This window comes from Zonotrichia leucophrys, unplaced genomic scaffold (genome assembly GCF_028769735.1).
Source record: "Zonotrichia leucophrys gambelii isolate GWCS_2022_RI unplaced genomic scaffold, RI_Zleu_2.0 Scaffold_116_142020, whole genome shotgun sequence".
Taxonomy (NCBI): domain Eukaryota; kingdom Metazoa; phylum Chordata; class Aves; order Passeriformes; family Passerellidae; genus Zonotrichia; species Zonotrichia leucophrys.
The window spans coordinates 1-70,057 of record NW_026992321.1 but is presented as its reverse complement, the minus strand read 5'-3'; the positions used below and the strand labels follow the sequence as shown (position 1 = coordinate 70,057).

Genomic DNA, 70,057 nt, shown 5'->3' with positions numbered 1-70,057 from the left:
TAAATTAACATTAGGACACATTCATATATTTCAATCAGAACCAAGAGTTATACAGATGTTCAGACAACATATTACAGTACAAATATATATCTATATTTGTGAGTGTTGGTTCAGTTTTGCAGCTTTTCTCAGTTTACAAAGTACTTATCTTCAAAATCTTTTATACTCATATTTAACAAACACTAATAGCTGCAATTGATATATTTTACCAATAGTTTAGTATTCAAGTCCTTTTCCCCGAATCCACGGGGTCATCCCGAATCCATGAGGTCATAGAGTTTAGTCCCAAATCCACGGGGTCATATAATTAAATCCTTTTTCCCGAATCCACGGGGTCATATAGTCCTTTTTCCTGGATCACATCAGGGTCACCATTTGTCTTTTCCCCGAATCATGTCGGGGTCACCATTTGTCTTCTCCTTGAATCACATCTGGGTCACCATGTGTTGTCTTTTGCCCAAATCACATCGGGGGTCACCATTTGTCTTTTCCCCCAAATCACATCGGGGGTCACCATTTTTGGTTTTTCCCCAAATCACATCGGGGATCACCATTTGTGGTTTTCCCCCGAATCACATCGGGGTCACCATTTGTCTTTTCCCTGAATCACGTCGGGGTCACCATTGGTTGCCTTTTTTCCCCGAATCACATCAGGGTCACCATTTGTCTTTCCCCCAAATCACATCGGGGGTCACCATTTTTGGTTTTTCCCCAAATCACATCAGGGATCACCATTTGTGGTTTTCCCCCAAATCACGTCGGGGTCACCATTTGTTCTCTTTTCCCCAAATCATGTTGAGGTCACCAATCTTTAGTAATTGGTTCAGCTGCAACTCTTTAGGGGATAAGATTACATTCTACACCACCTTTATTTACCCACAGTGTACCCCCTTACATTTTGGGGTGTTCCTGGGGGAATTTGGGGTGTTCCTGGTGGGGACCAACCCCAGATTTACCCCTCTCTTGTCCCCTGCCCAGCGCCTGGTGGCCATGAACATGCCCCTCAATTCAGATGGCACCGTCACCTTCAACGCGACGCTCTTCGCCCTGGTCCGCACCTCCCTCAAGATCAAGACGGAAGGTGAGGGCGCCAGGAGGGGACAGGGGGACAGCAGGGGGTGACAAGGTGACAATCACGGCTGTGTGTCCCTTCTGTCCCTGTAGGGAACCTGGATGTGGCCAACAAGGAGCTCCGGGCTGTGGTGAAGAAGATCTGGAAGAGGACAAAGCCGAAGCTGCTGGACGAGGTCATCCCCCCGCCCGAGGGTGTGTGAGGGTCTGGGGGGGGGTCTGGGGAGATCTGGGGGGATCTGGAGGGGTCTGGGAGGGTTGGGGGGGTCTGGGGGAGTTTTGGGGGGGTCTAGAGGGGTCTGGGGGGTTTGGGGTGGTTCTGGGGGAGCTGGGGTTCTGGGAAATACTGAGGGGTTCTGGGGGAGTCTGGAGGGCTCTGGGGGGTCTGGAGGGGTTTGGGGGGGTCTGAAGGGGTCTGGGGGGTTCTGGGCGAGTCTGAGGGATACTGGGGGGTCTGGGGGGGGTTATGGGAAGGCCTGCACTGTTCTGGGAGGTTCTGGGGGATTCTGGGGGATCTGAGGCGGGGTTATGGGGAGGCCTGGGGAGTTTTGGGGGGATCTGGAAGATTCTAGGGGGTTCTGGGGCGATCTGGAGGAGTCTGGAGGGGTCTGGGAGGTTCTGGGGGGATCCAGAGGGGTCTGGGGGGCTCTGGGTGGGTCTGAGGGATACTGGGGGAATATGGGGGGGTTCTGGGGGGTTTTAGAGGGGTCTGGGGGAATCTGGAGGGGTCTGGGGGGTTTGTGGGGGAACCTGAGGGGTTCTGGGGGCTCTGGGGGGTTCTGGGGGCTCTTGGGGGTTCAGGAGGAATCTGGAGGGGTCTGGGGGGATCTGGAGGGGTCCGGGTTGTTCTGGGGGTGTCTGGGGGGTCTGGGTGTGTCTGGTGGTCCTGGGGTGTCCCAGAGCCCCCTGGCTGTCCCCTGACCCCCCCCTGTGTGTGTCCCCCAGAGGAGGAGGTCACAGTGGGCAAGTTCTACGCCACCTTCCTGATCCAGGACTATTTCCGCAAGTTCCGGCGGCGGAAGGAGCGCGGGATGCTGGGCGCCAGCGCCGGCCCCAGCAACGAGTGCGCGCTGCAGGTGTGACACCGCCCCCAGGTGGGGCTGGGGGGGTCACCAGGTGCCACCAGGTGCCAGCAGGTGACCCCGCGGTGTCCCCGCAGGCCGGGCTGCAGACGCTGCAGGCACTGGGCCCTGAGATGCGCCGGGCACTGAGCGACCTGGAGGGGGACGAGGGCGGGGACGCGCCCGCGGAGGAGCCGCTCACCTACGCAGTGAGCCACGCCCACACCTGTCACATGGCCACGCCCATGGCCACGCCTTTCCATTAGTCACGCCTACAAACAGCATCTTTCCATTGGCCATGCCCACTGACCACACCTTTCCATTGGCCACGCCCACAAACACTTTTTCATTGGCCACGCACACTCACCACACCTTTCTCTTGGCCACGCCCACCCAGCACACCTTTCCCTTGGCCACGCCCACTGAAAGCAGCTTTCTCCTTGCCACACCCACTGGCTACACCTTCCCCTTGGCCACACCCACCAGGTACACCTTTCCCTTGGCGACGCCCATCCACCACAGCTGTCACATGGCCACACCCACCCAGCACACCTTTCCCTTGGCCACGCCCACTGACCACACCTTTCTCCTGGCCACACCCACCGGCCAAGCCCACCGAGCTCACCTGTCCCACCCTGGCCATACCCCCACAGGCCACACCCACCCCAAATCCACTCCAAATGACCACACCTGTCCCATGGCCACGCCCCCAAGCCACACCTGACCCAGGCCACGCCCACCGACCCCGCCTCTCTCCACAGGCCCCCGAGACGCTCTACGGCTCCGGGCCCGGCTCCCCCCTGCTCTCAGAGCCGCCCCCCGCCCCCAGCCCCGCGCCCACCGAACGCGAGGAGCCCGCGTCCCCCTCCCATGGCGGCAGGTACGGGGGGCTGGGGCACACCCTGACGTGGGGAGGGGTCTCCGGGATGGGCCGGGGGTGCTCACGGCCCTGTGCGCAGGCGGCGCTCCGACGGGGGGGACCGGGAGGAGGAGGCGCCCCCGGCCGAGGATGCGGAGGAGCCGGGAGGGGACACGGGGGACGTGAGCCACGACGAGGAGCTGGAGAGCGCGGCACCGGCCCGGCGCCGCTGGGTGGGAGACAGGTACTGCGACCCCCCCCCGGGGGCAGAAACCCCCTCTGGAGGGGTCTCTGTAACTGGGGAGGGGGCACTGGAGAGTTTGGCACCGCTGGGTGGGAGACAGGTACTGCGACCCCCCCCCCGGGGGCAGAAACCCCCTCTGGAGGGGTCTCTGTAACTGGGGAGGGGGTCCTGTCAGCCCTGAGGCTGTCTCTGTGCTGGGATCCCCGGCTTATAACTGGGGAGGGGGCACTGGAGATGGGTGTCTCTGTAATTGGGGAGGGGGTCCCGTCAGCCCTGTCCCCGTGCCAGCTGCTGGGACCCCTGAAAGGAGAGGGGGGGTCCCTGCAGCTGGGGAGGGGGTCCTGTCAGCCCTGAGGGTGTCCCCGTGCTGGGACCCCCAAAAGGAGAGGGGGGGTCTCTGTAAATGGGGAGGGGGTCCTGTCATCCCTGAGGGTCTCCCCGTGCCGGGACCCCCGGCTTGTAACTGGGGAGGGGGCACTGGAGAGCTCGGCACCACTGGGTTGAGGACAGGTACCACGACCCCACCCGGGGACAGAAACCTCCTCTGGAGGGATCCCTGTAAATGGGGAGGGGGATCCTGTCAGCCCTGTCCTTGTGCCGGGACCCCCGAAAGGAGAGGGGGGGGTCTCTGTGATTGGGGAGGGGGTCCCGTCAGCCCTGAGGGTGTCCCCATGCCGGGACCCCCGAAAGGAGAGGGGGGGTCTCTGTAATTGGGGAGGGGGTCCTGTCAGCCCTGAGGGTGTCCCTGTGCCGGGACCCCCGAAAGGAGAGGGGGAGTCCCTGAAGCTGGGGAGGGGGTCCTGTCAGCCCTGAGCGTGTCCCCGGGTCGGGACCCCCGGCCTGTAACTGGGCAGGGGGCACTGGAGGCACCTGTCACCCCCTGACCCCATGGGATGCCCCCAGCCCCGACTGACCTCTCCTTGTTCCCCCCATCCAGGGCTCCGGGACCCCCGCGCTGGGCGGCTGAGCTGCCCCGGGGGGGGTCGCTGCCGCTGCCCCCCCGGCACTTCGCGCTCGGCAGCGGCGCTCGAGAGGGGCAACAACTGAAACGGCGGCGGCTGCTGCCCCCCACCCCCGCGGGTACGGCAAAGGAGGGGCCGGGGGCTCCGGTGGGACCCTCCGGGATCCGGGACGGTTCCCCGGTAGCCCCCGAGGGTCCCTGGGGCTGACGGAGGGAGGAAATGGCCTCGATGGGGAGGGCGGTGTCCTGCAGGGGCCCAGGGAGGGTCGCTGATGGGTGGGGGTGACCCCTCCCCGTGCCCGCGGGTGGATCTGAGGGTTCCTAAGGCCGGTGGTGACTCTGCCCGGTGCCCTCCGGTAGCCCTGAGGGTCCCTGGCTGGGCTGGGTGACCCTGCCCAGTGCCCAGAGGGTCCCTGGCTGAGGGAAATGACCCTGCCCGGTGTCCCCTGGTATTCCAGAGGGTTCCTGGCCAGGGTGAGCTGACCCTCCCCGGTATCTCAGAGGTTCCCTGGCTGAGAGAAATGACCCTGCCCGGTGTCCCCCGGTTTCCCAGAGGGTCCCTGACCAGGGTGGGTGACCCTGCCCAATTTCCCGGAGGGTCTCTGGCTGAGGGGGTGTCTCTGCCTAGTATCCCAGAGGGTTCCTGGCCAGGGAAAAGACCCTGCCCGGTGCCCCCTGGTATTCCAGAGGGTTCCTGGCCAGGGTGAGCTGACCCTCCCCGCTATCCCCGAGGGTCCCTAGCCGGGGCCTGACCCTGCCCGGTGCCCCCCGGTAGCCCAGAGGGTCCCTGGCTGAGGGAAGTGACCCTGCCCGGTGCCAGAGGTCCTGCTGAGGGAAGTGACCCTGCCCGGTGCCCAGAGGGTCCCTGGTCTGGGTGGGTGACCCTGCCCAGTTTCCTGGAGGGTCCCTGGCCAGGCTGGGTGCCCTGCACGGTACCCTGGAGGGTCCCTGGCTGGGGGAAATGACCCTGCCCGGTGTCCCCCGGTTTCCCGGAGGGTCCCTGGCCAGAAGCTGACCTCCCCCGCTCCCCCCAGGCCGGAAACCCTCCTTCACCATCCAGTGCCTGCGCCGCCAGGGCAGCTGCGAGGACGAGCCCATCCCGGGCACCTACAACCCCTCGGGCCCGCCCGGCCCCGCGCGCCCGCAGGTACCGCTGGATGCGGGACAGACAGACACACGGGAGAGGGGAGGGGACACCGTGACATTGTCACTGACCCCCTCCTGCCGCCCCCAGGGCTACGGCAGCTCCGAGACCTGGCGGCTGGGGGGCTCCTCGCAGGCCTGGGCGGCGCCGGCCCGCGGGCACGTTCTGTACGCGCCGCTGATCCTGGTGGAGGGGGCGCCGCCGGGGCCGGGGGCGGGCGGCAGCCTGCCCCCCCTGAACCGCTGGTACCCCCCCGCGCCGCTCCGGCTGCGACCCTGCGGCCCACACGAGGCCCTGGCACGGGGATCGGCCGATAGCCTGGTGGAGGCTGTGAGTGCGGGACACGGGGGACAGGGGGGGACATGGGGGGACATGGAGTGACAGCCACAGCCTGGGGGAGGCTGTGAGTGGGGGACACCGGGACAGGGGGGACATGGGGGAGTGAGGGCATGGAGTGACAGCCACAGCCTGGGGCAGGCTGTGAGTGGGGGACATGGGGGACATGGAGTGACAGCCACAGCCTGGGGGAGGCTGTGAGTGGGGGGACACCGGGGACAGAGGGGGACATGGGGTGACAGCCACAGCCTGGGGGAGGCTGTGAGTGGGGGACACGGGGACAGAGGGGGACATGGGGATGAGTGACAGCCACAGCCTGGGGGAGGCAGTGAGTGAGGACATGGGGGACATGAGGGGACACGGGAGGACATGGGGCACATAGAGTGACAGCCACAGCCTGGGGGATGGCAATGAGTGGGGGACATGGGGGGCACCATGGAGTGACATGGCTCGGCCGATAGCCTGGTGGAGGCTGTGACTGGGGGACATGGGGACATGGGGGACATGGGGGACATCGGGGGACATGGGGGGATATGGAGTGACAGCCACAGCCTGGTGGAGGCTGTGAGTGGGGGGGACATGGGCGGGACATGAGGTGACAGCCACAGCCTGGTGGAGGCTGTGAGTGGGGGGACACCGGGGACAGGGGGGGACATGGGAGTGACAGCCAGCAGCCTGGGGGAGGCTGTGAGTGGGGGGACATGGGGAGACATGGGGGTGACATGGGGTGACAGCCACAGCCTGGGGGAGGCTGTGAGTGGGGGGACATGGGGGACAGGGGGGGACATGGGGTGACAGGGGTCAGCTGGCAGCCTGGAGGAAGCTGTGAGTGCGGGACACAGGGGACATGGGGGGACATGGGGTGACAGCCACAGCCTGGGGGAGGCAATGAGTGGGGGACACGGGGGACAGGGGGGGACATGGGGGGACAGCCACAGCCTGGTGGAGGCTGTGAGTGCGGGACACGGGGGACATGGGGGGACATGGGGTGACAGCCACAGCCTGGTGGAGGCTGTGAGTGGGGGGACATGGGGGGGACATGGAGTGACAGCCACAGCCTGGGGCAGGCTGTGAGTGCGGGACACGGGGGACATGGGGGGACATGGGGGGAACGTGAGGGGGTCATGGAGTGACAGCCACAGCCTGGGGGAGGCTGTGAGTGGGGGACACGGGGGACATGGGGGGACATGGGGGAACATGGAGGAACATGGGGTGACATGGCTCAGATGGCAGCCTGGGGGAGGCAATGAGTGGGGGACATGGGGGAACACGAGAGGGACACGGGAGGACATGGGGGACACCTAGAGTGACAGCAATCTGGGGGGAGGCTGTGAGTGGGGGACACGGGACAGCGGGGGACATGGGGGCACATAGAGTGACAGTCACAGCCTGGAGGAGGCAATGAGTGGGGGGACATGAGGGGCATCTAGAGTGACATGGCTCGGCCGATAGCCGGGTGGAGGCTGTGACTGGGGGACATGGGGGACATGGGGGGACATGGGGTGACAGCCACAGCCTGGGGGAGGCAGTGAGTGGTGGACACGGGGGGACATGGGGTGCACATGGAGTGACATGGCTCGGCTGGCGGCCTGGGGGAAGCCATTAGTGAGGGGACATAGGGTGACATTATTCAGCCAACAGCCTGCTGGAGGCAGTTGGGGACACGGAGGACACAGGCACACCCCAAACGCCTCCCCCTCACCCCCTTAACCCAGGTGCTGATCTCGGAGGGACTGGGGCTCTTCGCCCGCGACCCCAAGTTCGTGGCGGTGGCCAAGCGGGAGATCGCAGACGCGTGCGACATGACCATGGACGAGATGGAGAGCGCGGCCGCCGACCTGCTGACCCGGCGCCGCGGCCCGCCCGCGCCCACGCCCGCCGTCTACAGCGACGAGGAACCGCTGCGGCCGCCGGCCGAGGAGGAGCTGGCCGATGAGATGGGCTGGGCCGGCGGGGTTTAGGACCCGGTACCGGGGGTTTAGAGTCCCCCGGCACCGCGGGGCTGGGCGGGCTGGTTCTAGAACCCGGGGCCGTGAGGGCGGCTCTCGAACCCGGGGCCCGCCATGATGGCTCTAGAACCCGGGGCCGTGAGGGCGGCTCTCGAACCCGGGGCCCGCCATGATGGCTCTAGAACCCGGGGCCGTGAGGGCGGCTCTAGAACCCGGCACCGATGTGGGGGCAATGTTACCTCAGGAAATAAAGGGATTTTTATCAAAAAGGTTTGGATTTTTTTTTCTCACACAAGGTGGGGGGTGGGGTTGCTTCAGGGATGGGTTTTATTCCTGAAAAAAGGGGGGGTTTTCCCTCAGGAAAAGGGATATTTGCCTCAGGGATGGGGTTTTTCCCTCAGGAAAAAGGGTCCCCTCAGGGATGGGTTTTTTCCTGAAAAAAATGGGGTTTTTCCCTCAGGAAAAGGGGTATTTGCCTCAGGAATGGGGTTTTTTTGCTCAGGAAAAAGGGTATTTGCTTCAGGGATGGGTTTTTTCCTGAAAAAAATGGGGTTTTTCCCTCAGGAAAAGGGGTATTTGCTTCAGGGATGGGTTTTTTCCTGAAAAAAGTGGGGGTTTCTCTCAGGAAAAGGGGTGTTTGCCTCAGGGATGGGTTTTTTCCTGAAAAATGTGGGGGGTTTTCCCTCAGAAAAAGGGGTATTTGCCTCAAAAACCCGGACCCATGAGGGTGGCTCTAGAAGCCGGCACAGATATGGGGGCAATGTTACCTCAGGAAATAAAGGGATTTTTTATCAAAAAGCTTTTGATTTGTTTTTTTTTCTCACACAAGGGGGGTTTTCCTCAGGAAAAGGGGTATTTGCCTCAAAAAAAGGAAGTTTTTACTCAAAACCAAGAAGTGTGTTTTCCTTCAGAATAACCAAACCGTGTTTTCCTACGGGAAAGGGAGGGTTCCTCAAAAAATAAAAAGGGATTTACCTTAAAAAAAAAAAAGAAATGTTTTTGTTTGGAACAGAGATATGCATTGCGGGGTGGGGGGGAGTATAATCAGAAAATTAATTTTCCTCAGGAAAAGGAGTATTTACCTCAAAAAGTTTTTTTCTCAAAAAACCTACTCAAAACCACACATATCTCCAAATCAACTACTTTTTCCTCAAAAAAGACGTTTTTGCTCAAAAAAAAGGAGTGATTTTGCCTCAGTTTAGAAATATGAGGGAGTTACATTTAAAAATTATAAAGGAGGGGTTTGTCTCAGAAAAAAAAAAAAAAAAAAGACGAGGTTTTTCCTCTAGAAAAAGTTTATTTGCCTTAAATTTGCTGCTCAGAGGAGGATTTTCCTCAGGAAAAGGGATGTTTACCTCAAAAAAATTAAAGTTTTTACCCAATAAAGAGGGTTTCCCAGAAAAGAAATCATGTTTCCCTAAAAAAAAAAAAAAATCCCTCAAAGAAAGGAAAAATTTTTAAAGGGTGGAAAAAGGATTTTCTTAAAATATGGTTTTTTTCACTGGAAAAGGTATATTCACATCAGGGATGAGTGAAATATCCTCAAAATGAGGTTTTTATTTCAGGAAAAGGGACATTTCTTAAGAGAAAATGATGTTTCTTCTCAAAAAGGAAGTTTTCACTCAAAAAAGGAATTTTTTTCCCCTCAAAAAAATTAGGAGTTTTATCTCAGGAAAAGAGACATTAACCTCCTGGGGACGGTGAATCGTTCTCAAAAATGAATATTCCCTCTTGAAAAGAAATAATTACCTCAAAAAATCCTTTTTAAAAAGTTTTGCCTAAAAAAGAAGTTGTTATTGCAAGAAAAGAAAGTGTCTTCCCCTCAAAAAAGGAGTTTTGCCTCAGGGAAAAACGAGATTTACACCCAAAAAGGAGGGACTGCCAAAAAGAGGGAAAAAGGAAAAAAAAAAAAAAAAAAAGAGGATTTTACATCAGGAAAAAGGATCAGGAAAAGAGGATTTTACATCAGGATTGTCACCTCAGAAAAGGTAAATTTTACATTACAAAGGAGGTGTTTGTTTCCCTGATGAAAGAGGAATTTTCACCTCACAAATGGGGATTTGACTTCAGGAAAGATTTTACCTCAAAAAGCAGGATTTTAGCTCCAAAAAAGCAGAATTTACCTCAAATAAAAGAGTTCTACTGCAAACAGAGGAATATTAACACAGAGGGGTATTTTTCCTGAGAGAGTGGAGTTTTAAATCAGAATTTTTTTTTTTTTTTTTATCTGAGAAAAAGTGAATTTTACCTCACAAGTGGGATCTTACCTGAGAAAAGGGGGATTTTACCTCAGGAAAGGTAAATTTTACCTCAGAGACAAAGGTTTATCAGAAAAAAGGTGAATGTTTTACTTCAGAAAGAGTAAAATTTACCTCCATGAAACAGGGTTTAACTGCAAGAAAGAGCATTTTTCACCTCAAGGAAGGGAATTTTACCTCACAAAAGGGGTTTCTACCCAAGGAAAGGTAAATGTTGCCTCACAAAAGAGGGTTTTACCTCAGGAAATAACATTTCACACCCCACAAAGGGGGATTTTACCTCAGGGAAGGGGTGGTCTACATCACAAAAGTGGATTTTCCGTCAGGAAAAGTAAATTTTACCTCACAGAAGAGGGTTTTACCTTAGGAAAAAGCATTTCTCCCCTCAGGAAGGGGGGACTTTACCTCAAAAAAGGGAAACTTCACCTCAAAAATTGGAAAATTTACCTCAGAAAATGGAAACTTTACCTCACTGAGGAGGGTTTTACCTCATGAAAGTGTCCTTCCTTTCAGGATGGATTTTACTTCATGAAGGGGGTTTTTAACCTCAGGAAATGTGAATTTTACCTCATAAATGAGTGGTTTACCTCAAGAAAAGGACATGTTTTACCTCACAGAAGGCAGTTTTATCACAGAAAAGAACTTTTCACCTCGGGGCGGCAGATTTTGCCTCAGAAATGTAAAATTTACCTCACTAAAAGAGGGTTTACCTTGCGAAAAAACATTGTTCTCTTTATGAAATGAGCATTTTACCTCAGAAAGGTAAATGTTACCTCACAGAATTGAGGCACATCTCATAAAACATGTCACATTTTGGAATAGCGAAATTTTACCTCCAGAAAAGGGGTGTTTTACCCTCAGAAAAGTGGATTTTTACCTCAGAAAGGTAAATTTTACTGCACAGAATTGGGATTTTTACCTCAGAAAGGTAAATTTCACCTCACAGAATTGGGTTTTATCTCATAAAACATGTCACATCTTGGAACAGGGAAATTTTACCTCCGGAAAGGGGGTGTTTTACCCTCAGAAAAGTGGGGTTTTACCTCAGAAAGGTAAATTTTACCTCACAGAATTGGGTTTTATCTCATAAAACATGTCACATCTTGGAACAGGGAAGTTTTACCTCCGCAAAGGGGGTGTTTTATGAAAGGGGGGAAGGCTTTACCCTCAGACAAGTGGGTTTTTACCTCAGGAGAGGTGAATTTTACCTCACGAAAGTGCATTTTACGCCTCGGGTGGGGGTTTTTCCCTCAGGACCAGGCCTCGCTCCGGGGCTCCCAGGGGAGGTTCCCGCGCCCCGCCCCTCCCGTGTTGGCCCCGCCCCCTCCAGTGAGGCCCCGCCCCTCGCGCGCTCCCATTGGTGGAGCCGGCGGCCAAATCCCAACCCCCGAAAATCTTGAACCCCACAAAAATCGAACCCCAAAAATCCTGAACCCCCAAAATCCCTGAACCCCCCAAAACCCCAACCCCTCCCCAAATCCTGACCCCCCCAAACCACCCCCCAATAACCTCTGAGTCTTTTTTTAACCTCCAAAGTTTAATAATAATAAAAAAAATCATAATACAATAAAATAACCCCCCGCCCCCCCCCCCCCCGCCCCAAAGAGCCTTGTTAGTGTCGGGGGGGGGAGGGGCAGGGGGGGCCCCCAAATCCGCTCCCCCCCCCCCCCCCCCCCCCCAATCCTATAAAAAACCCGGTGCGGGGGGGGGGGGAGGGGCTGGCCCTGCTGTGCTGGTTGGGGGCCCCCCCTCCCCATTTTGGGGCCCCCCTCCCCATTTTGGGGACCCCCCCCGGGGCTGAACGATACAAAAGAAACAACTGAAATAATTACATCGCGGGGGGGGGAGGGGAGGGCGGAGGGGAGAGACCCCCCCCCAGCACCCCCAAATCCCGAATTGGGGGGTTCGGGGGGGGGCTCAGGGTGGGGGGGGCCCGGAGTGGCCCCCCCAGTCCATCCCCACCGTGTCAGGCGCGTCCGTCTGTCTGTCCGGGCTGGGGGCGCCGCGTCACGAGTCCTGGGGGGGGGACAGACCTAAAATTACTGCACCCCAAAACCGCTGCACCCCAAAATCCCTGAACCCCACCCAAAAACACCACCCAAAACCCAAAAGCCCCAAAACCGATGTACCTCAAAAACACTGAACCCCAAAATCCCTGTACCCCAAAAACAGCACCTGAAAACCACTGAATCCCAAAACCACTGCACCCCAAAAACACTGTACCCCAAAAACACAGCACCCCAAAACCGATGAATCCCAAGAACACTGCACCCTAAAAACCACTGTATCCCAAAATCACTGAACCCCAAAACCGCTGTACCCCAAAAACAGCACCCAAAAATCACTGAATCCCAAAAACACTGCACCCTAAAAACCGTTGCATCCCAAAATCATTGTACTCCAAAAACATTGTACCCCAAAACCACTGTACCCTAAAAACACTGCACCCCAAAACCGCTGTACCCCAAAAACACTGCACCCCAAAACCACTGTACCCTAAAAACACTGTACCCCAAAACTGCTGTACCCCAAAACCGCTGTACCCTAAAAACACTGCACCCCAAAACCGCTGTACCCCAAAACCACTGTACCCCAAAACCGCTGTACCCCAAAACCGCTGTACCCCAAAACCGCTGCACCCCAAAACTGCTGCAGCCCAAAGCCGGCCCCATCGATCCCTGGATAGGGGGGAACCCCCCAAAGCCTCTGCTCTGCACCCCAGAACCCTCCTGGACCCCTCTCACCCCATAATTCCCCCATTAACTCCATCTGTACCCCAAAACTCCCCCTATTAACCCTGTGTGTACCCTACAATCCCATTAACCCCTTCTGCACCCCATAATTCTCCCACAATCCAAATACACCCCATAATCCCCCCATTAACCCTGTCTGTGCCCTGTTAATCCCTTCTACACCCCACAATCTCCCCATAAACCTCTCATTAACCCCCTCATCCCCCTATTAACCCCTTCTATACCACATAGCACCCCCATTAACCCGATCTGTACCCCATAATTCCCCCATTAACCCCCATAATCCCCTCAGAATTCCTCTCTGTACCCCACAATCCCCCCCCTTAACCCCCTCACTAATCTCCTCATCCCCCATTAACCCCTTCTATACCCCACAACCCCCCCATTAACCCCTTCTGTTCCCCATAATCCCCCTTAAACCCTTCTGCACCCCATTAATCCCCTCTGTACCCCCTAACCCGTCCTTAACCCCTTCTGTGCCAAATTAACCCCTTCTATCCCACATAACCCCCCATTATTCCCCGAATCCCCCCATTAACCCCTTCTACGCCCCATAACCACCCCATTAACCCCTTCTATGCCCCATAACCGCCCCATTAACCTCTCTGTACCCCATTATCCCACTCTATATCCCACAAACCCCCCATTAACCCTGTCTTTATGCCATTAACCCCTTCGGTACCCCATAATCCCATTAACCCCTTCTATTCCCCTTAACAGCCCCCATTAACCCCTTCTGCACCCCATATGCCGCCATGAAACCCCTCTATACCCCATAAACTTCTCATTAATACCCTCATCCCCCCATTAACCCCTTCTATACCCCATCAACCCCTTCTGTACCCCATAATCCCCCATTATTCCCCTAATCCCCCCATTAACCCCTTCTGTACCCCATAACACCTCATTAACCCCTTCTGTACCTCATAATCCTCCCATTATTCCCCTAATCCCCCCATTAACCCCTTCTATACCCCACATCCCAACCATTAAACCCTTCTATGCCCCATAACCCCCCCATTAGCCCCTTCTGTACCCCATAACACCTCATTAACCCCTTCTGTACCTCATAATCCCCATTAACACCTTCAGCACCCCATAATCCCCCTTTAACCCCCTCTATACCCCACAACCCCCCATTAACCCTTCAGCACCCCATAATCCCCCATTAACCCCTTGTATACCCCATTAACCCCCACATTAACCCCTTCAGCACCCCATTAACCCCTTCTATACCCCACAATCCCCCCATTAACCCTTCAGCACCCCATAATCCCCCATTAACCCCTTCTATACCCCATTAACCCTTCGTCCCCCCCCCCCTCCGTACTCACCCCCGGGGTGGGGGCCGTGGCCGTGGGGCTGTCCCGGGGGTCCCCCCCGCCCTCGGCCCCCCGACTCCTCTTTGGCTCCAGCTCCTCCTTGGCCAGGGCGGGCAGGAGGTGCCCCCCCCCCCGCTCCGCCCGGCGCTTGCGGCGCCGCTCGGGGTCCCGGCCGCGGGCCCGAGCCCCCCGGCGCTCGGCCTGCTCCAGCTGGGGAGGGGACACCCGTCAGACACCCCCAAATTGGGACAGGACACACACAGACCCCTCAGAGATCCCCCCGAGCCCCCCGGCGCTCGGCCTGCTCCAGCTGGGGAGGGGGACACCCGTCAGACACCCCCACATTGGGAATGGACACACACAGACCCCTCAGAGATCCCCCCGAGCCCCCCGGCGCTCGGCCTGCTCCAGCTGGGGGGGGGACCCCCGTCAGACACCCCCACATTGGGACAGGACACACAGAACCCTCAGACACCCCCCGAGCCCCCCGGCGCTCGGCCTGCTCCAGCTGGGGAGGGGACACCCGTCAGACACCCCCACATTGGGACAGGACACACAGACCCCTCAGACACCCCCAAATCGGGAATGGACACACACAGACCCCTCAGACACCCCCAAATCGGGAATGGGGACACACAGACCCCTCAGACACCCCCAAATTGGGACAGGTGGGGACAGACCCCTCAGACACCCCCAAATCGGGACAGGACACACACAGACCCCTCAGACACCCCCCGAGCCCCCCGGCGCTCCGCCTGCTCCAGCTGGGGAGGGGGACACACCCGTCAGACACCCCCAAATCGGGAATGGACACACAGACCCCTCAGACACCCCCAAATCGGGAATGGACACACACAGACCCCTCAGACACCCCCCGAGCCCCCCGGCGCTCCGCCTGCTCCAGCTGGGGAGGGGGACACCCGTCAGACACCCCCAAAATTGGGAACGGGGACACAGACCCCTCAGAGATCCCCCCGAGCCCCCCGGCGCTCGGCCTGCTCCAGCTGGGGAGGGGGACACCCGTCAGACACCCCCAAATCGGGAATGGACACACAGACCCCTCAGACACCCCCAAATCGGGAATGGAGACACACAGACCCCTCAGACCCAACCCCGAGCCCCCCGGCGCTCCGCCTGCTCCAGCTGGGGAGGGGGACACCGAGAGACCCCTCAGACACCCCCAAATTGGGACAGGACACACACAGACCCCTCAGACACCCCCAAATCGGGAACGGGGACACACAGACCCCTCAGACACCCCCAAATCGGGACAGGACACACACAGACCCCTCAGACACAACCCCGAGCCCCCCGGCGCTCCGCCTGCTCCAGCTGGGGAGGGGGACACCCGTCAGACACCCCCAAATCGGGAACGGGGACACACAGACCCCTCAGACACCCCCAAATCGGGAATGGACACACACAGACCCCTCAGACACAACCCCGAGCCCCCCGGCGCTCCGCCTGCTCCAGCTGGGGGGGACACACCCGTCAGACACCCCCAAATTGGTCCAGGACACACACAGACCCCTCAGACACCCCCGAGCCCCCCGGCGCTCGGCCTGCTCCAGCTGGGGAGGGGGACACCAAGAGACCCCTCAGACACCCCCGAATGGGGAATGGGGACACACAGACCCCTCAGACACCCCCAAATTGGGAATGGACACACACAGACCCCTCAGACACCCCAAAATCAGGAATGGAGGGGACAGACCCCTCAGACACCCCAAAATCGGGAAAGGACACACACAGACCCCTCAGACACCCCCAAATTGGGACAGGACACACACAGACCCCTCAGACACCCCCAAATTGGGAATGGACACACACAGACCCCTCAGACACCCCCCGAGCCCCCCGGCGCTCGGCCTGCTCCAGCTGGGGAGGGGGACACCCGTCAGACACCCCCAAATCGGGAACGGGGACACACACAGACCCCTCAGACACCCCCAAAATCGGGAATGGACACACACAGACCCCTCAGACACCCCCAAATTGGGAATGGACACACACAGACCCCTCAGAGATCCCCCCGAGCCCCCCGGCGCTCCGCCTGCTCCAGCTGGGGAGGGGGACACCCGTCAGACACCCCCAAATCGGGAAAGGACACACACAGACCCCTCAGACACCCCCAAAATCGGGAATGGGGACACACAGACCCCTCAGACACCCCCAAATCGGGACAGGACACACAGACACCTCAGACACCCCAAAATCAGGAATGGAGGGGACAGACCCCTCAGACACCCCAAATCGGAAATGGGGACACACAGACCCCTCAGACACCCCAAAAATTGGGACAGGTGGGGACACACCCATCAGACACCCCAAAATTGGGACAGGACACACAGACCCCTCAGACACCCCCTGAAACCCCCGGCGCTCCACCTGCTCCAGCTGGGGAGGGGGACACACCATCAAACACCCCCAAATTGGGAATGGACACACAGACCCCTCAGACACCCCAAAAATTGGGACAGGTGGGGACACATCCGTCAAACACCCCCAAATTGGGAATGGACACACACAGACCCCTCAGACACCCCAAAATTGGGAATGGACACACACAGACCCCTCAGACACCCCCAAATCGGGAATGGGGACACACAGACCCCTCAGACACCCCCAAAATCGGGAATGGACACACACAGACCCCTCAGACACCCCCAAATCGGGACTGTGGGCGGGTTTGGGATGCCCAGGGTGGGAGGAGAGCAGTGCAAGGAGGAATTTGGGGGTCTCTAAAAGATTCTGGGGACCCTCACCCTAAAGGGGCAGGTTTGGGATGTGCTCTGTACCCCGGGCAGTTTGGGGAGTCCTGGGGCAGTTCTGGGGGTGTGCTCTGTACCCCTGGGCCGTTTTTGGGGTCCTGGGCAGTTTTGGGGTCCCCGGGCAGTTTTGGGGTCCCAGGGCAGTTCTGAGTGTCCTGGGGCAGTTTTGTGGTCCTGGGTCAGTTTTTGGGTCAGTTTTGGGGTCCCGGGCAGTTTTGGGGTGTCCCGGGTCAGTTTTGGGGTCCCGGGCAGTTTTGGGGTCCCAGGCAGTTCTGGGGTCCCCGGGCAGTTTTGGGGTCCCCGGGCAGTTTTGGGGGGTCCCGGGTCAGTTTTGGGGTGTCCCGAGGCAGTTTTGGGGTGCCGGGTCAGTTTTGGGGGGTCCCGAGGCAGTTTTGGGGTGCCAGATCAGTTTTGGGGGGCCGGGTCAGTTTTTGGGGTGTCCCGAGGCAGTTTTGGGGTCCCGGGTCAGTTTTGGGGTCCCAGGCAGTTTTGGGGTGCCGGGTCAGTTTTGGGGTCAGTTTTTGGGGTGTCCCGGGTCAGTTTTGTGGTCCTGGGTCAGTTTTTGGGTCAGTTTTGGGGTCCCCGGGCAGTTTTGGGGTGCCGGGTCAGTTTTGGGGTGCCGGGTCAGTTTTGGGGGGTCCCGAGGCAGTTTTGGGGTGCCAGGTCGGTTTTGGGGGGCCGGGTCAGTTTTGGGGTACCCAGGTCAGTTTTTGGGGTCCCAGGTCAGTTCTGGGGTCCCCGGGCAGTTTTGGGGGGTCCCGGGTCAGTTTTGGGGTGTCCCGAGGCAGTTTTGGGGTGCCAGGTCGGTTTTGGGGGGCCGGCTCAGTTTTGGGGTGCCGGGTCAGTTTTGGGGTCCCGGGTCAGTTTTGGGGTGCCGGGTCAGTTCTGGGGTGCCGCACCTCGAGCAGCAGGCGGAACAGGGCCAGCGGGGGCGGGCGCGTGGCCTGCAGCAGCCGCCAGATGCTCTGGGCCTCGTCCAGCGTCACCTCCAGCAGATCCCCCTCCATCATCAGCTCCTCCAGCGGCCGCCGCGTGGCCTCGGGCAGCTCCAGCACCGGGCCCTGGAGCCGGGGCAGCGCCGCGCTCAGCGCCTCCAGCTCTGTGGGGACATCGTGGGGACATCGTGGGGACACCACAGTGACACAGTGTGTGTCCCCATTGCCAGCTCCAGCACCGGGCCCTGCAGCCGGGGCAGCGCCGCGCTCAGCGCCTCCAGCTCTGTGGGGACATGGGGACATGGGAACATCATGGGGACATCGTGGGGACATTGTGGGGACACCACAGTGACACAGTGACACAGTGTGTGGCCTCGGGCAGCTCCAGCACGGGGCCCTGGAGCCGGGGCAGTGCTGCGCTCAGCGCCTCCAGCTCTGTGGGGACATGGGGACATCGTGGGGACATTGTGGGGACACCACAGTGACACAGTGACACAGGGTGTGTGCCCATTGCCAGCTCCAGCACCGGGCCCTGCAGGCAGGGCAGTGCTGCGCTCAGCGCCTCCAGCTCTGTGGGGACATTGTGGGGACATCGTGGGGACACCACAGTGACACAGGGTGTGTGCCCATTGCCAGCTCCAGCACGGGGCCCTGGAGCCGGGGCAGCGCCGCGCTCAGCGCCTCCAGCTCTGTGGGGACATGGGGACATTGTGGGGACACCACAGTGACACAGTGACACAGTGTGTGCCCATTGCCAGCTCCAGCACCGGGCCCTGCAGTCACACTCAGCGCCTCCAGCTCTGTGGGGACATCGTGGGGACACCATGGGGACACTGGAACATGGGGATGCAGGGCACACTCAGTGCCTCCAGCTGTGCAGGGACACCACAGGGACATTGTGGGGACACCACAGTGACACAGGGTGTGTGCCCATTGCCAGCTCTGGCATGAGGCAGTGCTGCGCTCAGCGCCTCCAGCTCTGCAGGGACATGGGGGACACCGTGGGGACACCGTGGGGACACCACAGGGACATGGGGACACAGGGACAAGGGGACACAGGGGCTTCCAGCCCCAGCAGCGCTACGCTCAGCATCTCCAGCTCTGTGGGGACACCATGGGGACATCATGGGGACACGTGGCCCACTGTGCTCAGCGCCTCCAGCTCTGCAGGGACATCATGGGGACACCGTGGGGACACCACAGTGACACAGTGTGTGTGCCCTCGGGCAGCTCCAGCACCGGGCCCTGGAGCCGGGGCAGTGCTGCGCTCAGCGCCTCCAGCTCTGTGGGGACATTGTGGGGACATGGGGACATCGTGGGGACACCACAGTGACACAGCGTGTGCCCATTGCCAGCTCCAGCACGGGGCCCTGGAGCCGGGGCAGTGCTGCGCTCAGCGCCTCCAGCTCTGTGGGGACATCGTGGGGACATTGTGGGGACACCACAATGACACAGTGACAGTGTGTGTGCCCTCGGGCAGCTCCAGCACGGGGCCCTGGAGCCGGGGCAGCGCCGCGCTCAGCGCCTCCAGCTCTGTGGGGACATCATGGGGACATCGTGGGGACATCGTGGGGACATCATGGGGACACCACAGTGACACAGTGTGTGCCCATTGCCAGCTCCAGCACGGGGCCCTGGAGCCGGGGCAGTGCTGCGCTCAGCGCCTCCAGCTCTGTGGGGACATCGTGGGGACACCACAGGGACATGGGGACACAGGGACAAGGGGACACAGCGGGTTCCAGCCCCAGCAGCGCTACGCTCAGCATCTCCAGCTCTGTGGGGACACCATGGGGACATCATGGGGACACGTGGCCCACTGTGCTCAGTGCCTCCAGCTCTGTGGGGACACCATGGGGACACCACGGGGACACGTGGCCCACTGTGCTCAGTGCCTCCAGCTCTGCAGGGACATCATGGGGACACCATAGGGACATGGGGTACACTCAGCACCTCCAGCTTTGTCGGGACATGGGGACAGCACAGGGACAGGGTGCACTCAAGCGCCTCCAGCTCTGTGGGGACATTGTGGGGACACCATGGGGATGCCACAGGGACTCCCACAGATCCACAGGACCCCCAAGGTGAGCTCAGCAGGGACCCAGGGGATCCCAAATCCCTCTGTCCCTGCCCCGTGGGATCCCTCTGTCCCTCTGTCCCTGCCCCATGGCATCCCCTGGACCCCCGAGGGTCTCCCCACGGCCCCGATCCCACTCACCCGAGGGCAGGGGTCCGTTCTTCTCCGGGCTGGGGGCGTCCCCGTTCTCCACTGACACCTGGGGGGGGATGGAGGGAAGGTGTTCTGGGGGGCTCAGCCTCCCCCAGCCCCAAAAACACCCCATAACCCCAAAACCTGCCCTAGAGCCCCAAAATCTGCCCCACACCTCCCCACTGCCCCCCAAACCCTCCCACCTCGGTCTGCTCGTTGTGGTGGGTGTCACACAGAGAACCATCACCCCAAAACTCCCAGGAATCCCCCCAAAATCCCATCATTTCCCCAAAACACCCACAAATCCCCCAACTCTCACCTCGGCCTGCTTGCAGCTGGTCGTGCACAGGGGTCTGATACCCCAAATTCCCCCCAAATCCCCCACAGTTCCCCCAAACCCTGCCCCCAATCCCCAACTCGGTCTGCTTGTTGTGGCTGGTCTCACACAGGGCCCTGACACCCCAAATTTCCCCAAAATCTCCCCAAAATCCCCATAATTCCCCCTAAAACCCCCCTAATTTCCCTTCAAAACCCAACTTGGTCTGCTTATTGCGCCTGGCCTTGCACAGGGGCCTGACACCCCAAATTCCCCCCAAATCACCCCAAAACCCCCATAAATCTCCCCCAGACCCACCTGGGTCTGCTCATTGCGGCTGGCCTTGTGCAGGGCGCTGACACCTCAAATTCCCCCCAAATCCCCCCAAATCCCCCCCAAATCACCCCAAAACCCCCATAAATATCCCCAAAACCCCCATAAATCTCCCCCAGACCCACCTTGGTCTGCTCGTTGCGGCTGGCCTCGTGCAGGGCCCCATCGCCATCCCTGTGGTGCAGCCGGTGCCACAGGGCCCTGACACCCCAAATTCCCCCCAGATCACCCCAAAATCTCCAAATCCCCCATAAATCTCCCCCAAACCCACCTTGGTCTGCTCGTTGCAGCTGGCCTCACACAGGGTGCTGTCACTGCCATCGCCATGGTGCAGCCGATGCAGCAGGGCCCTGACACCCCCAAATCCCCCCCAAATCTCTCCAAAACCCCCCCATATCTCCCCAAAACTCCCACAAATCTCCCAAAATCCCCACCTTGGTCTGCTCGTTGCGGCTGGCCTCGCGCAGCGCCCCGTCGCCGCCATCCCCGTGGTGCAGCCAGTGCTGCAGGGTCTTGACACCCCAAATCCCCCCAAATCCCCCCCAAATCTTCCACAAATCTCCCCAAATCCCCACCTTGGTCTGCTCGTTGCGGCTGGCCTCACGCAGGCCCGTCACCGTGGTGCAGGTACTGCCACAGGGCCCTGACACCCCAAATCACTCCCAAATCTCCCTATAATTCCCTCAAATCACCCCCAAATCACCCCCAAATCACCCCAAACAACCCCCATAAATCTCCTCCAAACCCACCTGGTCTGCTCGTTGCGGCTGGCCTCGTGCAGGGCCCCGTTGCCGCCATCCCCGTGGTGCAGCCGGCGCTGCAGGGTCTTGACACCCCAAATCCCCCAAATCCCCCCCAAATCTCCCCAAACCCACCTTGGTCTGCTCGTTGCGGCTGGCCTCACGCAGGGCTCCGTCACCATCACCACCATGGTGCAGCCGGTGCCGCAGGGTCCTGACACCCCCAAATCCCCCCAAAATCCCCAAATCTCCAAATAATGCCCACCTTGGTCTGCTCGTTGTGGCTGGCCTCACGCAGGGCCCCATCACCATCCCTGTGGTGCAGGCGGTGCCACAGGGCCCTGACACCCCAAATTCCCCCCAAATCACCCCAAAACCCCCCCAAATCTCCCCAAAACCCCCACAAATCTCCCCAAAATCCCCACCTTGGTCTGCTCGTTGCGGCTGGCCTCACGCAGGGCCCCGTCACCATGGTGCAGGTACTGCCACAGGGCCCTGACACCCCAAATCACCCCCAAATCTCCCTATAATTCCCTCAAATCACCCCCAAATCTCCCTAAATCCCCAAACCCCCATAAATCTCCTCCAAACCCACCTTGGTCTGCTCATTGTGGCTCGCCTTGCGCAGGGCTCTGTCACCACCACCACCATGGTGCAGCCGGTGCCGCAGGGCCCTGACACCCCAAATTCCCCCCAAATCTCCCCAAAACCCCGATAAATCTCCAAATAATGCCCACCTTGGTCTGCTCGTTGCGGCTGGCCTCGCGCAGGGCCCCATCACCATCCCCGTGGTGCAGCCGGTGCCGCAGGGCCGCCAGGCGCTCCAGGGGCGCGGCCACCTCGGGGGACGCCAGGAGCTGCCGGGCGCGGTCCTGCCAGGTGATGGCCCTCTCGGTGAGGCACTGCAGGGCCTCGCCCTCGGGCAGCCGCACCGGCAGCTTCTGCAGCGCCACCAGCAGCGCCAGGATGGTCTCGAGGCGCGGCCGCCGCGAGCGCTGGCACAGCGGGCACAGGAACTTGGCGTCCCACTCCCACCAGGCCGGCGACGGCTTCTGGGCGCCCAGGCGGGGCCAGGCCACGCAGGAGCCGTGGAACCAGTCCCGGCAGAGCTGGCACTGCAGCATGCCTGGCCCCGAGGGCTGCCCGCACACGCACGACGGAGGGCCCGGGCCCGGCAGGGGTGGAGCGGCTTTCTGGGCGTTGGCGTGGCGGAGGCGCAGCATGCCCTCCTTCTCCTTCTGCTCGCCCTCCTTGAACGCCACGATCTGGGGAGAGAGATTGGGGGGTTCAGGGTGTGACCCCCAACCCAAACCCCCTCAGTGCCCTCCTGCTCCTTCTGCTCGCCCTCCTTGAACGCCACAATCTGGGGGGACAGAGGGGACAGAGATTGGGGGGGTGACAGGGTTGGGGGGTTCAGGGTGTGACCCCTAACCCAAACCCCTCAGTGCCCTCCTTCTCCTTCTGCTCGCCCTCCTTGAATGCTACAATCTGGGGGGGATAGGGGGTACAGGGGGACACAACTGGGGGTGACAGGGTGGGGTGACAGGGTGCGAGTCCCGATCCCCAAACCCACCTCAGGTTGCCTTCTGTGCCGTGTGAACGCCACGATTGGGGTGACAGGGTTGGGGGGTTCAGGGTGTGACCCCCAGCCCAAAAGCCCTTGCACTTTGCCCAAAATCTGCAGGGGAAAGGGGTGAGAGGGAAGAGAGGGGGTGACAGGGTTGGGGGGTTCAGGGTGTGACCCCCAACCCAAACCCCCCTTACAGACAGACTCTTCCTTCATGATCGGCCCCCACTCTAACACCAGATGCTCTGGGGACAAACAGGGGTGAGAGGGGACAGGGGCTGGGGGGTGACAGGGTGTGACCCCCACCCCAAACCCCTGAATGCCATGAATCTGGGGATGAGGGATGCAGGAGGTGACTGGTGACCCCCCCCAATCCCCTCAGGGCCACTCCTGCTCTTTGCTCCCCTCCTGAATGTCACAATCTGGGGGGGATCAGGGGGTCAGAGGGGACACAGACTGGGGGGTGACAGGGTTGGGGGGTTCAGGGTGTGACCCCCACCCCAACCCTTGAATCCTCATTCTCTGTTGAAGAAATTGGGGGGTGACAGGTGGGGTCAAGGGGTGACCCAAACCCCAGAGGGTGAACAAGGTGACATGACAGGTTGGCGCGCCCCCACCCCAAACCCCTGAATGTCAAAATATGGAGGAAAATTGTGAGTGTGAGGTGTGACAGGGATTGGGGGAAATGTGGGTGCCCCCCACCCCAAACCCCTGAACACCAAGATATGGGGGGAAGAGGGGGTGGAGGGGACAGGGATTGAGGAATGTGGGTGCCCCCCACCCCAAACTTGAACACCAGATAGGGGGCACAAGCAGGGGTGAGAGGGGACAGGGATTGAGAAAATGTGGGTGCCCCATCCCCAAAGCCCTGAACACCAAGATCTGGAGAGAAATTGGGAGTGTGAGAGGTGACAAGGACTGAGGGAATGTGGGTGCCCCCCATCCCAAAACCCCAAAACCCCCAAATTAGGGAGAACAAGGAACATGAGTGATAACAGCAATCGAGGTCAGACATGGTGCCCCCCACCCCAAACACCTGAATGCCAAAATCTGGGGGACAGCAGGTGGTGAGAGGCAACAGGGATTGGGAGAAATGTGGGTGCCCCCCACCCCAAACCTGAACCAAATAAGGGGTGGGGTGAGGTGGGGTGAGAGGCAACGGGATGAGAAATGTGGGTGCCCCCCACCCCAAACCCCTGAACACCAAGATATGGGGTGGGCACAGCAGGGAGTGAGAGGGGACAGGGATTGAGAAAATGTGGGTGCCCCCCACCCCAAACCCCTGAATACCAATATCTGGAGGGAGACTGGGAGTGTGAGAGGTGACAGGGTTGGGGGGGGGGGTCACAGGGTGCCCCCCAGCCCAAACCCCAATTCAGGGAGAACAACGAATATGAGTGGTGACAAGAATCAATGTCGGATGCGGTGCCCCCACCCCAAATCCCTGAATGCCAAAATCTGGAGGGAAATTGGGAGTGTGAGAGGTGACAAAAACCCCAAAACCCCCCAATCCAGGGAGAACAAGGAACGTGAGCGATAACAGCAATCAATGTCGGATGCGGTGCCCCCACCCCAAACATCTGAATGCCAAAATCTGGGTGGGGGAAGCAGGGTGAGAGGGGATAGGGTTGGGAGACAATGTGGTGCCCCCCACCCAAACCCCTAACAAACAATATCTGGAGCGATAACATTGGGAGGGGTGAGAAATCCTGACAAGGTTGGGGGGGTGGTCAAGGGTGCCCCCAGACCCCCCCATCAGGGAGAACAAGGAACGTGAGCGATAACAGCAATCAATGTCGGATGCGGTGCCCCCACCCCAAAGCCCCCAATCCCGCTGTGGGTGGGCACAGCAGGGACAGGAGCAGTGCCAGTGCTGGGGGTCCCGGGGTGCCCCCCACCATCCCCCAGCTCACCACAGCCCCGGGGTCCCGCAGGTCCTGCGCCGACAGCCCCAAGCTCTCGGCGTCCAGCCGGTACAGCCCCGGCTCCTGCCGCCACTTGAGCCTCTTGCTGCTGTCCGAGCCGGCGTCAGCACAGGGACACAGCACCTGGGGGGCACCGCCAGGGGTCAGCGCCCGGCCAGGAACCCCCCCCGGCCCCCCAGAGCGCCCCCAGACCCACCTCGAGCAGGGTGTAGCAGGAGTTCTTCTTGAGGAAGGTGCGGGAGGCCTTGTCCCGCCACGAGTGCGCCGTGCCCACCTGCACCTCGAGCTGCCGCAGCTCCTCCAGGCGCACGGGCAGGTCCCGGCCCACGGCCACCAGGCCCTCCAGGTCATCCAGGCACGGGTAGTGGTCACCGTTCTGGGGGGACAGGGACATGGGGACACATGGGGACACGGCCACCAGGCCCTCCAGGTCATCCAGGCACGGGTAGTGGTCACCGTTCTGGGGGGACAGGGACATGGGGACACATGGGGACATGTGGGGACACATGGGGACACGGCCACCAGGCCCTCCAGGTCATCCAGGCACGGGTAGTGGTCACCGTTCTGGGGGGACACAGGGACATGGGTGACATGGGGACACGTGGGGACACATGGGGACACGGCCACCAGGCCCTCCAGGTCATCCAGGCACGGGTAGTGGTCACCGTTGGGGACAGTGGATGGGGACATGGGGACTGTGGGGACACAGCCACAACCCTCCAGGCACGACGGTATGGTCACGTTCTGGGGACAGGGACATGGGGACACATGGGGACACGGCCACCAAGGCCTCCAGGTCATCCAGGCACGGGTAGTGGTCACCGTTCTGGGGGGACAGGGACATGGGTGACATGGGGACATGGGGACACTGGGGACAGGCCACCAGGTCATCAGGCCGGTAGTGTCACCGTTCTGGGGGAAAACAGGGGCACGGCACCAAGGCCTCCAGGTCATCCAGGCACGGGTAAGTGGTCACCGTTCTGGGGACACAGGGACAGGGGACATGGGGACATTGGGGACATGGGGACATGGCCATCAAACCTCCGACGGCACGGGTAGTGGTCACTGTTGTGAGGGGACACAGGGTCAGGGGTGACATGGGGACATGTGGGGACACGGCCACCAAACCCTCCAGGTCATCCAGGCACGGGTAATGGTCACCGTTGGGGGGGGACAGGGACATGGGTGACATGGGGACATGTGGGGACACGGGAGGCACGTGGGGACACGGCCACCAAACCCTCCAGGTCATCCAGGCACGGGTAGTGGTCACCGTTCTGGGGGACACAGGGTCAGGGGTGACATGGGGACATGTGGGGACACATAGGGACACGCCAACCAGGTCATCCAGGCACGGGTAGTGGTCACGTTGTGAGGGTGAGGAAGGACATGGGGACACATGGGGACACATGGGGACACGGCCACCAGGCTCAGCACCAGGCACGGGTAGTGGTACATCTGGGGGACAGGGAGGGTGACATGGGGACACGTGGGGACATGAGGGGACAGGAGTGGGGAGAGAGCGAGATGTGGGGGTGTGGGAGTGGGGGGCTGTGGGAGGAACAGGGATGGGACAGGATGGGGACACAGTGGCAGGGACATGACAGGAACAGGATGGGATGGGGACATGGTGGCAGGGACAGGAATGGGACAGGATGGGGACATGGTGCAGGGACCAGGAATGGGGACAGGATGGGAACATGGTGGCGGGGACAGGAAGGGACAGGATGGGGACATGGTGGCAGGGACAGGATGGGGACATGGTGGCAGGGACAGGAATGGGACACGATGGGGACATGGTGGCAGGGACAGGGACAGCAGGGACAGGGATGGGGCAGGATGCGGTCATGGGTGGCAGGAACAGGGACAGGACGGGATGGGGACATGGTGGCAGATGGGAGGTCCATGGGGACAGGGACATGGAGGTGTCCAGTGTCCACAGGGACAGACTGGGGACACAGCAGTGTCCAGAGTCCATGACAGGGACAGTGAGGTGACCATGGGGACAGGATGGGGACACAGCACTGTCTCCTGTCCATAGGGACAGGTCAAGCATGTGCAATGGGGGACAGGGACACAAAAGTGTCCAGTGACCATGGGGACAGGATGGGGACACAGCAGTGTCCACTGTCCATGACAGGGACAGTGAGGTGACCATGGGGACAGGATGGGGACACAGCAGTGTCCACTGTCCATGGGGACAGCACAGGGATGGGATCACAGAAGTGTCCAGTGTCCACAGGGACAGGATGGGGACACAGAGGTGTCCAGTGTCCATGACAGGGACACAGCAGTGTCCACGGGGACAGGATGGGGACACAGAGGTGTCCACTGTCCATGACAGGGACACAGCAGTGTCCACAGGGACAGGATGGGGACACACGGGTGTCCACTGTCCACGGGGCCAGGACAAGGATGTGCAATGTCCAGGGTCCATGGGGACACGATGGGGACACCAGGACAAGGACACAGGAGTGTCCAAGAGGACAGCGCAGGCACTCAGGGCTGCGCACTGAGGGGTCCCCGGGGGTCCCAGGGGCTCTCACAGTGTCCCAGAGGAGCCCAGGGGGATCTCAGGGGGTCCCAAGGAGTTCCAGGAGGGTCTCAGGTGGTCCCAGGGGGGTCCCGGGGGTGCAGAGCCCACCTGGATCTCCTCGACGTCGGCGATCCAGGCCCGGGCCTTGCCCAGGGCCTCCTTCAGGGCCTGGATGTTGGGCAGCAGCGCCGGAATGTTCTCGGCCTCCTTGATGATGGCAGCCAGCGTGGCCGGGGGGTGCTTCTGCCTGCGGGGGGCAGAGACAGGGGCCTGAGAGCCCCGAGACCCCCAGAGACCCCCAGAGCCAGGGGCCTGAGAGCCCTGAGAGCCCCGAGACCCCCAGAGACCCCAGAGACCCCCAGAGCCAGGGGCCTGAGAGCCCTGAGACCCCCAGAGACCCCCAGAGATCCCTGACACCCCAGAGCCAGGGACCTGAGAGCCCTGAGACCCCAGAGATCCCTGATACCCCCAGAGCCAGGGACCTGAGAGCCCCAAGACCCCCAGAGACCCCTGATACCCCCAGAGTCCCTGACAGCCCCAGAGCCCCCTGACACCCCAGAGATCCCGACACCCCAGAGCCAGGGACCTGAGAGCCCTGAGAGCCCCAGAGACCCCCCTGACACCCCCAGAGATCTCATCCCCCTGTCTCCTCTCAGGTGCAGCCCCCAGCCCCTTTATCTCCCCTTGGGTTGGGGTCTCTCCCCCTGGGGGTGGCTCCAGCCCCTTTATCTCCCTTTGGGGAGGCTCCAGCCCCTTTATCTCCCCCTGAGTTGGGGTCCAGCCACTTCATCTCCCTTTGGGGAGGGGTCTCTTTCCCCGGGTCGGGGTCTCTCCCCCTGGGGGTGGCTCCAGCCCCTTTATCCCCCTGGTGGCTCAGCCCCTTTATCTCCCCCCACTGGGTCCAGCCCCTTTATCCCCTTGGGGACAGCTCAGCCCCCTTACCCCCTGGTTGGGTCTCTCCCCCTGAGTTGGGGTCCAGCCCTTCATATCCCTTTTGGGAGGGGTCTCTCCCCAGGGTCGGGTCTCTCCCCTGGGCATGCTCCAGCCCCTTTATCTGCCCCTGGATTGGGGTCCAGCCCCTTTATCTCCCCCTGGGTTGGGGTCCAGCCCCTTTATCTCCCCTTGGGGACAGCTCCAGCCCCCTTATCTCCCCCCAGGTCGGGGTCTCTCCCCCTGGATTGGGGTCCAGCCCCTTTATCTCCCCTTGGGTCAGGGTCTCTCCCCCTGGGCATGTCTCCAGCCCCTTTATCTCCCCCTGGATTGGGGTCCAGCCCCTTTATCTCCCCTTGGGGAGGGGTCTCTCCCCCCGGGTCGGGGTCTCTCCCCCCGGACATGTCTCCCCCCTTATCTCCCCGGGTTGGTCCAGCCCCTTCATCTCCCTTTGGGGAGGGGTCTCTCCCCCCGGGGATGCCCCCAGCCCCCTGACCTGGCCTCGAGGCACATCTGCGCCTTCTCCTCCCAGCGCTGGGCGATGGTCAGCAGCTCCTGCAGCTCGGCCATGGCCACGTCCACGGCGGGGCTGGGCGCCACGGTGCGGCCGGCCTGGATGAGGCCGCGCATGACGGGCAGGGGCACGCGGGCGCGCGGGGACCGCAGGGTGGCCGTCACCTCCTCGAGCCACGCGGCCTGGGCCAGCTGCCGCTCCAGCCGCCGGCCCTCGGGCACCTCCACGCCCAGGCGGGCGCCGCGCTCCAGCAGCTCCTGCAGGGCCCCCGGCGCCGGCGGAGGAACGGCCAGGGCGGCGCGGGCCTCGGCCTGGAACGCCTCGACACGGTCCAGCAGGGCCTGGGGACACGGGGACAGGGTGGGACATCGTGGGGACAGTGTGGGACACTGTGGGACATCGTGGGGACACACAGGGGACAGTGTGGGACAGAGGGACACTCGTGGGAACACACACGGACAGGTGGGCACATGTGTGGGACAGTGCGGGACATCGTGGGACACCTGGGGACAGTGTGGGACATCGTGGGGACACACAGGGACAGATAGGGGACAGTGTGGGACATCGTGGGGACACACAGGGACAGTGTGGGACATCGTGGGGACACCCCAGAGATCCCCACCCCTTGGCCTGGAACGCCTCGACACGGTCCAGCAGGGCCTGGGGACACGGGGACAGTGTGGGGACAGTGTGGGGACAGTGTGGGACTCGTGGGACACAAGGGATCTGGGACACCCCAGAAATTCACCCCCTTGGCCTGGAACGCCTTGACACGGTCCAGGAGGCCTGGGTGGGACAGCGTGGGACAGTGTGGGGACAGTGTGGGACATGTGGGGCACAGACCACAGGGACATGGGGACATCTGGGACAGTGTGGACACTGTGGGGACAGTGTGAGACATCGTGGGGACATGTGGGACAGTGTGGGACATCGTGGGACGTGGGACATCGTGGACGGACACGATGGGACACCCCAGAGATCCAACCCCCCTGGCCTGGAACGCCCACACGGTCCAGCAGGGCCTGGGGGGAACATGGGGACAGTGTGGGACATCGTGGGGACACACAGGGGACAGTGTGGGACATGGGACAGTGGGGACATATGGGACACCCCAGAGATCCCACCCCTTGGCCTGGAAACCCTCGACACCAGTCCAGAGAGCCTGGGGGAGCATGGGGGACAGTAGTGGACATGTGGGGACACACAGGGGACAGTGTGTGGACAGTGTGAACATCCTGGGACTACACAGGTACCAGTGTGGGTGGGTCCACATTGTGGGGACAGGTGGGTACATCGTAGGGACGTGGGGAGGACAGTGTGGGACATCGTGGGGACACAGGGACATGGGGTTAGGGATGGACAGGGGACAGTGTGGGACACAGAGGGACAACACTGAGACACAGTGTGACACCCCTGGGACACAGAGGGACAGCACCAGGACACGGAGGGACATGCCTGGGACATCTCTGGGACACTGTGTGACCCTGTGTCCCACCTGCACGTCCCCAGTCTGGTGCATGATGCAGTGTGACACAGTGTGACCCCGTGTGACAATGTGTGACCCTGTGTGACCCCGTGTGACAATGTGTGACCCTGTGTGACAATGTTGCCCTGTCCCACCTGCACGTCCCCGATCTGGTGCATGACGCAGTGTGACCCCGTGTGACCCCCCTGTGACCCCAGGTGACACTGTGTGACCCCGTGTGTGACAATGTTGAGCCCTTGTGTGACAATGTGTGACCCCGTGTGACCCCGTGTGACCCTGTGTGACCCCAGGTGACACTGTGTGACCCTGTGTGACCCTGTGTGACCCCGTGTCCCACCTGCACGTCCCCGATCTGGTGCATCACGCAGGGCAGTTGGTTCATCTGCTCCAGGAACGCCCGCAGCTCCTCCAGCGTCAGCGCCGGCGCCGGGACCCTGCGGGGACAGGGACATGGTGGGGACACTGAGGGGACACTGCGGGGACAGGGACATGGTGGGGACACTGAGGGGACATTGTGGGGACAGGGACATTGTGGGGACCCTGCAGGGACGGGACACTGGTGGGGACACTGAGGGACACTGCGGGACAGGGACATGGTGGGACACTGAGGACCACTGAGGGACAGGGACATTGGTTGGACACTCAGGACAGGGACTCAGGTGGGACCTGGGGGGACCCTGCGGGGACAGGGACATGGTGGGGACACTGCTGGGGACAGGACATTGTGGGGACACTGCGGGGACACTGCGGGGACAGGACATGGGTGGGACACTGTGGGGACCCTGTGGGGACAGGGACATTGTGGGGACACTGAGGGACAGGGACCCTGCGGGGACAGGGACATGGTGGGGACACTGAGGGGACATTGTGGGTGGGACAGGGACGCTGTGGGGACACTGCGGGGACACTGCCCAGACACTGCAGGGACACTGCAGGGACACTGCGGGGACAGGGACATGGTGGGGACACTGCGGGGACATTGTGGGGACAGGGACATGGTGGGGACACTGAGGGGACAGGGACATGGTGGGGACACTGAGGGGACACTGCGGGGACAGGGACATGGTGGGGACACTGTGGGGACATTGTGGGGACACTGCGGGGACAGGGACATGGTGGGGACACTGCGGGGACACTGCAGGGACCCTGCGGGGACAGGGACATTGTGGGGACACTGTGGGGACACTGCGGGGACAGGGACACTGCGGGGACACTGCGGGGACAGGGACATGGTGGGGACACTGAGGGGGGACAGGGACATTGTGGGGACACTGCGGGGACAGGGACACTGTGGGGACAGGGACATTGTGGGGACACTGTGGGGACAGGGACATTGTGGGGACACTGCGGGGACAGGGACACTGTGGGGACAGGGACATTGTGGGGACACTGCGGGGACAGGGACACTGAGGGGACACGGACATTGCGGGGACATGGAGGGGACAGGGACACTGTGGGGACAGGGACATTGTGGGGACACACCCAGGGGACAGGGACATTGTGGGGACAGGGACACGGACATTGCGGGGACATGGAGGGCACAGGGACACTGAGGGGACACCTGGGGACACTGTGGGGACACTGGTGACCCTTGGGGGACAGCTGAGGACACTCTGGGGACACTGCCCTGCTGGTGACACTCTGGTAACACTCTGGGGACACCCTGGTAACACTCTGGGGACACTGGTGACACTGCCCTGCTGGTGACACTCTGGGGACACCATGGGGACAGCTGATGACACTCTGGGGACACCCTGGTAACACTCTGGGGACACTCTGGAGACACCATGGGACACTCTGGGGACACTGGTGACACTGCCCTGCTGGTGACACTCTGGGGACACCATGGGGACAGCTGATGACACTCTGGTGACACTCTGGGGACAGCAGGGAACACTCTGGTGACACTGTGGGGACTCTCTGGTGACAGCGTGGTGACACTGGCGACACTACCCCGCTGGTGACACACTGGGGACACCGTGGGGACACTCTGGGGACACCGTGGGACACTCTGGGGACATTGTGGGGACACTGGTGACACTTGGGGGACACCGTGGGGACACCATGGTGACACTCTGGTGACACTGCCTGGCTGGTAACACTCTGGGGACACCGTGGGACACTCTGGTGACACACTGGTGACACCCTGGTGACACCGGTGGCACTGCCCTGCTGGGGACACCGTGGGGACACTCTGGTGACACTGTGGGGACACTGGTGACACCCTGGTGACACTCTGGGGACAACAGGGAACACTCTGGTGACACACTGGGGACAATGTCGTGACACCCTGGTGACACCCTGGTGACACCCTGGTGACACATTGGGGACACCATGGGGACACCGTGAGGACACTGTGGGGACACCGTGGTGACACACTGGGGACAATGTCGTGACACTGTGGTGACACCGGTGGCACTGCCCTGCTGGGGACACCGTGGGGACACTCTGGTGACACTGTGGGGACACTCTGGTGACACTGTGGTGACACCGTGGGGACACCATGGTGACACTCTGGTGACACTGCCCTGCTGGTGACACTCTGGTAGCACTCTGGGGACACTGTGGTGACACTGTGGTGACACTGTGGTGACAGCCCGGTGACACCGGTGGCGCTGCCCTGCTGGGGACACCGTGGGGACACTGTGGTGACACTGTGGTGACACCCCGGTGACACCGGTGGCACTGCCCTGCTGGGGACAGCAGGGAACACTGTGGGGACACCATGGTGACACTGTGGTGACACTCTGGTGACACCGTGGGACACTCTGGTGGCACTGCCCTGCTGGGGACACCGTGGTGACACTGTGGTGACACCCTGGTGACACTCTGGTGACACTCTGGTGACACTCTGGGGACACCGTGGGACACTCTGGTGACACTGCCCTGCTGGGGACACTCTGGTAACACCCTGGTGACACCGTGGGGACACCATGGTGACACTCTGGTGACACTGCCCTGCTGGTGACACTCTGGTAACACTCTGGGGACACCGTGGGACACTCTGGTGACACTCTGGTGACACCCTGGTGACACCGGTGGCACTGCCCTGCTGGGGACAGCAGGGAACACTCTGGGGACAGCAGGGAACACTCTGGTGACACTGTGGTGACACTGTGGGGACACTCTGGTAACACTCTGGGGACACCGTGGGGACACTGTGGTGACACTGTGGTGACACTGTGGTGACAGCCCGGTGACGCCGGCGGCACTGACCCGGTCTCCTGGGAGCTGATGAGCCCCAGCGCCTCGGACACGCAGCGCTCGGCCTGGCGCAGGCAGCCCTTGAGGCGGTGCAGGAGCTCGTTCTCGGGGAACTTGCGCTCGCGCGCCTCCGACTCCAGCGCGCGCAGCTCCTCCAGCGCTGCGGGGCGGGCACGGGGTCAGGCTGGGCTCTGAGCCCCAAAGCCCCCTTGGGAGCCCCCAAATCCCCCTTGGAGAGCCCCCAAATCCCCCTTGGGAGCCCCCCAAAACCCTCCCTGGAGAGCTCCCTTGACAGCCCCCCAAAACCCTCCTTGGGAGCCCCCAAATCCCCCTTGGGAGCCCCCTTGGAGAGCCCTCAAAATCCCCTTGGGAGTCCCCAAAACTCCCCTGGACAGAGTCCCCCAAATTCCCCTAGGGAGCCCCCCAAAATCCCCTTGAGAGTCCCCCTGGAGAGCCCTCCAAAACCCCCATGAGAGCCCCCAAATCCCCCTTGGGAGCCCCCTTGGAGAGCCCTCCAAAACCCCCATGAGAACCCCCCAAATCCCCCTTGGGAGCCCCCTTGGAGAGCCCTCCAAAACCCCCATGAGAACCCCCCAAACCCCCCTTGGGAGCCCCCCAAAGCTTCCCTGGAGAGCGCCCAAACCCCCTCTACAGAGCCCCCAAAACCAGTCCTGAGAGTCCCCCAAAAACCCCCTTGAGAGCCCCCAAAACCCCCGTGAGAGCCCCCTTGGAGAGCCCTCAAAACCCTCCTTGGGAGCCCCCAAAATTCCCCTTGGGAGTCCCCCCAAACCTGCCCTAGAGAGCCACCCAAAACCCCCTTGGGAGCCCCCCAAATTCCCCCTGGAGAGCCCCCAAACCCCCAGGAGAACCCCTTTGGGAGCGCCAAAAACCCCCCTGGAGAGCCCCCCAAATTCCCCTAGGGAGCCCCCCAAAAAACCTCCCTGGAGAGCTCCCTTGACAGCCCCCCAAAACCTCCTTGAGAACCCCCAAAACCTCCTTGAGAACCCCAAAACCCCTTGAGAGCCCCCTTGGACAGCCCTCAAAATCCCCTTGGGAAGTCCCCTTGAGATCCCCCCAAAACCCCCCTGGAGAGCCCCCTTGAGAACCCCCCAAATCACCCCTTGGGAGTCCCCCTTGGGAACCCCCCAAAACCCCCTTGAGAGCCCCCAAAAGCCCCTTGGGAGTCTTCAAAATCCTCCTTGAGAACTCCCCAAAAACCCCCCCGGAGAGCCCCCCAAAACCCCATTGAGAGCCCCCAAACCCCCTTGGGAGCCCCCAAACCCCCTGGGGACCCCCAAATGCCCCTTGAGAGCCCCCCAAAACCCCCTTGAGAGCCCCCTTGGGAGGCCCCCAAACCCCCCTTGAGAGCCCCTTTGGGAGCGCCCCAAAATCCACTTGAGAGCCCTCCCAACTCCCCCTCTTGAGAGCCCCCCAAACCCCCCTGGAAAGCCCCCAAACCCTCCTTTGGAGTCCCCCAAACCCCCCTTGGGAGCCCCCCAAACCCCCCTGGAGAGCCCCCCAAAGCCCCCCGGGGACCCCCACTCACTGCGCTTGCGGCCGTCCTCCACCTCGAGGGCGACGCGCACCTTGTTGGCCCAGGTGTCGAAGGACTCTGCGCGCACCTTGAGCTTGTGCAGCATGGCCGGCAGCTCGTCCAGGGTGTAGCGGTACCTGGGGGGCACTGGGGGTCACTGGGGGGCTCGGGGGGCCCCCCAAAAGGGACACCCGGCACCCCCAGACTGAGCTCAGGGGGTGTGGGGAGCAGAGAGCTGCCCCAAATTGGTAGAGGAGCCACCAGGTTGTGGCTCCCAGGGACACCCCGAGATCTTCAGCACCCCCAAACCACAGCCAGGGTCACACCAGGACCCCGAGATCGATCCCATGTGTGCCCCCAGCCCCCTCAAATCTTACAGACCCCCACAAACCACCCCCAGGTCCCCCAAAAACCATCCCCAAATCTGTAGAGGAGCCACCAGGTTATGGCAGTGTCTCCCCCATGCCATCCCAGGGACACCCCGAGATCTTCAGCACCCCCAAACCACAGCCAGGTGACATCAGGACCCCCAGCTCAACCCCATGTGTGTCCCCAGGGTCACATCAAAGGCCCCCCAAATGTTAGAGACCCCCCCCCCCAAATTAGCCCCAGGTCCCCAGCCCCTCAAATCTGTAGAGGAGCCACCAGGTCGTGGCTGTGTCCCCAACCCAGGGACACCCCGAGATCTTCAGCACCCCCAAACCACAGCCAGGGTCACACCAGGACCCCGAGATCGATCCCATGTGTGCCCCCAGCCCCCTCAAATCTTACAGACCCCCACAAACCACCCCCAGGTCCCCCAAAAACCATCCCCAAATCTGTAGAGGAGCCACCAGGTCGTGGCTGTGTCCCCAACCCAGGGACACCCCGAGATCTTCAGCACCCCCAAACCACAGCCAGGGTCACACCAGGACCCCGAGCTCAATCCCATGTGCGTCCCCAGGGTCACATCAAAGGTCCCCAGCACCCCCAAATCTTACAGACCCCCACAAACCACCCCAGATCCCCAAAAACCATCCCCAAATCTGTAGAGGAGCCACAAGGTCGTGGCTGTGTCCCCCCCATGCCATCCCAGGGGCACCCCGAGATCTTCAGCACCCCCAAACCACAGCCAGGGTCACACCAGGACCCCCAGCCCCACACAGCTCAACCCCATGTGTGTCCCCAGGGTCACATCAAAGGCCCCCCAAAATGTTAGAGACCCGCCCCAAACCAGCCCCAGGTCCCCAGCCCCCTCGAATCTGTAGAGGAGCCACCAGGTCATGGCTGTGTCCCCAACCCAGGGACACCCCGAGATCTTCAGCACCCCCAAACCACAGCCAGGGTCACACCAGGACCCCGAGATCAATCCCATATGTGCCCCCAGCCCCCTCAAATCTTACAGACCCCCACAAACCACCCCCAGATCCCCCAAAAACCATCCCCAAATCTATGGCAGTGTCCCCCCATGCCATCCCAGGGACACCCCGAGATCTTCAGCACCCCCAAACCACGGCCAGGGTCACACCAGGACCCCGAGATCAATCCCATGTGCGTCCCCAGGGTCACATCAAAGGTCCCCAGCCCCCCAAACCCCATTCAAGCCCCCCCAAACTCCTCTCCCAGCCCCCCAATCCCCTGTCCAAGCACCTCAAATTCCTCTCCAAGCCCCTCAACCCCTCTCCGAACCTCCCCAATCCCATTCAAACCTCCCCCAAACTCTATTTAAACCCTTCCAAACCCTGTTCAACTCCCCCAAACCCCTCCACCCTCCAAACCCCATTCAAACTCCCCCAAACACCATTGAAACCCCCTCCAAATCCCACCAAACCCCATTCAACCCCCAAACCCCATTCAAACTCCCCCAAACCCCTCTCCAAACCGCATTCAAATCCCCCCAAACCCCAAACTCCTCTCCAAACCCCATTCAACCCCCCAAACTCCATCGAAACCCCCAAACCCTCTCCAAGCCCCCAAACCCCATTTAACCATCCCAAACCCCATTCAAACCCCCAAACCCATTCAATCCTCAAAACCCATTCAATCCTCAAACCCCATTCAACCTCCCAAAGCCCCCTCCAAACCCATTCAAACCCCAAAATCCTCTTCAAACCCCCTAAACCCCATCTAAACCCCTCTCTCACCCCCCAAACCCCATTCAAACCCCTCCAAACCCCACTAAACTCCATTTAAACTCCCCAAACCCTTCTCCAAAACCCACTAAACCCATTTAAATCCTCTCAAACCCCATTCAAACCCCTCCAAACCCCACTAAACTCCATTCAAACCCCATTTAAACCCTTCTCTCACCCTCCCAAACTCCATTCAAACCCCTCCAAATCCCTTCAAACCCCCTCCAAACCCCACTAAACCCCATTTAAACCCCACCAAAGCCCATTTAAGCCCCCCCAAACCCCACTAAACTCCATAGAACTCCCCAAACCCCATTCAAACCCCCCTAAACTCCATTTAAACTCCCCAAACCCTTCTCCAAACCCGACCAAACCCCATTTAAACCCTCTAAACCCCATCCAAACCCCTCCAAACCCCCCTAAACTCCATTCAAACCCCATTTAAAGCCCCCCAACCCCATTCAAACCTCCCCAAACCCCTCTCCAAGCCCCTCCAAACCCATTCAACGCCCATAACCTCATTCAACCCCCCAAACCCCATTTAAACCAAATTTAAACCCCCCCAAACCCCTCTCCAAGCCCCCCAAACCCATTCAACCCCCAAAACCCCATTTAAACCCTCCCAAACCCCATTCAAACACCCCAGACCCATTCAAACCCTTCCAAACCCATTCAAACTCCCCCAAACCCCACCAAACCCATTTAAACCCCATATAACCCCTCAAACCCCATTCAAACGCCCCAAACCCCACTAAACTCCATTCAACCCTCCCCAAACCCCCTCCAAACCCCACTAAACTCCATTCAAACCCCATTTAAACCCTTCTCTCACCCTCCCAAACTCCATTCAAACCCCTCCAAACCCCCTTCAAACCCCTCCAAACCCCACTAAACTCCATTCAAAGCCCCCAAACCCCCCCAACCCCACTAAACTCCATTCAAACCCCTCCAAACCCCACTAAACCCCATTTAAACCCCACCAAAGCCCATTTAAGCCCCCCAAACCCACTAAACTCCATAGAACTCCCCCAAACCCCATTTAAACCCCTCCAAACCCCACTAAACTCCATTCAAATCCCATTTAAAGGCCCCCAACCCCATTCAAACCTCCCCAAACCGCTCTCCAAGCCCCCTCAAACCCCATTCAACCCCCCAAACCCCATTCAAACCCCCAAAACCCCATTTAAACCCTCCCAGACCCCATTCAAACACCCCCAGACCCATTCAAACCCCCCCAACCCCACTAAACTCCATTCAAAGCCCCCAAACCCCCTCCAAACCCCCCTAAACTCCATTTAAACCCTCCCAAACCCACTAAACTCCATTTAAACCCCTCCAAACCCCATTCAACCCCCCCCCAAACCCCACTAAACTCCATTCAAACCCCATTTAAAGCCCCCCAATCCCACTCCAACCTCCCCAAACCCCTCTCCAAGCCCCCCAAACCCCATTCAACGCCCCGTAACCTCATTCAAACCCCTCCAAACCCCATTTAAACCAAATTTAAACCCCTCCAAACCCCTCTCCAAGCCCCCCAAACCCCATTCAACCCCCAAAACCCCATTTAAACCCACCCAAACCCATTCAAACACCCCCAGACCCCATTCAAACCCCTCCAAACCCCATTCAAACTCCCCAAACTCCCCCAAACCCCACCAAACCCATTTAAACCCCCTCAAACCCATTCAAACCCCCCCAACCCCACTAAACTCCATTCAAAGCCCCCAAACCCCCTCCAAATCCCACTAAACTCCATTCAAACCCCATTTAAACCCTTCTCTCACCCTCCCAAACTCCATTCAAACCCTCCAAACCCCCTTCAAACCCCCCAAACCCCACTAAACTCCATTCAAACCCCCCAAACCCCCCCAACCCCACTAAACTCCATTCAAACCCTCCAAACCCCGCTAAACCCCATTTAAACCCCATATAACCCCCTCAAACCCCATTCAAACCCCCCAACCCCACTAAACTCCATTTAAACCCCACCAAAGCCCATTTAAGCCCCCCCAAACCCCATTTAACCCCCTCCAGGGCCCCACCTGAGGTACTGCTTGCTGCGGGGGCACTTGCACAGGTCGTCCATGTGGTAGAGGCAGACGAGGCCCTGGGGGCAGTCGTAGCAGGCCAGGGCAGACAGGAAGCACGTGGTCTTGCACTTGTCACACTGCCGCTCGTCGTCGGGCAGCAGCTCGAAGGCCTCGCGCTCGGCCTCCGTGATGCCCTGGGGGGCAGGAAAATGGATATCAGACACCCCCATGGAGATTTTGGGGTGTTCTCAGCACCCCCTGATGCTCTGACTGGGATAAAAATCCTGTCAGATTTCCCCCTGTAGCATTCCTGCTCTGCCTCTGTGATGCCCTGAGGAGCAGAAAAACCAACATCAGTACCCCCATATGGAGATTTTGGGGTGTTCTCAGCACACCCCAATCCCTTTATGATTCCCTCAAAGGGATAAAAATTCCCTCAGATTTCCCCCTGTAGCTCCAACTCTTTCTGCTCTGCCTCCGTGATGCCCTGGGAGGGCAGGAAAATGGACATCAGAACCCCCATATGGAGATTTTGGGGTGTTCTCAGCACCCCCAATCCCTTTGTGATCCCTCAAAGGTATAAAAATTCTCTCATATTTCCCCTGCAGCTCCAACCCTTCCTGCTCGGCCTCCGTGATGCCCTGAGGGGCAGAAAAACCAACATCAGTACCCCCATATAGAGATTTTGGGTGTCCCTGTACTCCTAATCCCTCCATAATCCCTCAAAGGGATAAAAATTCCCTCATATTTCCCCCTGTAGCTCCAACTCTTTCTGCTCTGCCTCCGTGATGCCCTGGGAGGGCAGGAAAATGGACATCAGTACCCCCATATGGAGATTTTGGGGTGTTCTCAGCAGCCCCAAGCCCTTTGTGATCCCCTCAAAGGTATAAAAATTCCCTCAGATTTCCCCTACAGCTCCAACCCTTCCTGCTCGGCCTCCGTGATGCCCTGAGGGAGCAGGAAAATGGATATTAGACACCCCCATGGAGATTTTGGGGTGTTCTCAGCACCCCTGATGCTCTGACTGCGATAAAACTTCTGCCAGATTTTCCCTGCAGCTCCAACCCCTCCTGCTGTGCTTCTGTGATGCCCTGAGGGAGCAGGAAAATGGATATTAGACACCCCCATGGAGATTTTGGGGTGTTCTCAGCAACCCCAATCCCTTCGTGATGCTCTGACTGGGATAAAAATCCTGTCAGATCCCCTCTTGCATTCCTGCTCTGCCTCTGTGATGCCCTGAGGGGGCAGGGAAATGGATATCAGAACGCCCATATGGAGATTTTGGGGTGTCCCTGTACTCCTAATCCCTCCATGATCCTCTCAAAGGGATAAAAATTCCCTCATGTTTCCCCTACAGCTTCAACCCTTCCTGCTCTGCCTCCATGATGCCCTGGGGGGGGCAGGAAAATGGATATCAGACACCCCCATGGAGATTTTGGGGTGTTCTCAGCACCCCCTGATGCTCTGACTGGGATAAAAATTCTGCCAGATTTTCCCCTGTAGCGCCAACCCTTCCTGCTGTGCCTCCGTGATGCCCTGAGGGGCAGGAAAACCAACATCAGAACCCCCATATAGAGATTTTGGGGTGTTCTCAGCACCCCCAAGCCCTTTGTGATGCTCTGACTGGGATAAAAATCCTGTCAGATCCCCTCTTGCATTCCTGCTCTGTCTCTGGGATGTCCTGAGGGGGCAGGGAAATGGATATCAGTACCCCCATATAGAGATTTTGGGGTGTCCCTGTACTCCTAATCCCTCCATGATCCCCTCAAAGGGATAAAAATTCCCTCAGATTTCCCCCTGTAGCTCCAACACTTCCTGCTCTGCCTCTGTGATGCCCTGGGGGGCAGGAAAATGGACATCAGAACCCCCATATGGAGATTTTGGGGTGGTCTCAGCAGCCCCAAACCCTTTGTGATCCCCTCAAAGGCATAAAAATTCTGTCAGATTTCCCCTTACAGCTCCAACCCTCCCTGCTCTGCCTCTGGGATGCCCTGAGGAGCAGAAAAACCAACATCAGTACCCCCACATAGAGATTTTGGGGTGCTCTCAGCAGCCCCAATCCCTCCTGCCTGGGGGTGGCAATCCCTGAGCCCCAATCCCTTGTGCCCTGAGGGTGGCACAAACACAATTCTCACCCCCTCCCCAGGGGTTTTGGGGTGTCCTTAACACCCCTAACCCCTCTGTGACCTCCCAGGGGAGCACAGGGGAGCTTTTGGGGTGCCCCAAACCCCTATAACCTCCTGAAGGAGGCACAAACACAACCCTCACCCCCTCCCCAGGGATTCTGGGGTGCCCCAAAAGTGCCACAACCACCCCCCCTCCATCCCCCCACCCCTTCCCCTTTGTGGGCGCCCCCCACCCCCCATTTTCGGGGTGCCCAGTACCCCCATAACCCCCTGAGGGTGGCACAAACACAACCCTCACCCCCTCCCCAGGGGTTTTGGGGTGCCCTTAACACCCCTAACCCCTCTGTGACCTCCCAGGGGAGCACAGGGGAGCTTTTGGGGTGCCCCAAACCCCTATAACCTCCTGAAGGAGGCACAAACACAACCCTCACCCCCTCCCCAGGGGTTTTGGGGTGCCCCAAAAGTGCCACAACCACCCCCCCCCCTCCCACCCCTTCCCCTTTGTGGGCGCCCCCCCCCCCCCTGTTTTCGGGGGCGCCCCCAACCCTCCCATAACCCCCAAGGGTGGCACAAACACGACCCTCATCCCTTCCCCAGAGCTTTTGGGGTCCCTCCAGCACCCCAAACCCCTCTGTGACTTCCCAGGGGAGCACTGGGCAGCTTTTGGGGCACCCGAAACCCTCCATAATCCCCTGAAGGTGGCACAAACACGACCCTCACTCACTCCCCAGAGCTTCTGGGGTGCCCCTAACACCCCCATAACCCCCTAAGGGTGGCACAAACACAACCCTCACCCCATTCCCAAGACCTTCAGGTGCCCCCCAACCCCTCCATCACCCCCAAGAGTGACACAAACACAACCCTCACCCCTTCCTCAGGGATTCTGGGGTGCCCCTAACACCCCCATAACCCCCTGAGGGTGGCACAAACACAACCCTCACCCCCTCCCCAGGGGTTTTGGGGCACCCCAACCCCCCCATAACCCCCTGAAGGAGGCACAAACACAACCCTCACCCCTTCCTCAGGGATTCTGGGGTGCCCAGTACCCCCATAACCCCCTGAGGGTGGCACAAACACAACCCTCACCCCCTCCCCAGAGCTTTTGGGGTGCCCCCAACCCTCCCATAACCCCCAAGGGTGGCACAAACACAACCCTCACCCCCTCCCCAGGGGTTTTGGGGTGCCCCAAAAGTGCCACAACCACCCCCCTGCCCTGTTTTCGGGGGCGCCCCCACCTTCTCGAGCAGGGCCTTGCGCAGCTTGCGCTCCTCCTGCACCAGCACGAACATCTCCTTGTGCACGGCGGCCGCCAGGTTCAGGTCCAGCTTCTCGGGGCTGGCGGCCATCTTGCAGATCAGCTCCTCGTGCGAGAACACGCAGTAGCGGCGCAGGCGGCGGTAGTGCTCGATGCACTGCCGGCCCGCGGGGAGCTGCGGGGAAAATGGGGGGAAACGGGGGGTCAGGGGGGTCCCCAAAACCTGGGGAGACCCCTAAACACAGCCCTGAACCCAGCAGGGTACCCCCAGTGCTGAGCCCCCCCATAGCCCTGAACTGGGCAGTGCTCGATGCACTGCTGGCACACAGGGAGCATTTTTTACCCCCCCAGGTCCATTTTTTACCCCCCCAGGTCCATTTTCTGCTCCCCCATGTACATTTCCTGCCCCTCCATGTACATTTTCTGCCCCCCCATGCACATTTTTTACCCCCTCAGGTCCATTTTTTACCCCCCCAGGTCCATTTCCTGCCCTCCAGGTCCATTTTTTACCCCCCAGGTCCATTTCCTGCCCCCCCAGTTCCATTTTTTACCCTCCCAGGTCCATTTTTTACCCCACCAGGTCCATTTTTTACCCCTCCCATGTACATTTCCTGCCCCCCAGGTGCATTTTCTACCTCCCCCATGTCTATTTTCTACCCCTCCATGTACATTTCCTGCCCCTCCATGTACATTTTCTGCCCCCCCAGGTCCATTTTTTACCCCCCCATGTCCATTTTCTACCCCTCCATGTACATTTCCTGCCCCTCCATGTACATTTTCTGCCCCCCATGCACATTTTTTACCCCCTCAGGTCCATTTTTTACCCCCCCAGGTCCATTTCCTGCCCCCAGGTCCATTTTTTACCCCCCCAGGTCCATTTCCTGCCCTCCAGGTCCATTTTTTACCCCTCCAGGTCCATTTTTTACCCCCCCAGGTCCATTTCCTCCCCCCCCACGTCCATTTCCTGCCCCCCAGGTCCATTTTTTACCCCCCAGGTCCATTTTTTACCCCCCAGGTCCATTTTTTACCCCCCAGGTCCATTTTTTACCCTCCCAGGTCCATTTTTTACCCCCCCAGGTCCATTTTTTACCCCCAGGTCCATTTTTTACCCCCGCAGGTCCATTTTTTACCCCCCAGGTCCATTTTTTACCCTCCCAGGTCCATTTTTTACCCCCAGGTCCATTTTTTACCCCCCCAGGTCCATTTTTTACCCCCCAGCTCCATTTCCTGCCACCTCAGGTGCATTTTTCTACCCCCCCCATGTCTATTTTCTACCCCCCCATGTACATTTCCTGCCCCTCCAGGTCCATTTTTTACCCCCCCAGGTCCATTTCCTGCCACCTCAGGTACATTTTTACCCCCCCAGGTCCATTTTTTTACCCCCCCCAGGTCCATTTTTTACCCCCCCAGGTACATTTTCTACCCCCCCAGGCACATTTTTTACCCCCCAGGTCCATTTTTTACCCCCCCAGATCCATTTTTTACCCCCCCCAGGTCCATTTCCTGCCCCCCAGGTCCATTTTTTACCCCCCCATGTCTATTTTCTACCCCTCCAGGTCCATTTCCTGCTCCCCAGGTCCATTTTTCACCCTCCCAGGTCCATTTTTACCCCCCCCAGGTCCATTTTTTACCCCCCCAGGCACATTTTTACCCCCCCAGGTCCATTTCCTGCCTCTCCAGGTCCATTTTTTACCTCCCAGGTCCATTTTTTACCCACCCAGGTCCATTCTTTACCCTCCCAAGTCCATTTTTTACCCCCCAGGTCCATTTTTTACCCCCCCAGGTACATTTCCTGCCCCCCAGGTCCATTTTTTACCCCCCCCAGGTCCATTTTTTACCCCTCCAGGTCCATTTTCTACCCCCCCAGGTCCATTTCCTGCCACCTCAGGTACATTTTCTACCCCCCCATGTCTATTTTCTACCCTCCATGTACATTTTCTGCCCCAGGCCCATTTTTTACCCCCCAGGTACATTTTTTACCCCCAAGGTCCATTTTTTACCCCCAGGTCCATTTTTTACCCCCCCAGGTCCATTTTTTACCCTCCCAAGTCCATTTTTTACCCCCTCAGGTCCATTTTTTACCCCCCCCAGGTCCATTTTTACCCCCCCAGGTCCATTTTTTACCCCCCCCAGGTCCATTTCCTGCCCCCCAGGTCCATTTTTTACCCCCCCAGGTCCATTTCCTGCCACCTCAGGTACATTTTCTACCCCCCCATGTCTATTTTCTACCCCTCCATGTACATTTTCTGTCCCCCTGGGTCCATTTCCTGCCCCTCCAGGTCCATTTTTTACCCCCTCATATCCATTTTTTACCCCCCCATGCACATTTTTTACCCCCCCAGGTCCATTTTTTACCCCTCCAGGTCCATTTTTTACCCCTCATATCCATTTTTCACCCCCCCAGGTCCATTTTTTACCCTCCCAGGTCCATTTTTACCCCCTCAGGTCCATTTTTTACCCTCCCAGGTCCATTTTTTACCCCCCAGGTCCATTTCTACCCCCCCAGGTGCATTTCTACCCCCAGGTCCATTTTTTACCCCCTCAGGCACATTTTTTACACCCCAGGTCCATTTCCTGCCACCTCAGGTACATTTTCTACCCCCCCATGACTATTTTCTACCCCTCCATGTACATTTCCTGCCCCTCCATGTACATTTTCTGCCCCCCATGCACATTTTTTACCCCCCCCGGTCCATTTTTTACCCCCCAGGTCCATTTCCTGCCCCCCAGGTCCATTTCCTGCCCCTCCAGGTCCATTTTTTACCCCCCCAGGTCCATTTCCTGCCCCCCAGGTCCATTTTTTACCCCTCCAGGTCCATTTCCTGCCCCTCCAGGTACATTTTTACCCCCCCAGGTCCATTTTTTACCCCCCCAGGTCCATTTTTTACCCCCCCAGGTCCATTTTTTACCCCCCCCAGGCCCATTTCCCGCCCCCCAGCTCACCCAGTCGGCCGTGCAGAAGTTGACGGCCTCGGCGAAGTTGTAGCCCTGGTTGAAGCCGCTGTGGTAGGCGCGGGGGAAGGTGATGACGAACTCGCCGGCGCATTGGTTGGTCCGGACCACCTGGGTGGGACGGGGGGGGGACACGAGTGGGCTCAGCCCCGCCCCCGGGGGTGGGGCAGGGCCGGGGGGGGGCCCTGGGGACACCCCCAACTCACGGGGACGCCGTGGGCCATCAGGGTGTTGGGGTTCATCAGGGTGACGAGCTGGTGCAGCAGGTCGGGCTGGCTCTCGAACAGCTCCGGCGTCAGCTTCTTCATCACCTCCTCCAGGTGCTCGGCCGCGAACGACGGCACCCCGTACCAGGTCTTGGGCTCGCCCCTGCGGTGGGGGACCCAAAAAATGTCCTTGTTCCACCCCAAAAATGTCCTTATTCCACCCCAAAAATGTCCTTGTTCCATTCCCAAAAATGTCCTTATTCCACCCCAAAAATGTCCTTATTCCATCCTAAAAACCTCCTTATTCCATCCCAAAAACCTCCTCATCCCACCCCGTACCAGGTCTTGGGCTCAAGATGATGGAGCAGCTCCCGAAACACCCCCTAAATGCCCCCCAGGTGCTCCCTAAATGCCCCCCAGGTGCCCCCCAGATGCCCCCCGGTGCCCACCAGTGGAGGCAGTTGATGGAGCAGCTCCCTAAATGCCCCCCAGGTGCCCCCTAAATGCCCCCCGGTGCCCACCAGTGGAGGCAGTTGATGGAGCAGCTCCCGAAACACCCCCTAAATGCCCCCCAGGTGCCCCCTAAATGCCCCCTAGATGCCCCTTGGTGCCCACCAGTGGAGGTAGTTGATGGAGTAGCTCCCTAAATGCCCCCCAGGTGCTCCCTAAATGCCCCCCAGGTGCCCCCTAGATGCCCCCGGTGCCCACCAGTGGAGGTAGTTGATGGAGCAGCTCCCTAAATGCCCCCTAAATGCCCCCCGGTGCCCACCAGTGGAGGCAGTTGATGGAGTAGCTCCCTAAATGCCCCCTAAATGCCCCCCAGGTGCCCCCTAGATGCCCCCCGGGTGCCCCCTAAATGCCCCCAGGTGCCCCCCAGATGCCCCCCAGATGCCCCCTTGGTGCCCACCAGTGGAGGTAGTTGATGGAGTAGCCCCCTAGATGCCCCCCAGGTGCCCCCTAGATGCCCCCCAGTGCCCACCAGTGGAGGTAGTTGATGGAGTAGCCCCCTAGATGCCCCCCAGGTGCCCCCTAGATGCCCCCCGGTGCCCACCAGTGGAGGTAGTTGATGGAGTAGCCCCCTAAATGCCCCCCAGGTGCCCCCTTGGTGCCCCCAGTGCCCACCAGTGGAGGTAGTTGATGGAGTAGCTCCCTAAATGCCCCCCAGGTGCCCCCCAGATGCCCCCTTGGTGCCCCCAGTGCCCACCAGTGGAGGTAGTTGATGGAGTAGCTCCAGTGGTCCTCGATGTGCCAGCAGAAGGCCGAGAACACCATGCCCACGTAGAGCCAGGGCACCTTCATGCCCGAGATGTCGGCGTTGATGTGGCACAGCACCGACTGCTGCAGCACCGGCATCACGTTCAGGTTCCAGCCGCTGCCCGCGTACTCCTGGGCACACACGGGGACACATGGGGACAGTGTCACCGGGGATGGGGACACACAGGGACAGCAGGGACACCGAGGGGACAGTGAGGGGACAGCGAGGGGACAGCGTCACCAGGGATGGGGACACCGAGGGGACACAGGGACACACGGGGGACAGCAAGGGGACAGCGTCACCGGGGAGGGGGACACCGAGGGGACAGTGAGGGGACAGCAGGGACAGTGTCACCGGGGACGGGGACAGCGAGGGGACAGCGTCACCCAGGGATGGAGACATCGATGGGACACATGGGGGACAGTGAGGGGACAGCGAGGGGACACGGGGACAGTGTCACCGGGGATGGGGACACCAAGGGGACACCCCCAGGACAGCGTCACCGGGGATGGGGACACCGAGGGGACACATGGGGACAGTGTCACCGGGGATGGGGACAGCGAGGGGACAGTGAGGGGACACATGGGGACAGTGTCACCGGGGATGGGGACAGCGAGGGGACACAGGGACAGCGAGGGGACAGCGTCACCGGGGATGGGGACACTGAGGGGACAGTGAGGGGACACGGGGACAGTGTCACCCAGGGATGGGGACACACGGGGACAGCAGGGACAGCGTCACCGGGGATGGGGACACCGAGGGGACAGCAGGGACAGTGTCACCGGGGATGGGGACACCGAGGGGACACACGGGGACAGTGTCACTGGGGATGGGGACAGCAGGGACAGCGTCACCGGGGATGGGGACAGTGAGGGGACAGTGAGGGGACACGGGGACAGAGAGGGGACACAGGGACAGTGTCACCAGGGATGGGGACACCGAGGGGACACGGGGACAGTGTCACCGGGAATGGGGACAGCGAGGGGACAGCAGGGACAGTGTCACCCAGGGGATGGGGACAGTGAGGGACAGCGAGGGGACACATGGGGACAGTGTCACCGGGGATGGGGACACACAGGGACAGTGGGGACAGTGTCACCGGGGATGGGGACACACGGGGACAGCAGGGACAGTGTCACCGGGGATGGGACAGCGAGGGGACAGCGAGGGGACACGGGGACAGCGTCACTGGGGATGGGGACACCGAGGGGACAGCAGGGACAGCGAGGGGACAGCGAGGGGACAGCGTCACCCGGGGATGGGGACAGCAAGGGGACAGCAGGGACAGTGTCACCGGGGATGGGGACACACAGGGACAGTGAGGGGACAGTGTCACCGGGGATGGGGACAGCGAGGGGACAGCGAGGGGACAGCGAGAGGACAGTGTCACTGGGGATGGGGACAGCGAGGGGACAGTGAGGGGACAGAGGGGACACAGGGACAGAGAGGGGACAGTGAGGGGACAGCGTCACCAGGGATGGGGACAGCGAGGGGACACACGGGGGACATCGAGAGGACAGTGTCACCGGGGATGGGGACAGCGAGGGGACACAGGGACACACGGGGGACAGTGAGGGGACAGCGTCACCAGGGATGTGGACACCAAGGGGGACAGCAAGGGGACAGTGTCACCCAGGGGATGGGGACACCAAGGGGGACAGCGAGGGGACAGTGTCACCCAGGGATGGGGACATCAAGGGGACACAGGGACACCGAGGGGACAGCAAGGGGACAGCATCACCAAGGGACACCATCACCTGGGCACAGGGACATACCCAGGACAGCATCATCCAGACATGGGACAATGAGGGACACAGGGACATGGTATCACTCCCACATGGGGACAGGGACACCCCCAGGACAGTGTCATCCAGGAATGGGGACATCGAGGGAACAGCAGGGACAGCATCACCGGGGATGGGGACATCGAGGGGACAGTGTCACCCAGGGGATGGGGACATCGAGGGGACACTGAGGGGACACAGAGACACCAAAGCGACAGCGTCACCTGGGGGTGGGGACATTGAGGGGACACCGTCACCCAGGGATAGGGACATTGAGGGGACACCGAGGGGACAGTGTCACCCAAAGGGATGAGGATATTGAGGGGACAGTGTCACCGGGGGATGGGGGTATTGAGGGGACACCCCAGGACAGCGTCACCTGGGAATAGGGACACCAAGGGGACACCGAGGGGACAGCGTCATCCAAAGGGATGGGGACATTGAGGGGACATCGAGGGGACGGTGTCATCCAAAGGGATGGGGACATCGAGGGGACATTGAGGGGATGGCGTCACCAGGGCATGGGGACACACTTAGGACAGCGTCATCCGGGCACAGGGACACCCAGGGACAGTGTCACCTGGGGGATGGGGACACCCAGGGACAGTGTCACCCGGGGGATGGGTGGCAATGGCACTGGGCAGGTGACAATGTCCCCCTGGGGGAGGTGACAGTGTCCCTGGCCAGAGGTGACAATGCCCCTGGCAATGCCCCCAAGGGAGGTGACAATGTCCCAATGGGAGATGTGACAATGTCCCTGGCAGTGCCCCCAGGGGAGGTGACAATGTCCCTGGCAGTGCCCCAGGTGAGATGACAATGTCCCTGGCAGTGCCCCCAGTGGGGTAACACTGTCCCCTGGGGAAGTGACAATGTGACACTGTCCCACCCCCTCCTCAGGGAAGGTGACAATGTCACTGGCATTGCCCTGGGGGAGGTGACACTGTCCCTGGCAGTGTCCTGGGGTGAGGTGACAATGTCCCACTAAGGAGGTGACACTGTCCCTGTCTGTGGCACTGCCCTGGGGGAGGTGACCCTGTCCCTGGCAATGCCCTTGTAGGGTAACAATGTCCCCCCAGGGGAGGTGACAGTTTTCCCCCTGGGGGAGGTGACACTGTGGCAGTGTCCCCGTGTCCCACCTCCTCCTCGGGGGAGGTGACAATGTCCCTGGCAGTGCCCCAGAGAGGTGGCAGTGTCCCTAATGTCCACAATGTCCCTGGCAGTGCCCTGGGGTGAGGTGACACTGTTCCCCCAGGGGAGGTGACACTGTGGCACTGTCCCCAATGTCCCCGTGTCCCACCTCCTCCTGGGGGAGGTGACAATGCCCATCAGTGCCCTGATGGGAGGTGGGAGATGCCAATGTCCCCGCTGTCCCCAATGCCCATCAGTGCCCTGATGGGAGGTGGCAGTGTCCCCAATGTCCCCAATGTCCCTGGCAGTGCCCTGGGGTGAGGTGACACTGTGCCCCCAGGGGGAGGTGACACTGTGGCAGTGTCCCTGTGTCCTACTTCCTCCTGGGGGAGGTGACAATGTCCTGGCAGTGCCCCAGAGAGGTGGCAGTGTCCCCAATGTCCCACAATGTCCCTGGCAGTGCCCTGGGGTGAGGTGACACTGTCCCCCCAGGGGAGGTGACACTGTGGCACTGTCCCCATTGTCCCCGTGTCCCACCTCCTCCTCGGGGGAGGTGACAATGTCCCTGGCAGTGTCTTTGGGTGAGGTGACACTGTCCCCCCAGGGGAGGTGACACTGTGACAGTGTCCCCAATGTCCCACAATGCCCATCAGTGCCCTGATGGGAGGTGGGAGATGCCAATGTCCCCCCAGGGGAGGTGACACCATGGCAGTGTCCCCAGTGTCCCCAATGTCCCACAATGTCCCTGGCAGTGCCCTGGGGTGAGGTGACACTGTTCCCCCTGGGGAGATGGCACTGTGGCACTGTCCCCGTTGTCCCCGCGTCCCACCTGTGCCTCGGGGGAGGTGACAATGCCCATCAGTGCCCTGATGGGAGGTGGGAGATGCAGTGTCCCCCGGGGAGGTGACACCATGGCACTGTCCCCAGTGTCCCACAACGTCCTGGGCAGTGCCCTGGGGTGAAGTGACACTGTTCCCCTGGGGGAGGTGACACCATGGCAGTGTCCCCAGTGTCCCCAATGTCCCACAATGTCCCTGGCAGTGTCTTTGGGTGAGGTGACACTGTCCCCCTGGGGGAGGTGACACTGTGGCAGTGTCCCCGCTGTCCCCAATGTCCCACAATGCCCATCAGTGCCCTGATGGGAGGTGGGAGATGCCAATGTCCCCCCAGGGAGGTGACACTGTGGCACTGTCCCCAGTGTCCCCAATGTCCCTGGCAGTGCCCTGGGGTGAGGTGACACTGTTCCCCCAGGGGAGGTGGCACTGTGACAGTGTCCCCAATGTCCCATCTCCTCTTCAGGGGAGGTGACAATGTCCCTGGCAGTGCCCCCATTGGGGTAACACTGTCCCACAGAGGGGAGGTGACACTGTGGCAGTGTCCCCAATGTCCCCAATGTCCCCGTGTCCCACCTCCTCCTCGGGGGAGGTGACAATGCCCATCAGTGCCCTGAGGGGAGGTGGCACTGTCCCCAATGTCCCCGCTGTCCCACCTCCTCCTCAGGGGAGGTGACAATGCCTATCAGTGCCCTGAGGGGAGGTGGCACTGTCCCCAATGTCCCCAATGTCCCCGTGTCCCACCTCCTCCTCGGGGGACAGGCGCCGTTTGCCGTCGCGCACGGGGAAGCCGGAGCCGAACTCCTTGGAGTGGATGTCGGCGCCGTACTCCACCGTCACGTCCTCCTCGATGCTGTTCACCAGGCGCCAGAACTCCTTCTCCACCAGCTCCGTGGGCACCATCTGCGGGCACCCGGGGCATCAGGGGGCATTTTGGGGGGATTTGGGGGAATTTTGGGGGTTTTTGGGGGGATTTGGGGGCATTTTGGGGGCATTTTGGGGGTTTTTGTGGGCATTTTGGGGCTGTTCACCAGGCGCCAGAACTCCTCCACCAGCTCCGTGGGCACCATCTGCGGGCACCCGGGGCATCAGGGGGGGTTTTGGGGGAATTTTGGGGGGATTTGGGGGAATTTTGGGGGTTTTTGGGAGGATTCTGGGCATTTTGGGGGTTTCTGGGGGATCTGGGGGATTCTGGGGCATTTTGGGGCTGTTCACCAGGCGCCAGAACTCCTTCTCCACCAGCTCTGTGGGCACCATCTGTGGGCACCCAGGGCATCAGGGGGCATTTTGGGGATTTTGTGGGGGGATTTGGGGGCATTTTGGGGGTTTTGGGGGAATTTTGGGGGTTTTTGGGAGGATTCTGGGGCATTTTGGGGGAGTTTTGGGGCTGTTCACCAGGTGTCAGAACTCCTTCTCCACCAGCTCCGTGGGCACCATCTGTGGGCACCCGGGGCATCAGGGGGGGTTTTGGGGGTTTTGTGGGGGGATTTGGGGGAATTTTGGGGGTTTTTGGGAGGATTCTGGGGCCTTTTGGGGGGTTTTTGGGGCTGTTCACCAGGCACCAGAACTCCTTCTCCACCAGCTCCATGGGCACCATCTGTGGGCACCCGGGGCATCAGGGGGGTTTTTGGGGTTTTTTGGGGAGATTTTGGTGATTTGGGCGCATTCTGGGGGGTTTTGGGGGGATTTTGGGTGGGATTTCGAGGTTGTTCACCAGAACTCCTCCACCTCCTGATGCCCCGTGGGCACCATCTGTGGGCACCGAGGGCATGAGGGGGCATTTTGGGGATTTTGTGGGGGGATTTGGGGGCATTTTGGGGGAATTTTGGGAGGATTCTGGGGCATTTTGGGGGGTTTTGGGGCTGTTCACCAGGTGTCAGAACTCCTTCTCCACCAGCTCCGTGGGCACCATCTGTGACACCCAGGGCATCAGGGGGCATTTGGGGTTTTTTGGGGAGATTTTGGTGATTTGGGCACATTCTGGGGGGATTTGGGGGAATTTTGGGGGGATTCTGGGGGAGGTTTGAGGGGATTTTGGGTGGGATTTGGAGGTTGTTCACCAGAATTCCTCCACCTCCTGATGCCCCGTGGGCACCATCTGAGGGCACCGAGGGCATCAGGGGGCATTTTGGGGATTTTGTGGGGGGATTTGGGGGCATTTTGGGGGAATTTTGGGGTTTTTGTGGGCATTTTGGGGCTGTTCACCAGGTGCCAGAACTCCTTCTCCACCAGCTCCGTGGGCACCATCTGCGGGCACCCGGGGCATCAGGGGGCATTTGGGGTTTTTTTGGGGAGATTTTGGTGATTTGGGCGCATTCTGGGGGGATTTGGGGGGATTTTGGGGGGATTCTGGGGGAGGTTTGAGGGGATTTTGGGTGGGATTTGGAGGTTGTTCACCAGAATTCCTCCACCTCCTGATGCCCCGTGGGCACCATCTGAGGGCACTGAGGGCATCAGGGGATATTTTGGGGATTTTGTGGGGGATTTGGGGGCATTTTGGGGTTTTTGTGGGGGGATTTGGGGAAATTTTGGGGGTTTTTGAGGGCGTTTTGGGGCTGTTCACCAGGAACCAGAACTCCTTCCCCACTAGCTCCGTGGGCACCATCTGCGGGCACCGAGGGCATTTTGGGGGGATTTGAGGGGGGTTTTGGGGATTTGGGATTTTCTGAGGGCATTTTGAGGGTTTTGGGGTTTTTTTGGGGGGATTCTGGGGGAGGTTTGAGAGGATTCTGGGTGGGATTTGGAGGTTGTTCACCAGAACTCCTCCACCTCCTGATGCCCCGTGGGCACCATCTGAGGGCAGGGGGCTTTGGTGGGGGGCTGCAGGGAGGGGATTTGGGGGGGCCAAGGGCCTTCAAGGGGTACAGGATGGTTTTAGGGGTGTCTGGGGGAGACCTGGAAGGGTTTTGGGGTGATCCAGGCAGGTTTTGGGGTGCTCACATTGATGGGCACATTGACAGGCACAGTCAGCCTTGAAGGCGTCACCCACCTCCCCAAAGGGAGCGGAGCCCAAGGGAGTCTGGGGGGCTCAGGAGAACCTGGAGGTTTTGGGGGATCCAGGGGGTTTGAGGAGATCCGTGGGTTTTGGGGTGACCCAGGCAGGTTTTAAGGGGATCCAGGCAGGTTTTGGGGGGCTCACATTGATGGGTACATTGAAGCACTCAGCCTTGAAGGCATCACCCACCTCTCCAAAGGGAGGGAGTCCAAGGGAGTCTGGGGGGCTCAGGAGAGCCTGGGGGGTTTTGGGGGGATCCAGGCAGGTTTTGGGGTGATACAGAGAGTTTTGGGGTGATCCAGGCAGGTTTTGGGGGGCTCACATTGACGGGCACATTGAAGCACTCAGCCTTGAAGGCATCACCCACCTCCCCAAAGGGAGGGGAGCTCAATGGAGTCTGGGGGGCTCAGGGGATCCTGGGGGTTTTTGGGGGGATCCAGGGGGTTTGAGGAGATCCGTGGGGTTTTGGGGTGACCCAGGCAGGTTTTAAGGGGATCCAGGGGGGTTTTGGGGGGCTCACATTGATGGGCACATTGGAGTGGTCAGCCTTGAAGGCATCACCCACCTCCCCAAAGGGAGAGGAGCTCAATGGAGTCTGGGGGGCTCAGGAGAGCCTGGTGGGTTTTGGGGGGATCCAGGGGGTTTGAGGAGATCCGTGGGGTTTTGGGGTGACCAAGGCAGGTTTTGGGGTGATCCAGGCAGGTTTGGGGGTGCTCACATTGATGGGCACATTGAAGCAGTCGGCCTTGAAGGCGTCACCCACCTCCCAAAGGGAGGGGAGCCAGAGGGAGTCTGGGGGGCTCAGGAGAACCTGGTGGCTTTTGGGGGGACCCAGGGTTTTTTTTGGGGATCCAGGCAGGTTTTGGGGTGATGCAGGGGGTTTTGGGGGGGATCCAGGGGGGTTTTGGGGGGTTCACATGGATGGGCACATTGGAGTGGTCAGCCTTGAAGGCGTCACCACACTTCCCAAAGGGAGAGGAGCCCAAGGGGGTCTGGGGGCTCAGGAGAGCCTGGTGGGTTTTGGGGGGATCCAGGGTTTTTTTGGGGATCCAGGCAGGTTTTGGGGTGATACAGAGGGGTTTGGGGGGGATCCAGGGGGGTTTTGGGGTGCTCACATTGATGGGCACATTGAAGCACTCAGCCTTGAAGGCGTCACCCACCTCCCCAAAGGGAGGGGAGCCCAAGGGGGTCTGGGGGGCTCAGGAGAGCCTGGGAGGTTTTGGGGGGATCCAGGGGGGTTTAGGGAGATCCGTGGGGTTTTGGGTTGACCAAGGCAGGTTTTGGGGGGATCCAGGGGGGTTTTGGGGGGCTCACATTGATGGGCACATTGAAGCACTCAGCCTTGAAGGCATCACCCACCTCCCCAAAGGGAGGGGAGCTCAAGGGGGTCTGGGGGCTCAGGGGATCCTGGGGGTTTTTGGGAGGATCCAGGGGGGTTTGGGGGATCCAGGCAGGTTTTGGGGGGCTCACATTGACAGGCACAGTCAGCCTTGAAGGCGTCACCCACCTTCCCAAAGGGAGGGAGCCAGAGGGGGTCTGGGGGCTCAGGAGAGCTGGTGGGTTTTGGGGGGATCCAGGGAGTTTAGGGAGATCCGTGGGGTTTTGGGGTGACCAAGGCAGGTTTTGGGGGGATCCAGGCAGGTTTTGGGGTGCTCACATTGATGGGCACATTGAAGCAGTCGGCCTTGAAGGCGTCACCCACCTCCCCAAAGGGAGGGGAGCTCAATGGAGTCTGGGGGGCTCAGGGGATCCTGGGGGGTTTTGGGGGGATCCAGGGGGGTTTGAGGAGATCCGTGGGGTTTTGGGGTGACCCAGGCAGGTTTTAAGGGGATCCAGGCAGGTTTTGGGGTGCTCACATGGATGGGCACATTGAAGCACTCAGCCTTGAAGGCGTCACCCACCTCCCCAAAGGGAGGGGAGCTCAAGGAGTCTGGGGGGCTCAGGAGAGCCTGGTGGGTTTTGGGGGGATCCAGGGGTTTTTTGGGGATCCAGGCAGGTTTTGGGGTGATACAGAGAGGTTTGGGGGTATTCAAGAAGGCTCTGGGTGCTCACATTGATGGGCACATTGGAGTGGTCAGCCTTGAAGGCATCACCCACCTCCCCAAAGGGAAGGGAGCTCAATGGAGTCTGGGGGGCTCAGGAGAGCCTGGGGGTTTTGGGGGGATCCTGGGATATTTTTGGGGTCTGGGGGATCCAGGGGGTTCTGGGGTATCCTGGGAGGTTTTTGGGGTCCAGGGGGATTCAGGGGGTTCAGGGGGTATCCAGGGGGTTCTGGGGGTATCCTGGGAGGTTTTTGGGGGTCCCAGAGGGTTCAGGGGGGCTCACATGGACAGGCACATTGAAGCAGTCAGCCTTGAAGGCATCACCCACCTCCCCAAAGGGAGAGGAGCTCAATGGAGTCTGGGGGGCTCAGGAGAGCCTCGGGGTTTTGGGGGGATCCAGGGTTTTTTTGGGATCCAGGCAGGTTTTGGGGTGATACAGAGAGGTTTGGGGTGATCCAGGCAGGTTTTGGGGGGCTCACATTGATGGGCACACTGAAGCACTCAGCCTTGAAGGCGTCACCCACCTCCCCAAAGGGAGGGAGTCAGAGGGAGTCTGGGGGGCTCAGGAGAGCCTGGGAGGTTTTGGGGGGATCCAGGCAGGTTTTGGGGTGATGCAGGGGGGTTTGGGGGGGATCCAGGCAGGTTTTGGGGGGCTCACATTGATGGGCACATTGAAGCACTCAGCCTTGAAGGCGTCACCCACCTCCCCAAAGGGAGGGGAGCCAGAGGGGGTCTGGGGGGCTCAGGGGATCCTGGGGGTTTTGGGGGGGATCCAGGGGGGTTTGGGGAGATCCGTGGGGTTTTGGGTTGACCAAGGCAGGTTTTAAGGGGATCCAGGCAGGTTTTGGGGTGCTCACATTGATGGGCACATTGAAGTAGTCGGCCTTGAAGGCGTCACCCACCTCCCAAAGGGAGGGGAGCTCAATGGAGTCTGGGGGGCTCAGGAGAGCCTGGGAGGTTTTGGGGGTATCCTGGGATATTTTTGGGGTCCTGGGGGGTTCAGGAGGTATCCAGGGGGTTCTGGGGGTATCCTGGAATGTTTTGGGGGTTCAGGGGGATCCAGGGGGTTCTGGGGGTATCCTGGGATGTTTTTGGGGGGTCCTGGGGGGATCCAGGGGGTTCTGGGGGTATCCTGGGAGGTTTTTGGGGGTCCCAGAGGGTTCAGGGGGCTCACATGGACGGGCATGTTGAAGTAGTCGGCCTTGAAGGCGTCGGCCATCTCGCCGAAGCTCTGCAGGGTGTACTCGCGCGTGGCCTGCTCGAATCCAAACGCCTCCGGGGGCCGCTTGCACTCCTGGGGGGACACCGGGGGTCAGGGGGCTTGGGGACATGGGGGGGTCATTGGGGGTCAGGGGGTTTGGGGACACCAGTGGGGTCATTGGGGACATTGGGGGGGTCATTGGGGACATTGGGGGTCAGGGGGCTTGGGGACACCAGGGGGGCTCAGGGGGTTTGGAGACACCAGGAAAGGGTCAGGGGGTTTGGGGGACACTGGGAGGGGTCAGGGGGCTTGGGGACACCAGGGGGGATCACTGGGAACATCAGGGGTCAGGGGGCTTGGGGACACCAGGGGGTCAGGGGGTTTGGGGACATCAGGGGAGGTCATTGGGGACATTGGGGGTCAGGGGGTTTGGGGACATCAGGAGGGGTCAGGGGGCTTGGGGACATCAAGGGGGGTCATTGGGGACATCAGGAGTTAGTGGGTTTGGGGACACTGGGAGGGGTCATTGGGGACATCAAGGGTCAGGGGACTTGGGGACACTAGGAAAGAGTAAGGGGGCTTGGGGACATCAGGAGGGGTCACCGGGGACATCGGGGGCGGTCAAGGGACACCAGAGGGGATCACTGAGGACGCCAGGAAGGGTCAGGGGACACCAGGAGGGGTCACTGGGGACACTGTGGGTCAGGGGTTTGGGGACACCAGGAAAGGGTCAGGGGACACCAGGAGGGGTCAGGGGATTTGGGGACACCAGGAGCGGTCATTGGGACACTGGGAGGGGTCAGGGGACACCAGGAGGGATCACTGGGGACATCAGGAGTCAGGGAGCTTGGGGACATCTGGGGGGGTCATTGGGGACATCAGGAGGGGTCACTGGGGACACTGGGAAGGTCACTGGGGACACCGGAGGTCAGGGGGCTTGAGGACATCAGGGGTCAGGAGGTTTGGGGACATTGGGAGGGGTCACTGGGGACACCGGGGGTTGGGATTTGGGGACATTGGGAGGGGTCACTGGGGACATCAGGGGTCAGGGGGTTTGGGGACATTGGGAGGGGTCACTGGGGACATCAGGGGTCAGGGGGTTTGGGGACACCAGGAGGGGTCAGAGGATTTGGGGACACTGGGGAACTTGGGGAACCCTACAGAAAGCAGATCAGGGGGTCCCTGAACCCACAGATCAGGGGGTCCCCAGCCCCACACACAGCCTGGATGGGATTTGGGAGCCCCCACCCCACAGATCAGAGGAACCCAAACCCCCTCCCAGCACACGACACCACCCACAGCTGTCCCTGCCCCACAGATGGGGGCTCCTTAAATCCACAGATCAGGGGGTCTCCAAACCCACAGATCAGGGGGTCTCCAGCCCCACAAACAGCCTGGATGTGATTTGGGAGCCCCCACCCCACAGATCAGACAGACTCAAACCCTCCTGAAAGCCAGGACACCACACAAGGGGAGGGTCCCAAGCCCCACAGATCAGGGGGTCTCTGAACCCACAGATGGGGGGTCCCTAAACCCACAGATCAGGGGGTCTCCGAACCCACAGATCAGGGGGTCTCTAAACCCACAGATCAGGGGGTCCCTGAACCCACAGATCAGGGGGTCCCTGAACCCACAGATCAGGGGGTCTCTGAACCCACAGATCAGGGGGTCCCCAGCCCCACACACAGCCTGGATGGGATTTGGGAGCCCCCACCCCACAGATCAGACAGACTCAAACCCTCCTGAAAGCCAGGACACCACGCAAGGGGGGTTCCCAGCCCCACAGATGGGGGGTCCCTAAACCCACAGATCAGGGGGTCCCTAAACCCACAGATCAGGGGGTCCCTGAACCCACAGATCAGGGGGTCACCAAACCCACAGATCAGGGGGTCCCCTGTCCCACACACAGCCTGGATGGGATTTGGGAGCCCCCACCCCACAGATCAAACCCAGAGCCCCCTCCCAGCACAGGACACCACGTAAATGGCATCTGGTCCCAACCCCACAGGGGTTCCTAAAGATCAGGGGTTCCCAGCCCCACAGATGGGGGGTCCCTAAACCCACAGATCAGGGGGTCCCCAGCCCCACACACAGCCTGGATGGGATTTGGGAGCCCCCACCCCACAGATCAGACAGACCCAGAGCCCCCTGAAAGCCAGGACACCACACAAGGGGGGTCCCCAGCCCCACAGATCAGGGGGTCCCTGAACCCACAGATCAGGGGGTCCCTGAACCCACAGATCAGGGGGTCCCCAGCCCCACACACAGCCTGGATGGGATTTGGGAGCCCCCACCCCACAGATCAGACCCAGAGCCCCCTCCCAGCACACGACACCACCCAAGAGGGGTCCCAGCCCCACAGATCAGGGGGTCCCTGAACCCACAGATCAGGGGGTCCCAGCCCCACAGATCAGGGGGTCCCCAGCCCCACACACAGCCTGGATGGGATTTGGGAGCCCCCACCCCACAAATCAGACCCAGAGCCCCTCCCAGCACATGACACCACCCACAGGGGACCCCAGCCCCACAGATCAGGGGGTCCCTGAACCCACAGATCAGGGGGTCCCCAGCCCCACACACAGCCTGGATGGGGTTTGGGAGCCCCCACCCCACAGATCAGGGGGTCCCTAAACCCACAGATCAGGGGGTCCCAGCCCCACAGATCAGGGGGTCCCCAGCCCCACACACAGCCTGGATGTGATCTGGGAGCCCCCACCCCACAGATCAGACCCAGAGCCCCCTCCCAGCACATGACACCACCTAAGGGGGTCCCCAGCCCCACAGATGGGGGGTCTCCAGCCCCACACACAGCCTGGATGGGATTTGGGAGCCCCCACCCCACAGATCAGACAGACCCAGAGCCCCCTGAAAGCCAGGACACCACACAAGGGGGGTCCCCAGCCCCACAGATGGGGGGTCCCTAAACCCAGAGATCAGGGGGTCTCTAAACCCACAGATCAGGGGGTCCCCAGCCCCACACACAGCCTGGATGGGATTTGGGAGCCCCCACCCCACAGATAAGACCCAGAGCCCCCTCCCAGCACACGACACCACCCACAGCTGTCCCTGCCCCACAGATGGGGGCTCCTTAAATCCACAGATCAGGGGGTCCCTGAACCCACAGATCAGGGGTTCCCAGCCCCACAGATCAGGGGGTCCCCAGCCCCACACACAGCCTGGATGGGATTTGGGAGCCCCCACCCCACAGATCAGACCCAAGCCCCCTCCCAGCACACGACACCACCCACAGGGGTCCCCAGCCCCACAGATCAGGGGGTCCCTAAATCCACAGATCAAGGGGTCTCCAACCCCACAGATCAGGGGTTCCCAGCCCCACAGATCAGGGGGTCCCCAGCCCCACACACAGAACTGGATGGGATTTGGGAGCCCCCACCCCACAAATCAGACAGACTCAAACCGTCCTGAAAGCCAGGACACCACACAAGGGGGGTTCCCAGCCCCACAGATCAGGGGGTCCCAGCCCCACAGATCAGGGGGTCCCCAGCCCCACAGCCATCCCCGCCCCACCCCAGGGTGACCCCAGGGTGCCCCGTGCCCCCCTCACCGCCATGACGCATTTGGGGCAGCGCCAGATGCCCTTGGGGATCTCGGGCAGGGGGGGCAGCAGGCAGAAGATGTGGTAATTGTCATCGCAGCCGTCACACAGCAGCAGCTTGTCGTCCTCGTCGCCCCGCGAGCAGATCCGGCACACGTACGAATCCACCTGCAAAAAAAAAAAACAAACAAAAAAAAAAAAAAAGGGGATTTTGGGGGGAAATTGGGGGACTTTTTAAATTTTTAACCCGAAATAAAATTGTTTAGGGGTATTTTTTGGGGTTATTTTAGGTTATTTAGGGGTTTTTTGGTGTTATTTTTAGGCTATTCTGGGGGGTATTTAAATTCAAATTTTAGTTGGGGGAGTTAAGGTAGGAAGGGTAGAAATGGTCAGGGATTTTGGGGGGTGTGGGAGGGAAGGAAAGAGGGGGGATGGGGTGAGGAAATTTAATTAAAGTTTAATTTAATTAAAATTTAATTGAATTAAAATTTAATTGAATTGAAATTTAGAATTGAATTGGGAGAGGGTCCACTAAAAACAGCCCCAAAACTGAAAAAAACCCCAGAACTGAAAAAAAAACCCTAAACTGAAAAAACCCCACAAAACTGAAAAAAAAAACCCCAAAACTGAAAAAAAAAAACCCCAAAACTGAGAAAAAAACCCAGAACTGAAAAAACCCCACAAAACTGAAAAAAAACCCCCAAAACTGGGGGGATGTTTCCCCTGCAGGAGACCCCTACTCACGAACTGGCTGTTGCACTAAAAGAGCCCCAAAACTGAAATAAAAACCCCAAAACTGAAATAAAAACCCCAAACCTGTGGATTTTCCCCTACTCACAAACTGGCTCTTGCACTAAAAACAGCCCCAAAACTGAAATAAAAACCCCAAACCTGTGGATTTTCCCCTACTCACAAACTGGCTGTTGCACTAAAACAGCCCCAAAACTGAAATAAAAACCCCAAAACTGAAATAAAAACCCCAAAACTGAAATAAAAACCCCAAAACTGTGGATTTTTCCCTACTCACGAACTGGCCATTGCACTAAAACAGCCCCAAACCTAAATAAAAACCCCCAAAACTGAAATAAAAACCCCAAAACTGAAATAAAAACCCCAAAACTGAAATAAAAACCCCAAAACTGTGGATTTTTCCCTACTCACAAACTGGCTGTTGCACTAAAACAGCCCCAAAACTGAAATAAAAACCCCAAAACTGAAATAAAAACCCCAAACCTGTGGATTTTCCCCTACTCATGAACTGGCTGTTGCACTAAAAGAGCCCCAAAACTGAAATAAAAACCCCAAACCTGTGGATTTTCCCCTACTCACGAACTGGCTGTTGCACTAAAACAGCCCCAAAACTGAAATAAAAACCCCAAAACTGAAATAAAAACCCCAAACCTGTGGATTTTCCCCTACTCACAAACTGGCTGTTGCACTAAAAACAGCCCCAAAACTGAAAAAAAACCCCAAAACTGAAAAAAAAACCCCAAAACTGAAAAAAAACCCCCAAAACTGAAATAAAAACCCCAAAACTGAAATAAAAACCCCAAACCTGTGGATTTTCCCCTACTCACGAACTGGCTCTTGCACTAAAAACAGCCCCAAAACTGAAATAAAAACCCCAAAACTGAAAAAAACCCCCCAAAACTGAAATAAAAATACCCCAAAACTGAAATAAAAACCCCAAAACTGAAATAAGAACCCCAAAACTGAAATAAGAACCCCAAAACTGAAAAAAAAACCCCAAAATTGTGGATTTCCCCCTACTCACGAACTGGCTCTTGCACTAAAAACAGCCCCAAAACTGAAATAAAAACCCCAAAACTGAAATAAAACCCCAAAACTGAAATAAAAACCCCAAAACTGAAATAAAACCCCAAAACTGAAATAAAACCCCCAAACCTGTGGATTTTCCCCTACTCACGAACTGGCTGTTGCACTAAAACAGCCCCAAAACTGAAAAAAAAACCCCAAAACTGAAATAAAACCCCAAAACTGAAATAAAACCCCAAAACTGAAATAAAACCCCAAAACTGTGGATTTTCTCCCTACTCACAAACTGGCTGTGGCACTAAAACAGCCCCAAAACTGAAATAAAAACCCCAAAACTGAAATAAAACCCCAAACCTGTGGATTTTCCCCTACTCACGAACTGGCTGTTGCACTAAAAACAGCCCCAAAACTGAAAAAAAACCCCCAAAACTAAAATAAAAACCCCAAACCTGTGGATTTTCCCCTACTCACGAACTGGCTGTTGCACTAAAACAGCCCCAAAACTGAAAAAAAACCCCAAAACTGAAATAAAAACCCCAAACCTGTGGATTTTCCCCTACTCACGAACTGGCTGTTGCACTACAACAGCCCCAAAACTGAAATAAAAACCCCAAAACTGAAATAAAACCCCAAAACTGTGGATTTTTCCCTACTCACGAACTGGCTGTTGCACTAAAAACAGCCCAAAACTGAAAAAAAAAACCCCAAAACTGAAATAAAAACCCCAAACCTGTGGATTTTCCCCTACTCACGAACTGGCCGTTGCACTAAAACAGCCCAAACGAATAACCCAACTAAAATAAAACCCCAAGTGTTCCCTACTCACGAACTGCTCTGTACTAAAAACACCCAAAACTGAAATAAACCCCAAAACTGAAATAAAAACCCCAAACCTGGGGATTTTCCCCTACTCACGAACTGGCGTTGCAACTAAAACAGCCCCAAAACTGAAATAAAAACCCCAAAGCTGTGGATTTCCCCTACTCACGAACTGGCTCTTGCACTAAAAACAGCCCCAAACGAAATAGAACCAAAAAATAAAAACCCCAAAACTGGGGATTTTCCCCTACTCACGAACTGGCTGTTGCTGTGGCTGCGGCGCAGCCTCATGGTCATCTTGGTGCAGGGCTCGGGGCTGTGGCGCAGCTCGTCCCGAGCCCCCCCCGGGGAAATTGGGGACCCCCGGGGCTCCCCCGGAGGCTCCTCCTTCACCACCACCGTGGGGGGGCACTCGGGGCCGTCCTTGTCTGTGGGGAGGGGGAAAATGGGGTTAACGGGGGGTTTGGGGGTGACAGGAGAATTGGGGGTTAAGGGGGGTTTGGGGGTGACAGGCAATTGGGGGTTAACGGGGGTTTGGGGGGACAGGACAATTGGGGGTTAATGGGGGGTTTGGGGGTACAGGCAATTGGGGGTAAGGGGTTTGGGGTGACAGAGCAATTGGGGGTTAAGGGGGTTTGGGGGGACATGGGGATTGGGGGTTGACAGGCATGGGAGGGTTTGGGGGTGACAGGGCAATTGGGGTACGGGAGGTTTGGGGGTACAGGGCAATTGGGGGTTAAGGGGGTTTGGGGTGACAGGCAATTGGGGTAAGGGTTGGGGGTGACAGAGAATTGGGAGAAAGGGGGGTTTGGGGGTGACAGTGGCAATTGGGGGTTACATGGGGGTTTGGGGGTGACAGGGCAATTTAGGGGGTTTGGAAGGCGGGGTTGGGTGGGTGACAGGAATTGGGTGGGGGTACTGGGGCAGGTTTGGGGGTGACAGGACAATTGGGGGTTAATGGGGGTTTGGGGTGACTATGGGAAGGGGGTTGGGGGTGACAGGAGCAATTGGGGGTTAAGGGGGTTTGGGGGTGACAGGGCAATTGGGGGTTAATGGGGGTTTGGGGGTGACAGGGCAATTGGGGGTTACAGGGGGTTTGGGGGTGACAGGGCAATTGGGGGTTAATGGGGGTTTGGGGGTGACAGGGCAATTGGGGGTTAAGGGGGGTTTGGGGGTGACAGGACAATTGGGGGTAGGGGGTTTGGGGGTGACAGGGCAATTGGGGGTTAAGGGGGGTTTGGGGGTGACAGGGCAATTGGGGGTTACTGGGGGTTTGGGGGTCAGGGCAATTGGGGGTTAGGGGGTTTGGGGGTGACAGGGCAATTGGGGGTTAAGGGGGTTTGGGGGTGACAGGGCAATTGGGGGTACGGGGGTTTGGGGGTGACAGGGCAATTGGGGGTTAACGGGGGTTTGGGGGTGACAGAGCAATTGGGGGTTAATGGGGGGTTTGGGGGTGACAGGGCAATTGGGGGTTAACAGGGGGGTTTGGGGGTACAGGGCAATTGGGGGTTAACAGGGGGTTTGGGGTACAGGGCAATTGGGGGTACTGGGAGGTTTGGGGGTGACAGGGCAATTGGGGGTTTACGGGGGGTTTGGGGGTGACAGAGCAATTGGGGGTTAAGGGGGGTTTGGGGGTGACAGGGCAATTGGGGGTTAATGGGGGTTTGGGGGTCACAGGGCAATTGGGGGTTAAGGGGGGGTTTGGGGGTGACAGGGCAATTGGGGGTTAATGGGGGTTTGGGGGTGACAGGGTAATTGGGGGTTAAGGGGGGTTTGGGGGTGACAGAGCAATTGGGGTTAAGGGGGTTTGGGGGTGACAGGGCAATTGGGGGGTTAATGGGGGGTTTGGGGGTACAGGGCAATTGGGGGTTAAGGGGGGGTTTGGGGGTAACAGGGCAATTTGGGGGTACTGGGAGTTTGGGGGTGACAGGGTAATGGGGGCTAACGGGGGGTATGGGGGTGCAGGTGTAAATTGGGGGTTAAGGGGGTTTGGGGTGACAGAGCAATTGGGGTTCAGGGGGTTTGGGGGTGCTGAATCATGGGGGCTTAATGAACAATTGGGGGTTACTGGGAATTTGGGGTAACAGAACAATTGGGGGGTTCTGAACAAATGGGGGTTACTGGGAAATTTGGGGTAACAGAACAATTGGGAGGTGCTGAACAAATGGGGGTTACTGGGAAATTTGGGGGTCAACAGAACAATTGGGAGGTGCTGAAGTATTGGGGTTACTGGGAAATTTGGGGGTGCTCGAACCATTGGGAGTTGTGGACATTGGGGTTACTGGGAGGTTGGGGGGTGCTGAACTATTGGGGATTACTGAGAGATTTGGGGAGTCTGAAGCACTGGGGTTAGTGAGAGATTGGGGGTCGAATATTGGGGTTACTGGGAGATTGGGGGGTGCTGAGAGAATTGGGGGTGCTGAATCATGGGGTTACTGGGAGATTGGGGGTTACAGAACAATTGGGGGTTACTGGGAGGTTTGGGGGTAACAGAACAATTGAGGGGTGCTGAACCATGGGGGGTTACTGGGAGATTGAGGGGTGCTGAGAGATTGGGGGGCTGAATCATGGGGGTTTGGAGTTGGGGTGCAGAATTGGGGGGTGCTGAGAGATTGGGGGGGTCTGAATCATGGGGTGTTACTGGGAGATTGGGGGGCGCTGAACTATTGGGGGTTACTGTGAGATTTGGGGGTGCTGAATCACGGGGGGGTACTGGGTGGCTGAATTATTTGGGGTTACTGGGAGATTGGGGGTGCTGAACCATGGAGGGGTTAATGAGAGATTGGGGGGTGCTGAACAATTGGGGGTTACTGGGAGATTTGGGGGTGCTAACAGGGGGGGTATGGTGGCTGAACATGGAGGGTTAATGAGCAATTGGGGGGTGCTGAACCAATTGGGGGTTAACTGGGAAATTTGGGGGTGCTAACCATTGGGAGTTATTGGGACTGGGTTACTGACAATTGGGGGTGCTGAACCATGGAGGGTAACTGGGAGATTGGGGGTGCTGAATCAGTGGGGTTAGTTAGAGATTGGGGGTCCTGAATCAGGGGGGTTTACTGAGAGATTTGGAGGTGTTGAAGCATTAGGGGTACTGAGAGATTTGGGGGTGCTGAACTATTGGGGGGTTAGTGAGAGATTGAGGGATTACAGAACAATTGGGAGGTTACTCAACTTGGGTGCTGAACCTTAGGGGGTATGAGCATTGGGGTTACAGAACACTGGGAGTTTGAATTGTTGGAGTATGACATTGTGGGTTATTGAACACTGGAAGGACTGAAATCGGTGGGGTTCAAAAGAATGGGAGGGCAAAAGGCTGGGAGCGAATAGGGGGGTCCCTATAAGAACTGGAGGTGAAACGGGGAGGCCTGAAGAACGGGGGAAAAGGGGGTCCTAAAGAACTGGAAGGAAAGGGGTCAAAGAACTGGAAGGAAAAGGGGTCCCTAAAGAACTGGAAGGAAAGGGGGGTCCCTAAAGAACTGGAAGGAAAAGGGGGGTCCCTAAAGAACTGGAAGGAAAAGGGGGTCCCTAAAGAACTGGAAGGAAAGGGGTCCCTAAAGAACTGGAAGGAAAAAGGGGTTCCTAAAGAACTGGAAGGAAAAAGGGGTCCCAAAAGAAACTGGAAGGAAAAAGGGGTCCCTGAAGAACTGGGGGGGAAAACGGGTTCCTAAAGAACTGGAAGGAAAAAAGGGGGGGTCCCTAAAGAACTGGAAGGAAAGGGGGTTCCTAAAGAACTGGGGGTAAAAGGGGTCCCTAAAGAACTGGAAGGAAAAAGGGGAGTCCCTAAAGAACTGGGGGGAAAAGGGGTTCCTAAAGAACTGGAAAGCAAAGGGGGTCCCTAAAGAACTGGAAGGAAAGCGGGTCCCTAAAGAACTGGAAGGAAAAGGGGTTCCTAAAGAACTGGAAGGAAAAAGGGTTCCTAAAGAACTGGAAAGCAAAGGGGTCCCTAAAGAACTGGAAGGAAAAAGGGGGTCCCTAAAGAACTGGAAGGAAAAAGGGGTTCCCTAAAGAATGGAAGGAAAGGGGGTCCCTAAAGAACTGGAAGGAAAGGGGGTCCCTAAAGAACTGGGGGGAAAAGGGGTCCCTGAAAACTGGAAGGCAAAGGGGGTCCCTGAAGAACTGGAAGGCAAAGGGGGTCCCTGAAGAACTGGAAGGCAAAAGGGGGTCCCTGAAGAACTGGAAGGCAAAGGGGGTCCCTGAAGAACTGGAAGGCAAAGGGGGTCCCTGAAGAACTGGAAGGAAAAGGGGGTCCCTAAAGAACTGGGGGAAAAGGGGTCCCTAAAGACTGGGAGAGGGGTGTCTGTCCCACAACAGAGAAGTCTGTCCATAAGTAAGTGGGGAGAGAAAGTTCCTAAAGAATTGGAAAGGGGAGACCCCATAAAACCTGTGGGTGGGAAGGCATCCCAAAAGAATGAGGAGAGGTGTGAAACTCTGGGTGGTGTGACCCAAAAGAGAGAGAGGAGATGAAGGAAAGAGGGTCCCTGAAGAACCCCAAAGAATTTGGGGACACCCCAAACAAACTGTGAGCAAAGAGGCTCCCACAAGAACGCCAGAATGAATAAAAAAGATCCCCAAAAAAACCACAGAGGCTCCCAGAAAGATTTAAGAAGTCCCAACCACCCCTGCACCCCCACATGAGGAGAGGGGATCCCCAATACCTTTCTTCCTCATGGTCTTATCCTTGGCCACCAGCCCCAAGCCCAACATTTTGGGCCCGGCCCCGTAAATCTGCAGCTTCTTCAGCTCGGGGTTCTTCTCGATGTCCTCCTCCGTGGGCTCGGGCTGTGGGACAGCGGCATCAGGGGGGATTTGGGGATACCAGGAGGGATTTTGGGGTGATTTAGGAGGGTTTAGGGGTGCCCACCTCCTGCTGCAGGCGCTTGGCACGCCGGCCGTAGCTGTTGAACTTGGAGGGCTGCACGGACTGGCGCAGGGGGATGCTGTGCGGTTTGTACTCCCTGTCCTTCTCCTCGCTCTCAAAGGGCCGCGCGTGGCACTGCTGGAGGACGGGGGGGACCCTCAGCGCGGCCTGGGGTGCCCCCCAAAGCCCTCCCCGAGGCCCTGCACTCACCACCAGGTTGGCCCCGGACTGGTACATCTCGTAGGGGTAGATGATGCGCTCGTATGCGCCCGCAGCAGCGAGCCGATGTTCTTGCCCGACGGGTACGAGAGGCGCTGGGCCACCCCGCCCACCGGCGGTCCTTGCAGATGGCCTCACAGCCATCCTCCTCCATCACCACCTGGGAGAGGGGACAGTGCTCAGGGACAGCCAGGGACAGCCAGGGACAGCCCAGGGACAGCCCGGGACGGCCAGAGTCACCCCTGGGTCCTTGCAGATGGCCTCATAGCTACCCTCCTCCATCACCACCTGGAGAGGGGACAGGGCTCAGGGACACCCAGGACAGCCAGGGACACCCAGGGGCACCCAGAGACAGCCAGGGTCACACAGGGCCACCCGCGCCCACCGGCGGTCCTTGCAGATGGCCTCGTAGCCATCCTCCTCCATCACCACCTGGGAAGGGACACAGGGCTCAGGGACACCCAGGGACACCCCAGAGTCACCCCTGGGTCCTTGCAGATGGCCTCGTAGCCACCCTCCTCCATCACCACTTGGGAGAGGGGACAGCCAGGGACAGCCCAGGGACAGCCCAGGGACAGCCAGGGACACACAGGGACAGCCAGGGACACCCCAGAGCCACTCTAAGTCCTTGCAGATGGCCTTGTGGTCACCCTCCTCCATCACCACCTGGGAGAGGGGACAGTGCTCAGGGACAGCCAGGGACAGCCCAGGGACACCCAGAGCCACCCACAGCCACCCCCAGTCCTTGCAGATGGCCTCGTGGTCACCCTCCTCCATCACCACCTGGGAGGGGACACAGGGCTCAGGGACACCCAGGGACACCCAGGAACTCCCCAGGGCCAGCCAGGGATGGCCAGAGCCACCACTGGTCCTTGCAGATGGCCTCGTAGCCACCTCCTCCATCACCACCTGGGAGAGGGGACAGTGTGCTCAGGTACAGCCAGTGACACACAGGGACACCCCAGAGCCACTCTAAGTCCTTGCAGATGGCCTCATGGTCACCCTCCTCCATCACCGCCTGGAGGGGACAGTGCTCAGGGACAGCCAGAGACACCCAGGGAGACCCAGAGCCACCCCAGTCCCTTGCAGGTGGCCTCGTAGCATCCTTCTGCATCACCATCCATGAGGGGACACTGAGTGCTCAGGGACGCCTCAGAGACAGCCCAGAGTCACCCAGGGCCACCCGCACCCACTGCTGGTCCTTGCAGGTGGCCTCGTAACACCTGAGAGGGGACACAGTGCTCAGGGACAGCCAGAGTCACCCAGGGACACCCCTGGTCCTTGCAGATGGCCTCACAGCCACCCTTCTCTATCACCAGCTGAGAGAGGACACTGAGTGCTCAGGGACACCTCAGAGACACTCAGAGCCAGCCAGGGCCGCCCGAGAGCCACCCATGCCCACCCCTGGTCCTTGCAGGTGGCCTCGTAGCCACCCTCCTCCATCAACACCTGGGAGAGGGGACAGTGCTCAGGGACAGCCCCAAGACACCCAGGGACAGCCAGGGTCACACAGGGCCACCTGCGCCCACCGGTGGCCCTTGCAGACAGCCTCAGTGCCACCCTCCTCCATCATCACCTATGAGAGGACACTGAGGGCTCAGGGACACCCAGAGCCACCCAGGGCCATCCCTGGTCCTCGCAGATGGCCTCACAGCCACCCTCCTCCATCACCATCTGAGAGGGGACACAGTGCTCAGGGACAGCCCAGGGACACCCCAGAGCCACCCCAAGGCCTTACAGGTGGCCTTGTAGCCACCTTCCTCCATCACCACTTGTGAGGGGGCAGTGAGCACTCAATGACACCACAGGGACACCAGGGACACCCAGAGCCACCCCAGGACAGCCAGAGCCACCACAGTGACCCAGGGCCCCCCAGTCCTTGCAGGTGGCCTCACAGCCACCCTCCTCCATCATCGCCTGAGAGGGGACAGTGCTCAGGGACAGCCAGAGACACCC

The 70,057-nt window shown here is 59.4% G+C and overlaps 3 protein-coding genes across 3 annotated transcripts in view; 1 reads left to right on the top strand and 2 right to left on the bottom strand.

Annotated features, from left to right (window-relative positions):
* CACNA1F (calcium voltage-gated channel subunit alpha1 F) overlaps window positions 1–7,863 on the top strand; it is a 77,269-nt gene extending 69,406 nt beyond the window's left edge. The window contains exons 42-51 of the mRNA XM_064737849.1: window positions 979–1,081; window positions 1,165–1,266; window positions 2,017–2,147; window positions 2,231–2,341; window positions 2,894–3,012; window positions 3,092–3,235; window positions 4,173–4,315; window positions 5,231–5,343; window positions 5,431–5,670; window positions 7,392–7,863. Of these exons, the coding sequence (XP_064593919.1) occupies window positions 979–1,081; window positions 1,165–1,266; window positions 2,017–2,147; window positions 2,231–2,341; window positions 2,894–3,012; window positions 3,092–3,235; window positions 4,173–4,315; window positions 5,231–5,343; window positions 5,431–5,670; window positions 7,392–7,637 (1,452 nt within the window). The 3' untranslated portion in view covers window positions 7,638–7,863. The remainder of the gene's footprint in view (window positions 1–978; window positions 1,082–1,164; window positions 1,267–2,016; window positions 2,148–2,230; window positions 2,342–2,893; window positions 3,013–3,091; window positions 3,236–4,172; window positions 4,316–5,230; window positions 5,344–5,430; window positions 5,671–7,391) is intronic.
* A 3,734-nt stretch (window positions 7,864–11,597) lies between these two features.
* On the bottom strand, window positions 11,598–68,625 carry LOC135460882 (lysine-specific demethylase 5C-like). The gene is given in 28 exon segments (XM_064737848.1): window positions 11,598–11,899; window positions 13,971–14,168; window positions 17,629–17,828; window positions 19,880–19,937; window positions 20,954–21,018; window positions 22,059–22,524; window positions 24,740–24,874; window positions 24,948–25,127; window positions 27,396–27,534; window positions 28,714–29,072; window positions 30,555–30,651; window positions 33,434–33,581; window positions 34,968–35,092; window positions 39,109–39,290; window positions 42,458–42,652; window positions 45,421–45,540; window positions 45,636–45,798; window positions 46,840–47,021; window positions 51,380–51,538; window positions 56,847–56,966; window positions 60,439–60,597; window positions 63,280–63,452; window positions 67,680–67,803; window positions 67,886–68,020; window positions 68,093–68,145; window positions 68,148–68,207; window positions 68,479–68,533; window positions 68,584–68,625. Coding segments are annotated over 28 exon segments (4,101 nt in total). The 3' UTR covers window positions 11,598–11,890.
* Window positions 30,860–33,322, bottom strand: LOC135460881 (DNA-directed RNA polymerase II subunit RPB1-like). The gene is made up of 3 exons (XM_064737847.1): window positions 32,228–33,322; window positions 31,971–31,991; window positions 30,860–30,894 (listed from the first exon to the last, which is right to left on the bottom strand). The coding sequence occupies exons 1-3, from the start codon at window positions 33,150–33,152 to the stop codon at window positions 30,860–30,862; spliced, it is 981 nt and encodes a 326-aa protein (XP_064593917.1). The 5' UTR covers window positions 33,153–33,322.
* Window positions 68,626–70,057: the final 1,432 nt, after the last annotated feature.

What these genes read in the sequence shown, in the direction of transcription:
- LOC135460881 (XM_064737847.1), bottom strand. Translation starts at nt 33,152, where the DNA reads ATGGTGTCCCCACGGTGTCACCAGGGTGTTACCAGAGTGTCCCCAGCA. An exon ending in GTCCCCACAATGTCCCCAGA is followed by an intron (nt 31,992 to 32,227) that starts GTGTCCCACGGT and finishes GTGTCTCCAGAG; the next exon opens with TGTCCCCAGAGTGTTACCAG. An exon ending in GTCCCCAGAGTGTTACCAGG is followed by an intron (nt 30,895 to 31,970) that starts GTGTCCCCAGAG and finishes CTGTCCCCGCAG; the next exon opens with GGTCCCCCCAGGTCCCACCT.